The 72,089-nt window shown below is 40.4% G+C and overlaps 1 pseudogene and 1 gene segment (V, D, J or C); both read right to left on the reverse strand.

Annotated features, from left to right (window-relative positions):
- Positions 1–8,083: 8,083 nt before the first annotated feature.
- On the reverse strand, positions 8,084–40,697 carry LOC102910285 (Ig mu chain C region secreted form-like). The segment is given in 10 exon segments: positions 8,084–8,290; positions 8,932–9,041; positions 10,062–10,385; positions 13,911–14,219; positions 26,112–26,420; positions 27,831–28,151; positions 33,512–33,832; positions 35,704–36,015; positions 39,807–40,000; positions 40,546–40,697. Coding segments are annotated over 8 exon segments (2,073 nt in total).
- A 5,548-nt stretch (positions 40,698–46,245) lies between these two features.
- Positions 46,246–47,743, reverse strand: LOC102903104 (heterogeneous nuclear ribonucleoprotein A3 pseudogene; annotated as a pseudogene).
- Positions 47,744–72,089: the final 24,346 nt, after the last annotated feature.

Genomic DNA, 72,089 nt, shown 5'->3' on the forward strand with positions numbered 1-72,089 from the left:
ATAAAAAAAATGCCTAAAAGAAAGATGAAACAAATAAAGGAAAGAAGATATTCAGAAAGAAAGGGAGCAAGAGAAAAAAGAAAGGAACAAAGAAATGTGAAAAAAACAAAGAAAGATGGAAATGAAGAAAACAAAAAAGACAGAGTGAACGGAAGAAAGAAAAAGATAAAAGAAAGTAAAGGAAAAAGAAAGGAATAAATAAACAGGAAAGAATGACAGAAGGAAGAAAGAAAACCTGAAAGACAAGGAAAAAGGACAGAAACAGTGAAAGAAGAAGGGTCCATAGGAAGGAGGAACGAAAAAAGACTGAAAGAAAGATGAAGAAAGGACAAAAAGAATGACAGAAAAAAGAAGGAAAATCACAGATAAAGACTAAAAGAACAGCGGCACACACAGTGTCCCAGCACAGCAGTGCCCAGGCTGCCCCACTGCAGTGGCACACATGGTGTCCCAGCACAGCAGTGCCCAGGCTGCCCCACTGCAGCGACACACCCGATGTCCCAGCACAGCAGTGCCCAGGCTGCCCCACTGCAACGGCACACATGGTGTCCCAGCACAGCAGTGCCCAGGCTGCCCCACTGCAGTGGCACACATGGTGTCCCAGCACAGCAGCGCCCAGGCTGCCCCACTGCAGCGGCACACATGGTGTCCCAGCACAGCAGTGCCCAGGCTGCCCCACTGCAGCGGCACACATGGTGTCCCAGCACAGCAGTGCCCAGGCTGCCCCACTGCAATGGCACACATGGTGTCCCAGCACAGCAGTGCCCAGGCTGCCCCACTGCAATGGCACACATGGTGTCCCAGCACAGCAGTGCCCAGGCTGCCCCACTGCAGCGGCACACCCGATGTCCCAGCACAGCAGTGCCCAGGCTGCCCCACTGCAATGGCACACATGGTGTCCCAGCACAGCAGTGCCCAGGCTGCCCCACTGCAGCGGCACACCCGATGTCCCAGCACAGCAGTGCCCAGGCTGCCCCACTGCAGTGGCACACCCGATGTCCCAGCACAGCAGTGCTCAGGGCTGCTCCCTTGCAGCAGCACACTGGGATTTACTAGGATGGTAGCAAAAATAGATGATGTAGTACAATATCACAGGACACATGGTGCAGTAGGTAACAGTGAACACAGCTGTGCTAGAACAGCAATGCATGTGGGTGTATTAGTTCACCACTACCAATAAATGTAAAGGTACCATACTCCACACGGATGGACTAGCCCAGTAGGGCACACAGACACAGTAGTACAGCAGAGCACATGGATGAACTAGTACGGCACACACGGATGTACTAGAACAACAGCATAGATTACTAGAATAGCAGTGCACCTGTTTATCCTGACAACTGTGCACATAATGTACTGGTAGACCTGCACACAGGAATGCACTCGTACACGTGGATGTATAGAACAGCAGCACTAATGGATGTAGTAGTACAGATGCATTGGTGCACTGGTACAGCCCTGCACACCGATGATCTGTTACAGTGGTGAACATGGAAGTAATGTTACAGCAATACACGTCCGATGTAGTAATACAGTGCCAGATATCAGTACAGTAGTGCGCATGGATATCCCAGTACAGCAGTGTCGGTGTTCTGACTTAGGTAGGATGATCAAAAAAAGAGTCCCTCCAGAATGTAATCCAGGCTCTGGGGCAGCGGGAGGTTCAGCCTCAATGAACTGAACCTAGAACAGCCATGCAGAAGCATATTTATTGATTGTTACACAAAAGTTGTTTATGGGTAAAATAAGTTCCTCACACCAAAGCCCCTGATATAATCCATATGTTTCATGAAGGGACACATCACTCCCCTGCAACTTTAGTCCTTATTGTGCGCTGTTTGCAGTACTCAATAACGCAAGACATTCCAGGTGCGCCAGGACCATCTTGTGACCCAAGTCAGGCAAAGGCTGTGAAGTTCCTTCAGAAAAACAACTCTATAGACAACAGAAAACAATTGCTGTTTTCTACAATGATTTCTTCAAGGTCAAGCACTTGTAGAAAACAGCTATTCATTCTAGTGTTTACCCTAGATACAGTGAAAAGCAACTATTCATTCTGATATTCACCTTGGATACAGTGAAAAGCAACCACTTCATTCTAATGTTCACCCTGGATACAGTGAAAAGCAACCACTTCATTCTAATGTTCACCCTGGATACAGTGAAAAGCAACCACTTAATTCTAATGTTCACCCTGGATACAGTGAAAAGCAACTGTTTCATTCTGATGTTCACCCTGGATACAGTAAAAAGCAACTATTCATTCTGATGTTCACCCTGGATACAGTGAAAAGCAACTATTCATTCTGATGTTTACCCTGGATACAATGCTTCTACTAGAATTCCTCTGCACATCAGTACACACATGTCCTTGTCCAGCCACGAACATGGATGTACTAATAAAGCAGGGTACATGGGTGTATTACCACAGCACTGAGACTGGATTACCAGAAGACAAGCACACATGGACTGACTAGTATGGCAGCTTGCAATGATGTACTAATACAGAGGTCCACTTGGATCTGCTAATACAGTGGTGTGAACAGGTTTACTAGTATAGTTGCACACAAATGTGAAATAGACATCATTGTATACAGCTATACTAGCACATTACTGCACATGAACATATTATTAGAACAGTGCAAATGGGTGTACTGGCACAGCACTACACATGGCTGGACTAGTACAGTAGGACACACCTACTGGACATGGATATCCTAGTACAGCAGCACACAGTGTTTTGAGAGTATAACAGCACACATGGATGAACTAATACAGCAGTGTATATGAATGAGCTAGTACAACACTATATACAAATGCACCAGTGCAGCAGGACACACCTACTGGACATGGATATCCTAGTGCAGCAGCCCACATGGATGTACTAGTCAGGCAATTCGCATGGATGTGCTGGTACTGCAGTGTGCACTGATGTAGTATGCCACTGCACATGATTGTACTAGGACAGGAGAGCACATGCATGTGCACGAATGTTCCTAAAATAGCGCATATGGATCTGCTAGTGCAGTAGAGCACAGCAAACTTCTAGAGCTCCAGCACATATAGATGCGCTGGTACAGCGTGCACATGGGTTTTCCCCTACATCAAGGTGGGAGGTATCCTGGGTTAGTGATGGGTTAAAGCTATGGTGAGGGTTTAGGTTAGGCTTAGGTTTAGATAAGGTCTTGGTATAAGATAACTAAAGTTAGTGGCTAGTGTTAGTTTTATCTTTAGAGTTGTGGTTAGATTTATGTTTAAGGCTAGGGTTAGGGACACGTTTAGTGAAAGATTATTGGTTATATCTAAGGATAGGGTTATGTATATTATTAGATTATGGTAGGATTGGAGCTATGCATGTATTATGGTTAGAGTTGTGGCTACATTTACAGTTAAATTTAAGGCTAGGCTTTGGGTTAGTTTTAGAGAAAGGGTTACGGATATAGTCAAGATTATACCAAAGGTAAGGGTAAGGAGTTGATGCTAGGTTAGTGTTGGGGTTGAGGTTATGGTTAATACTAGGATCATGGTTAGACTTTGAGCTAGGTTTAGAATTGGGTTTGGAATATATTCTTACAGTTAGGGTAAGACATAGTTTAGTATTAGGGTTAGTGTTAGGACTGTGTTTAGGGGAAGGATTAGATTTGAAGTTTGAGCTAGGATTCAGATCAGGTATGGATATTTAGAATTAGGGTCAGGTCTTGAGCAAGCGCAGGTTGAGATTAAAGTTTGGGCTAGAGAAGTTTGCTTCAAATGTGTTCCACAAATTCTCCTTGTTCACAAGCCATTCTTGAGAGTAAATTGTTTCTTATTGCACCAATTTCCCACTGCCCACCACCATCAAAACACCCACAAGCCTAGCTCCAGACCTGGCCCAGGAACCCTCTTTGCCACTGAACCACGTTAGCATGGTGAAGGGTTTCTTCACTTTTCCTGCTCTATCCCTGCTGTCCCTTGCCTAACCCTGACCCTAACCTTAATCCTATTCCTACCCCAATCTCTAAATCAAGGCCCTACCTCTAACACTTAAACAAGCCCCACCCTGAGCCCAACCCTAACCCTTAGCCTATATACCAAATCTAGCATTTACCTTCTACCTGTCACTAAGCTTATCCATAATGAGAATGATAAAACTAGGTCAGAGCTGAGCATTTCCCACTCACTCTTGTCTTCATGCCTCTGAAGGGTCATGTGGAGGACCCTGTCAAGTTTAGCTGCCAGCTTGGAGTGGACTCTGGTTACCTTGAATCACATCACCATCAGCTTTTGTATTTGGTTGCTTTCTAGGAAAAGTAGCAGAATTCTCCTCAGGCTCTCTTTTACAAGTTGGAGGCTTAGTTGGATAGGGTCTTACCCTAAGGAAACCTTTTGGTTTACATAGTGTGTCTTAGGGTTTTTATTGCTGTGATGAAACACCATGACCAAAAGCAACTTGGGGAGAAAAGGGTTTATTTGGCTTATTCTTCCACATTGTAGTCCATCATTGAAGGAAGTCAGGACAGGACTCAAGCAGAGAAGGAACCTGGAGGCAAGAGGTGATGCAGAGACCATGGAGGAGTGCTGCTTAATGGCTTGTTCCTCATGGCTTTCTCAGCCTACTGGTAGCACCCACAATGGAATGGGTCTCATCAATCACCAATTAGGAAAATGCTTTACAGCTGGATCTTATGGAGGCATTTTCCCTATTGAGGTTCCCACCTTTCCGATAGTTTTGTCTGTGTCAAGTTGACATAAAACTAGCTAGCATATAGTATAAAACAGGTCTCTCCTTGATGGAGCTACTTAACAATACAATTGCAGCCTCTCTTCCAGCAGTTGCCTTTGCTTTGACATTGTTTTCTGGTGTTCTTTTTCTCTCCAAAACTGAACATTTTGTAGTTCTTTCCTACTTGCACATTTTCATCATAGACCTGCGTATAAGCATCACCAATAATAACCACACCACAGATTCAACATTATGCAGTCTTGAAATCTCCTCCACTGAAGAAATTAATCAATTATTTTTTAAAATGTGTATAAGTGTTTTGCCTGCATATAGGCCTGTATATCACATATATGACTGGTGCCCATGGAGACCATAGAGGGCATAGGGTCCTCCAGAACTGGAGTTACAGAGGATTGTAAGCAACCAGGTGTGTGGTGTCTTCTCCTCCTGTGGTGGTATTGTATTCCCCAAAATATTGTGTACCTTAATAAACTTACCTGGGGTCAGAGAACAGACAAGCCACTAGTTAGGCAGTGATAGCACACGCCTTTAATCCTAGCATTCCAGAGACAGAAATCCCTCTGGATGTCTGTGAGTTCAAGGCCACATTGGAAATAGCCAAGCATGGTGACACACGCCTTTAATCCCAGGAAGCCAGCCTTTAATCCCAGGGAGTGGTGGTAGAAAGCAAAAAGATATATAAGGCGTGATGACCAGAAACTAGAAGATTTTGGCTGGTTAAGCATTCAGGCTTTTGAGCAGTAATTCAGCTGAGACCCATTCCGGATGAGGACTCAGAGGCCTCCAGTCTGAGGAGACAAGACCAGCTGAGGATCCGGCGAGGTGAGATAGCTGTGGCTTGTTCTGTCTCTCTGACCTTCCAGTATTCACCCCAATACCTGGCTCCGGGTTTGATTTTATCAATAAGAACTTTTAAGATTCCTGCTACACAGGTGAGTGCTGGGAATCAAACCTGGATTCTCTGGAAGAGTATCCAGTGTCTCAAATGCTGAGTTATCTCTCCAGCCCCAGTCTAGTATGTTTAAGATTAGCTTCAGTCAATTTACTCAAGACATGGGCAGAAGGTAGCCATATTCTTGGTCAAATTATCTCAGGAATGGTCTGTAGCCTAGTTGCTAACATCATTCTCATCTGAAACCTCTTGAGCTAGGCCAATACTGACTACATCGCTTGCAGTCTTCTAGGCTCCTACTATAATGTCTCTTTAACCTTGTCTTATAGCCTTCATTTTTTTTTCTAGTCCAAAGCACCAGAGTCTTCCACATTCCTCCAAGGTCACAGTCAAGTTCTTTACAACAACACCCACTCTCTGGTACCAATTTCTGCCTGTTACTTGTCCCACTTTACTTTTTGTTGCTCTGATAAAACATCATGACTAAAAGGAAAGGGTTTATTTGGATTACAATTCCATGTGAAGATCCATCTTTGAGAAAGGCCAGGGCAGGGCCTCAAGGCAGGAACTGAAGCAGGGGACAGGGAGGCAGGCTGTTTACTGGCTTGCTTACCCAGGGCTTGCTCAGCTACATTTCTTATACAGCCCAAGGCAACCTGCCCAAGGGTGGTACCTCTCATAGTAAGATAGGCCCACCCACATCAATCATTAATCAAAAAATTGCCCCTGCAGACTTGACCACAGGCCAATCTGATGGAGGCATTTTCTCACTTGAGGTTACCTCTTCCCAAATGACCCAACCTGTGTCTGGTTGATAGAAAACTAACCAGAACACCAATTTTATGATTTTTATGATTAAATACCATGACCAAAGCAAGAAAGAGTTTATTTTGGCTTACGGTTCCAGATAGTTACAGTCTATCATGACAGTGACCACCACAAGGCATAGTCACAGCTTCATGCATAGCATCAGGAGTAGAAACCTGAGAGCTCACATCTTGAAATGTAAGGAAGAAGTAGAGAAAGCAACTGGAAGCATGATGGGGGCTTAAACTCTCCAAGACTGCCTCTAGTAGTATATTTTCTTCAAAAAGGCCACGCCTCCTAAACCTGCCCACACAATGATGAACGTTTCTCATTCAAAACACAGTAGGTTTTAGTGGGAGAGATAGTGATTCTCAAGGAATAAAAAACAGAAATCAGGAGAAAGATAAATGTGCCCACAATAAGTAACATTCATTTCTCTCTGATTTATGCACCTGGTTAGCTTTACTTAGGTTAGCTAGTTTCAACTGTGAAGGTTTTAATATAAAAGAAAATTTTATAATGACATTTAAGCTGCTGATATTTTAGGAGAATGTTTGATGCCATTTCCAGAATGCTCATGCAATGATTAATTTCCTTAAAAATATAAAAGCACAGTCCCAAAAAGCAGAATAAAAAAGAAATAACCACAACAATTTTGAATGAGAAAAAGTAGGACAATTTTCCTAGAAGGGAAAATAAAAATTATAAACTATTTTAACTAAGGCAGCATAGCCTTGACAGAGATAGATATGTAGATTAATGGAATAAAGTATTTATCAACACAGCTCCAGATTATAGAAATTTAATATGTAGTAAAGGAGGAAGCAAGTATCAGTGTATATTGGATCACTTAACCTTATAGGCAATAAAAGGTCTCTGCCACCTATTTATACATATCCCACCACCATAATCAGGAAGAAAGGAAGAAGTGTGTGTGTGTGTGTGTGTGTGTGTGTGTGTGTGTGTGTGTGTGTGTGTAAAAATGATAACATATGTTCAAAAATTGAAAATTTATTTTTGAGTTAACAAAACATATAAATGTTACCTACACTGCTGCTTTGTGTGCCCTGTTTAAGGAACAAGAAAGATTCTCCCATGTGCTTAGAGGTTAAGAAAAGAATGTCACAAAAGTGTAATAACAAGAGCATTGAATAAAGGTTTTATGTCCATTATGAGATGGATTAATGAAATATTGTTACAATAGAAAACCACAGAGCAATGTAAAATGAATAAAACAGCTACATGTTTCAGCATTAATAAATTCACAAGGTGTATTAAGTATAAAAATGAAATAAAGTTTCAAAATGCTATATGCAATATAATAGACCTGAAAAAAATAAAAGCAAAAATACTATATGATGCCTAAAGGTTATTCATATGTCATAACAGTATAAAACCATGATTGAGAAAGAAAATCAAAAATGCAGGGCAATTTTTAAAAGAAACTTGAAGAAGATATGGGCAAAAATGTTAATATTTTGCAAAATGTTATAGTGAGTCCAGAGATATCTTATATTGTTTTTATACATTTCAAGATAGGAAGATGCTTCTTCAACATTCTAGTAATTTTAAGTTTTGCGTCTGCTAAAATTAAATCATACTTGCAGAAATTCTATATAGTAGTGAAAACTGGAAAATCAAGGGTTGACTGCAATCAGAGACAGAGTGAACATGTGTTTTCCTTGTCATTGAATTGCCTTTGGATGTAAGCAGAGCTCATCTGAAGTTCAGCATTTCGAGGCTGGAACATCTAAGTAATGCAAGTCCGTCTCCAACAGTGTACAGAGGGAGCACATCCATTGAGAAGGGGGAAGAGCAGGAGTCTTGGATCACCAGCAGGTCCTTGCATCTTCTCTCCATTGGAGCTCCTTAGAGAGGGTAGGAGGCAATGTATGACAGGCCATAGAGAAGTAGGACAAATCATTTGCTCATTGGTTTCTTCATTCATGTATTAATTCCACTACTATCTGTTGAATACACACTAAGTTACCAGTTCTCTTTTTTTTGAATTCCTTATTAAAGGAATATCAGAAATGAAGCCTCTCTTTATACACCTCACACCTCTTTCTGAGCCCTGACCCCTCTTCCGTATGCACATTCATCTTTTCCACAAGCTAGCATGTTCATTTTTTTTGGATATGTCTTATTGGTTGACATCATAGCAAAATTTAACAATATGTGAGCAGATTCTCTGGAGTTTAGGTCTTGAATATTACTCCATTTTCACACCTTCAGCTTCTACACTCAGAATCCCAAGGAACATAACTAGAAAATTTTCCAACTCCAGGACTCCACACCATGCACAGGGTTGGGAGCCTCTAAGAGTTCCAAATGATATTTGGGGGAAAAGAGAGTATTCAGAGTCTCCTCCTGAGGCTAGATAACATTTGTGGGAATCTTTGAAGGTGTATCCTGTGAACACTGTATGTTTACTGTGACGTCCTCTTGCTACCTATGGCCATGGCTGTGAGTTCACCCTCTTAGGACTAAGGTCCATTTTCAGACTCACCCATCACCGGTTCCATCGCCTATACATGTAGATAGATAGTACAATCAGCACCAGAAGTCCCTTGAGGCACAGGAGGGAAGCCACAAAAATATGGATATATTTCTCTGAACCTAAAATACACAGGACAAAGGGGCCAACAAATGGGGTCATGTGAGTTGAAATGAGCTATCTAAGGTTGGTAGCCAGGGAGTTTTTAGTATTTCCCAATTCTGATCCCATCCTTGGGCTTATTGCTGTACAGTTAGTCTCAGAAGTAAGAGACCTGTGAAGTTTACCTTCAATTTTTTCCCCAACAAACACCGCCTAAAGATCTGACATTCATCAGTCAATGTGCCAACATGAATATAATCAATGCCTTGTTTCCAAGATCTAGTGGTCACTTAATGCAACCTTCGTTGTAATCTTAGAACATTGGTATTGTCAGTAATATCTTACAGATAAAGAAATGGGTCTCTGAGTCATGGTTGACTGTGTTGCCTAAACTTACACAACTGTAACTATTGAAAATTAATTTGAGAACAATTTTACATAAATTCAAATAATAACAGCAGGTGATATTTAGTATAGAAAACATATCAATTCTATATCCATTGTATATTAATATTTAATCCTCAAGAGGATTCTATAAATTAGGAACCTGACTTACACCCTATTACAGGTATGTAGACTGGTGAACAGAGGATATTATGTTTATTAAATAACTAAGTAGAAATAGTTATCATTAGAGTGTGCATAAGGCTGTCCCCAGATATGACTTTTTAAGCATGTCTTATAGAACAGTGTACAGGTAAGCTTACTCCCTACTCTGGACACTACTTTAAACAAGAGTCTTAGCGATAAGTATCTCATGGTCACGAGTGGATCAACACTAAGCTAAACTTTCTCTAGGGCATTTTTAAACATTAACTGGTAGAACATTCTCCCAATAGAAATGGAAGAACCATACTGGGTGGTCACTCTAAAGGAAGCCACTGGCTGAAGATCATTCTGTCTATTTAAGAAACTACAGACTCCCAATTTGGACAAGACATCAATTATCATGAAACTCTTTATCTTCCTAGTATCTTCTGTAATGCAATGAGGAAACCAAGGTGACCCCAATATGCCCAAGAGAAAAGAGGTGAACTTACTTAGGATCCCAATGGCTTTGGATGTGGTATAGGATGCTGTAGACAATATGATGCTGGCCTGGATGGGAGGCTGGGCCTCATGTTCTACCTTGCAAGTGAGTACTCGATCAGGCCTCTGCACTGATGTGTTTATTGGCTTCGAGATTTCCAGAGTGTAGGACCCATCCTTATTCCTCTTAGGTGTAGGCTGCTCCAATCTTCTGAGCACATGGCAATCCTCTAGCCAGGTGAGATACACATCCTGTGGATAGAATCTCTCCACATGGCAAGTAACAACCACACCGGAGACAGTTGAAGACTGGGACACTCTCACTGTAGGAGGAACTGAGACAAAAATCCATATAAAGCAAATAATTGCTGCAGGAAACCTACTGGAAGTCTTTTGAGGGCGTGGTCCTCTGCTAGGAACCAACCTAGTGCCTGCCACAAATAAGAATTTGAGTATTGGTTGATAGGGGTATGAATAGAGAAATACATAGTGGGATGAGAGTCAGAATTCAGGTTTGGATAGATGGATGGAAAGATGGGTTGATAAGAGATATCACAATATTTCTACTTTTCATTTTGAGCTATAGAAAATGTATCAAATCCATTTAGCAAACTACAAATCAGTCAGCTTACTCTATGACTAAGTAATTCCAAGATTTGAAGATTCACAGACACTAAGTGTTAGAGACCAAGATACTAAGATTTTTACATAGAAAAAAAACCCTTCAGTTTGGAGAAGTTAAATAATGTGTCCAATGTCTCCAGTAGCAAATCTTGGGGTTACAGCAGAGACAGTGTGTGTACACTATATTACAGTGACAACCAAACCATAAGTCTTCTGAAATTAGGACCTGATTGTAGCTTGAGTTTTCTAGCCTTGCCCACAGTCAGGACAAATCTTTGTCACCCGCCAGTCCCACAGCCGCCAGACTCAACCAAGTAAACACAGAGACTTATATTACTTCAAACTGTATGGCTGTGGCAGGCTTCTTGCTAACTGTTCTTGTAGCTTAAATTAATCCATTTCCATAAATCTATACCTTGCCACATGGCTGGTGACTTACCGGCATCTTCACATGCTGCTGGTCATGGCGGCAGCTGGCAGTGTCTCTCTGCCTCAGCCTTCCGCTTCCCAGAACTCTCCTCTCTCCTTGTCCCACCTACTTCCTGCCTGGCCACTGGCCAATCAGTGTTTTATTTATTGACCAATCAGAGCAACTTGACATACAGACCATCCCACAGCACCTGATGGCTTCTAGAAGGGATTCCATTGGAGCTGTCAGCATACAATACAATGTGTTCACAACGGCAGACAATGGTCATGGGAAATCCCACTGTGATCCTTTCCAATGTCTTCAAGTGAACTAGCAGCATGGTAGAAACATCACACTGAACGGAAGGCTGGGTGGTCTAGATTCTGGTCTCTACACCAACATCAAAGCCAACCAGACTTTCTGTAAGCTGTTTTTGCTCTGTTTATGAGACTTTGAAATTAAGACATTTCTAAGGCCAAATCAGCTCACTGATGTCTAAGTTAGACAGATTTCAGCTCTTGGTCTAGTGTAGATAATATAAATCCTTATGTGTTACAACTTGAAGGAACTCAGGGTTTAACCCTTAAATCCTGCTTTTAGACCAAACAAAGACATTTCTACTACAGAGAAACCTAGCTGGAGATACATGTGCTAAACAAGGAAAGGTCAGAACCTTTGATAAGTAATCAGTTCATTTGTGAACATTTCTATGTTCTATGACTTTTCTTCCTTACACAATTGTCCTAGCTCCAGGGAATTATGTAAGAAATACTTGGGTAAAGAGGCCTCCCTGAGAACTAGAAGAGATTTTGTGGGTGGACTGGGGGTGGGTGGAGATGGGAACATGAGGGATCAGGTGAGGGTGGGGTGAGGTGGGGGAGAATGTTGAAAGAACGGACTGGAGAGGGAGACATTTCAGGGTCTGACAGAAACCTGGCACAAGGGAAACCCTTAGGAATCTACAAGGGTGACCCCAGCTAAAACTCCTAACAGAAGAGGATGCGTAGCCTGAGCTGGCCACTTCCTGTGACCAGGCAAGACTACCAGCAGAGGCACTGGGACATACCAAGTCAGCCACATCACCTTTGACCTACAGTCTGTCCAGCCTAGGGGGTGTGCTGGGGTATGGGTGACACAGAGATTGTGGGAGTGGCCAACCAATGACTGGTCCAGCCTGAAACCCATGCCACAAGAGTGAGCGCACCCCTGACACTGCCTGGAGTGCCAGGACCCAGAGGTTGGATGACCCAGAGACCTAGGATAGAACCAAACAGGACTGGGGGAAAATGTCAATGTAATGATGCCTGGTGATATTCTGCTGTCCTCATAGAATGGTGCCTAGCCCAATAGTCACCAGAGAGGCTTCATTCAATGACTGATGGAAACAGATGCAGACCCACAGCCAAACACAAGGCTGAGCTCAGGGAATCCTACTAAAGAGAGGGAGGAAGGATTGTAGGAGCCAGAGGGGTCAAGGCTATCACAAGGAAACCCACAGAGTCAATTAACCTGGGCTCATAGAAGCTCACAGAGACTGAACTGACAACCAGGGAGCCTACATGGGACTGACCTAGGCCTTCTGCATATATGTGACAGTTGTGTAGCCTGGTCTTCTTGTGGGACCCCTAACAGTGGAAACAGGTCTGTCTCACTCTTCTGCTGGCTTTTGGAACCCTACTCCCCATACTGGGTCACCTTGCCCAGCCTTAATAGAAGGCGAGGTGCTTAGTCTTACTGTAACTTGATATGCTATGTTTTGTCAATATCTAAAGAAGGTCTGCTCTTTTCTGAATAGAAACGGAGGAGGAGTGGGTGGTGGAGAGAGGTGGGGGAGGTGGGGCAGGGACTTAGAGGAGAGGAGGGAAGGGAAACTGTGGTTGGGATGTAAAATAAATAAATAGTAATAAGTAAATAAATATTAAAGAAAAAAAGAAGCCTCCCTGAACTGCTCTTTCCTATCTGATATCCAAACATACTGAGACTGATAACACAAGCAACCTGAATACATAAATAGTAGAGATGGACAAAGATCACCCACTTGCTCATCAGCTTTGCAATACTGGGTGCTTTCATGTCTGAATCTGTTGCCTTTTAGATAAGACAAAGAGTACAAGATACCTGTACCAATTAAGTAAGGCAGACCACCCCCCATAATGTGCTGTATCGGTTGTGGACTATGCTTACTGGAGGTGGTGACATTAGTATTTTTGTCCATGTAAAATGATGAGCTTGTTTCCATGATGATAGTATATTCCTTCTCTTATGCAGAGACAAAAAAAATGAGGAGGAAAATATTTTGTAAATTTTAAAAGTCTTATATGCTTTAGGTAGTTTATTTATTGGTCAGTTTTGGACCTTTAAATTTATTCCTTGGTAGGAGTCATCATGATTTCCCTGATTTTACAGATCTACCAAGCATTGGTGCATCCCGTGAAAATCAACAACAACAAAAAGAAAAAAAACTGACTTAAATCCAGATAGGAGTAATGATCTCAGGACAACATAGTCCCTACAATTTAGAAGCTCACAAAGTCCTTCAAGTATTGTTTCTATAGAACAGCAATACTAAGACCAAACCCCAGAGAGTAGATATCCTGTTTTTCAGATGAAGGAAGTGAGTTCTGAGTGTTAATATGAATAGTTAAAATAGCAACTTAGGCCAAGTACATAATAATTCTGAGCTGAGCATGATGCTAAGTACTTTACAGATTCTGTTTCTAGTGTTACCACCAAGTAAGGCCATTCCTCGGTGAGTAAACTGGCACCAAGAGAAGCCCACAGTCTATCCTAGCATTACCTCAGCCAGAAAGAGAAAAAAAAGTCTTACCACGGAGGTACTGGTCCAAGTTGATGACCTTCAGGAAAATCACTGATAACTTGTGCTCAACCCGACAGAGAACTGAAGATAGTATGTCATCACTCTCCAGGGGGACAAGCACACTGCTAGTCACATTGTAGGTATTTCCACTGGAGAAGACATTGGTCTGTGTCTGGAGAGAGCTATGGTTGTTTTTGAGCCAGGTCACAGTAACCTGACGTGTGGGCAATTCAGAGCAGGCGTACTTCAATTGGATGCTTGTGCCAGCTGAAAACCGATGCAGGGGGCCTTCAAGGTGGTTAGAGTAGTCCTTCCTTCCTGAAAGAAGAGATGCTCCACATCACATCAAATTTTAGTGTGAACAGTTTCCTGGAACCCCTCTTGCAAAGTCCCATTACTTCCTCTTTCATGGAGACTTGGATACTTCCTTCTGGTAGGAGGATTCTAAAGTTGCTAGCAGATGGCGAACAATAAGACCAAAGAGCATGCAGCTCAGAAGACCAACACCACATAGAAAACACTCATAGTAAACAATACCATGCTATCAGGCTCTTCTAGAATTTATCAAATCCCCCCAACAACTCTAGATGTAACTGTTACCATCCTCATTTTACAACAAGAAAAAGAAGGCAACAATGCATGGGAGAACATGTCCAAGCCCATAATAAGTGGCACAGGCAGGTGGTCTAGTCCCAGGGTCTGGGCCTGTGATATTATACTCAGACTTTCCTTCAGTCACTGCTAAAGGGCAATCTCTTAATGCCCACAGCCAGGCCATATGGAAAGATTGGCAGCATAGACTTTGGGATAATTTAAAACTACATATGAATCTCTCTCTCTCTCTCTCTCTCTCTCTCTCTCTCTCTCTCTCTCTCTCTCTCTCTCTCTCTCTCTCTCTCTCACACACACACACACACACACACACACCCATGAGCCCCAGCAACTTAACTTTCCATGCCTCTGACTTCTCATTAGTAAAGTGGGGTGCGTCTTATTTCTTGGTGTTAACAAGGAAGCTGATGTTGAATGTATGATGTGTGATAGTCACTTTACAAGTGTCAACTACAACATTAAAATCTCAAAGGACCACCTGAGGAGTTGTTATTATCTTAAAAAAAAATAAACACAGGTAGCTCATGCATTGGTTTTTCACAATGAGTCCCACAACTCTGCAAGTGACATCCCTATCTCAGGTCTAGTTCTGGGAGTAAGAGTCACACATTGGATTTTCCTGACGAGTTCCCACAAGCCCATCTGTACACTTCTAGCTCCAGAAGTACAGCTTTCACAGTGAATCTTCCTAGTAAGTCTACCCAGAGCCAAAACTAACCATTCCATCTCTTACCCCAAGCCTAGTTCTGGTCACACAGTTCTTGCACCAACCCAGCATGAAGCAGGCAAGAATCACACTTCCAACACACAACCAGGGAAAGAAATCCACATGCCTAGATCATGTTGCAAAAAGATGCTATGTCCTGTTCCACAATCACTGGTTCTATAGAAACATTCCCCACCGAAGGTTACCAGATGAGCCATGGGATAAAAATGTAAATGAAAAATTATAAACATCATTGAAGAATTCAAAGAGTTTAAAGAAGACACAGACAGCCCAATGAACTTAAAGAATATATCAGTAAATGCCTGAAAGATGCTCAAGAAAAGGCAAATATAAGGATGGACAAAACAAGAAAGAAACTTCAGAACTGGACAACTAAATTCAGTAAAGAATTAGAAATGTTAAAAAAAACTCAAGCTGAAATAAAGATGGGACTGAAAAACTCAACAACCTAATTACAAAAGTCAGGAAAAGAATTACAAGGAGGATGACAAAATAGAAGTTAGATTATCAGGTTTTGAGGATAAAGCAGAGAAATTGGACCACTTAAGCAAATAATATGAACAAATATTAAAAAACATGAAAGTAGCATTCAGGAATTATGGGATGCCATGAAAAACTTGAATTATAGTCATAAATGAAGAAGGGTCCCAGATCAATGGCATAGACCAGATCTTCAACAGAATCATCCCCAAATTAAGGAAAGCCATCCCCGTACAGATACAAGAAGCACACAGAATACCAAGTGGGACCAGTAATGAAATCCCTCAAGGCATATTAGAACGAAAACATGAAATACAAGCTGCAAGAGAAAAACCACAAATCACAGATAAAGGAGAACCCATTAGAATAAAATCTGACTTCACAATGGAAATATGAAAAGCCAAAGGAGTCTTTCTTGGGGTCCTGTTTTCCAGGTAGCCTCCCTGGTGAGGTGAGTAGCAGTCCAGTCATCCTTGTTCCACCTCTAGTATCCTCCTATGAGTGAGTACATACAATATTTGTCTTTCTGAGTCTGGGTTACCTCACTCAGGATGATTTTTTCTAGATCCATCCATTTGCCTGCAAACCTCATGATGTCATTATTTTTCTCTGCTGAGTAGTATTCCATTGTGTATATGTGCCACAATTTATTTATCCATTCTTCAGTTGAAGGGCATCTAGGTTGTTTCCAGGTTTTGGCTATTACAAACAATGCTAATATGAACATAGCTGAGCAAGTGCTCTTGTGTTATGATTGAGCATTTCTTGGGTATATGCCCAAGAGTGGTATAGCTGGATCTTGGGGGAGATTGATTCCCAATTTTCTAAGAAAGCGCCATATTGATTGGCTGAGATCTACAAGAACAACCTGGACATGAGTGGGAGTAATGAAGGGCGAGGGTCGAGGGAAAGAGAGCCTGTGGGAGCGGGAGATCCCAGCTGGATCAGGAACAGAGACTGAGGAATCTGGTTGCAGAGATCCACGGCTAGGCCCCGGGTGGAGCGCTGGGAGTCTAATTAGCGAGAAAGAGGAGGGTTTATATGAGCGAGAATTGTTGAGACTAAGGTTGGATAAAGCACAGGGACAAATAGCCAAATGAATGGAAACACATGAACTATAAACCAAAGGCTGAGGGGCCCCCAACTGGATCAGGCCCTATGAATAGGTGAGACAGTTGATTGGCTTGGTCTGTTTGGGAGGTATCTAGGCAGTGGTACTGGGTCCTGTGCTCAGTGCATGAGTTGGCTGTTTGAAACTTGGGGCTTATGCAGGGACACTTGGCTCAGTCTGGAAGAAGGGGACTGGACCTGCCTGGACTGAGTCTACCAGGTTGATCTCAGTCCTCAGGGGAGGCTTTGCCCTGGAAGAGGTAGGAATAGAGGGTGGGCTGGGGGGAAGGGGAGGGGGACAGGAGGGGGGAGAACAAGGAAATCTGTGGCTGATATGTAGAACTGAATGATATTGTAAAATAAAATAAAAGGAAAAAAAAAGCCAAAGGAGTCTGGAACAGTGTACTTCAAGTTCTAGAAGAATGTAAGTGTCATTGTGGTAAAAGTTCTGGAACATATCTCAAAATAATAAAGGCTATGTGCAACAAATCTATAGCCAACATACTGTTAGATGGGGACCAACTGAGAGCATCTCTTCCAAAATCAAGGAAGAGATGAGGACACCCACTCTCCCCTCCCTTATTTGATGTCATGCTCCAAGTCCTAGCTGTAGCTTTCAGATAGGAGAAAGACACAAAATTAATTGGTAAAACAGAAAGGGATAAGGTCAAATTATCCCTATTTGCAGGTGACATGATTCTTTTTTCTTTTATTGAAAATAGATTTTCTTTTCATACAATATATCCTGATTATGCGTTTCCCTCCCCCTAGTCCTCCCAGTTCCTCCCCATCTCCCCTCCCTTTCTGTCTTTTGCAAGAAAACAATGATGGTATGATTCTTTAAAGACTCTTTAAGTCTACTAGAAAACTCTTGGACCTAATAAAAGTTTAATGTAATGTTTCAGAACACAAAAATTAATATAAAAAAGTAGTCTTCATTCATACCAAAAGTACTCTCAGAAAAAATTATACAATATTGGGATGCTCTTTCCTTGGGAAAACTATTTCTTACACTCTCAGCATTCTTCAGTTACTTGTAGTTCTTTGTGTAGTGTTGAGCCTCATGGTCCTTTCCTCATCCACTTTAGCATGTCTATTGTCATTATCTTTGTTAGATCATGTTTAGTCAGTCATTTTGGTGAAATATGAGTGTAGCATCTGTCATTCTTAGAAGACAGAATCTCAGAGCAAACTCCCTGATCCTCTGGCTCTCATGATCCTCCCACTCCCTCTTCCACAATGTTCCCCAAGCCTCATGTTCAGGAGCTGTTTTGCAGATGTAGCCATTGGGACTGGACTCCACAACTCTATTTTAAAAGCTAATTTTCTTTTTTCTCTCCATTTTCTTTTCTTTTCTTTTTTTCTTTTTCTTTTTTTTTTTTTTTTTTTTTTTGGTTTTTCGAGACAGGGTTTCTCTGTGTAGCTTTGCGCCTTTCCTGGAGCTCACTTGGTAGCCCAGGCTGGCCTCGAACTCACAGAGATCCGCCTGTCTCTGCCTCCCGAGTGCTGGGATTAAAGGCGTGCGCCACCACCGCCCGGCGTGAAAGAATGTAATTTTCTTAATGGTCTCCATTCATTGCAGAGAAGTTTCCTTGATGAGGGGTGAGGGTTACACTTACCTGTGTGTATAAGGACAAATATTTAAAATGTAGTTAGGGGTTACACTGCTTTAGAAAAGTGTGGTTTTAGGTTCACCAAGATCTACGACTTCAGTAGCCCTGGGCAGCTGGCTAGATTTCCAGCACCAGGCATCATGTCCCTCTTGTTGAATGTGTTGTAAGTCTACGTAGAGAGCGATGGTTACTGTCAAGGTGTGCATGCCACCACTGCACCCTTAGGATCATCCTGCCATGTTGGTCACTGTGCTTCATAGGCATCCTAGCTGGGTAGAACTATTGGCTGCTACTGTCCTTTGGAAGTTTGCATGGCACTTTCTGGTACCAGGAAAGCTAGTCCTCAGGGAAGAGATATCCTGGTCAGTTCCAGTTCAGGGGCCTCTGGGCATTGTGTCTGAAGCACATGATGCTCAGGAGTAAGAACTTACTTTTCACCTCTGGGGGTTAACCAAAGGCAATAGAACTAGCCTGTATGTTTTGGGAGTGTCTTGAATAAGCCTCAAAAGGAGGCTTCTCATGTCTGATACTTAGGTATTTGTTAGATGGCCTTTGAGTCTTGGAGGGAGTATTGTTGATTACCCAGTACCAAATGGTCAGTCTTGAAAATGTACCTACCAGTAACATTATACAGACTGAACAGGTTTTGTGTGTGTGTGTGTGTGTGTGTGTGTGTATGTATATATGTATACACACACACACACACACACATATATATATATATATATATATATATATATATATATATATATATATATGAATAAGTGATGGTTGTCACAACTATTCTTGGTTTTCAACCTAACTACATGTGAAATTAACTAAAACCCAAATGACTGGGCACATCTGTGAAGGATTTTTTCTTAATTAAATCATTCGAAATGGGAAGACCCACTTCTGATCTGTATCTTTGTAGTGGTAAGATCCACCTTTAAGGTGGGTCACACCTTCTGCTGGATGTCTACATAAAGGATATGGGGGGAAAAGCATGCTCTCTTTCTTTGCTTGGCCCCACTTGCTAACAAGTCCATTCCTCAACTAGAATTAGAGCCTACTTCTCTGGATTCTGGTGTATACTGAAGACCAGATGAGACATCTGGCCTTGTGGACTAAACAACTACTGGATTTTTGGACTGATGATTGCTGTGGGATGGTCTGTATGTCAAATTACTCTGACTGGTCAATAAATAAAACACTGATTGGCCAGTGGCTAGGCAGGAAGTACAGGGGGGACTAATAGGAGAAAAGAAAGAACAGGAAGGCAGAAGGAGTCACCGCCAGCCGCTGCCAGGACAAGCAGCATGTGAAGATGCCGGTAAGCCATAAGCCACGTGGCAAGGTATAGATTTATGGAAATGGATTAATTTAAGCTATAAGAACAGTTAGCAAGAAGCCTGCCACGGCCATACAGTTTGTATGCAATGTAAGTCTCTGTGTTTACTTGGTTGGGTCTGAGCAGCTGTGGGACTGGCGGGTGACAAAGATTTGTCCTGACTGTGGGCAAGGCAGGAAAACTCTAGCTACAGATGGTAAACAGCCATTGTCGGGATGGCTAGACTACATATACCTATACATACATACGTACATGTATGTATGTATATATATATATATATATGTATATTTATTATATAAGTTCTGTTCCTCTAGACAGCTTTGGCTAATACCACATATAACAATAACTAAGAAAAAGAGGCCATGAATTTGAGAGAAGAAAAGGATTATATGGGAGGGTTTGGGGGGAGGAAAGGGAAGGGGAAATGATACAATTACACTATGATCTCAAAAACTAAAATAAATAATTTTGAAAAAAAGAAAACAGAAAATGATTCCAATTGAAACTAACTCCAAAAATATTTAGTGCTTAGGAATACATCGAAACAAAGAAGAAAAAATGAAAACTTCAAGATATTGAAAAAGAAAATTACAGAAAATACTAGATAATAGAAAGATGAATTCCATGCTCCTGATTGGTAGAATTAATATTGTGAAAATGGCTAAACTGCTGAAATTAATTACAGACTTAACACAATACATATCAAAATTCTGATGTCATATTTCACAGATTTAGAAAAAGCAATGCAAGGAATTAATATAGAATCACAAAAAACCATGAATAGCCAAAGCAACATTGAGGAGTAACAATACCATTGAATGCACTATAATATCAGACCTCAAACTATAGTACATAGCTATAGTGATAAAGATAGCTTAGTATTGGCATGAAAATAGACAGGGAGATCAATGGAAAGAATAGAAGGCCTCGGAATAAAAAGTAAAAGCTATGCCTAATTAATTTTTGACAAAGGAAGCAAAATTATTCAATAAATGATGCTGGCAAAACTTGATTTCTACCTGTAGAAGAATTAGAGTCTTATCTTTACCTTGTAGAAAAATCAAATCAAAATACACCAAACGCCTTAATTTAAAACTTCAGACTGAAATTTCCAGAAGAAAACATATTCGAGATCCTGGAGAGACAAGAACTTGTTGAGTAGACCGCTCACAACACAAGAACCAACCCCAAGTCTCAACAGTTGGGACCGGATGAACATAAAGGTTTTCTTCAGCAAAGGCAACAGTCGGCAGGCAAACAGGACAAAGAGTGGAGAAAATCTTTACCAGCTACACTTCAGACTCTGGACAAAGATCCAGAATTTATAAAGAACTGCATAATTTAAATACCAAGGAAACAAAACTGCCAATCAACAAATGGGCAAAAGAACTAAGTAGAAAGTTTTCAACAAAAGAGACACAAATGACCAATAACTATTTATTGAAGTGTTACTATTTCTAGCCATTAGTAAAATGTAAATTAAAATTACTTGGAGATACCAACTCACTCCAGTGAGAGTGGCTGTCATCAACAAGTCTGACAAAAATATTGGAGGGGATGTGGAGAGAAAGGACCCTAGTCACTGTTGGCAGAGATACAAATTAATGCAGCCATTGAGGAAATTAGTTTTGAGATTTCTCAAAAAAATTACAAATAGAACTACCATATGACCTAGGTATTTCACTCCCAGGTATATACCAGACAACATCACACCCTCCAACAGAGATATTTGCATCCATGGGTTATTGCTGGTTTATTCACTATAGCAAAGAATTGGAATCAACCTAGCTGTGCTTTACCAGTGAAGGGATAATGAAAATTTGGCATACAACACATACACATGTACCATTTTCAGCTTTGAAGAAAAATGTATTCACAAAATTTTACGGAAAATGAATGGACTTCTCATGTATAATCTTTAGTGAGACCACAAAAATCTCAGATAGGAAAAACTGCATATTCCCTCTCATATGTGGAGTCTAACAATAATATATGCATATGTGTAAACAAAGTAGAAAGGAGAATAGGAAAGGCTAAATATAAGGAAGAGAAAGGACTGAATGTAGGTGATGGATATGAGTTATGAAACAGGATATAAAGTTAATTGTTTTAGTTCTACCTCTGTCATGGATTTTTTTTATTTTGATGGTAGATAACTGTATAAAATACATTCAGTAGTGAAAGTGTAAAGTCCACTGAAGGTATACAACTTCCATTCCAATTGGATAGTCTAACTATAGAAAAGTTCATTGAGCTGTCTAGAGGTTGGGTCTGGTAAACTTTGGGGTGTGTTTTTTTTGTAAGTTTTTTATAATAAAGTTTACTTAAAATTTTTAGATATCAAAGAAGAAATAAATAAAACAGTAAAAAGAATCAAGAAATCTGAGAGGTAGTTCTTTGAGAAGATAAAGAATGACAGACTCCTAGCCCAACGAACTGAAAGAAAGGAGGTAACTCCACAAAACCAGATACAAACAGGAAAACATTACAATAGACACCAAAGAGATTTAGAAGATCATAAAGGAATACCTTCAAAATCTATACACCATTAGGTAAGAAAATAAATAAACAAACTTCTATATTCTCCCAAACCACCAACGATAAACCAAGAAAAGATAAACAACTTAACTCGAAACATAACAAATAAGGAGATGGAAGCAGAAATAACAATAAAATTAAAAAAAAAGATCAAAACCAAACAACCCAGGCCAAGACAGAATCACAGCAGAATTGTACCAGACTGTCAAGATCTACCACAATACATCCAAATTATTGTGTTTTTTTGTTTGCGTGTTTGTTTGCTTGATTTTTGTTTTAGTTTTTTGTTTTTTGAGACAAGGTTTCTCTGGGTAGCATTGGAGCCTATCCTGGAATTACTTTGTAGACCAGGCAGGCCTTGAACTCACAGAGATTCAACTGCCTCTGCCTCTCAAGTTCTGGGATTAAAGGAATGCACCATCACCACCAGGCTCCTAAATTATTGTTAAAAATAGAAACAGAAGTAACTCTTCCAGTCTCTTTCTACAAAGCCAGTGTTACTCTATGTACAAACCAGGCAAAGATAGATATAACAATAAAGAAAATGACATCCCAATGTGCACAGTGAACATAGATGCAAAACCCTCAATAAACTAATTGCTAACTGAATATGGATATGCATTTAAAAAACCATCCACCACTACCAAGTTGGCTTTCTCCTGGAGATGCAAGGATTAATTAGTAACTTAATGTGTTTAATAAATCATATGGATATCAAGACAAAAATCATATGTTCATCTCTACAGATGCCAAAAAGTTCTTTGACAAAAATTCACTAAGTGTTCATAATATAAGTTGTAGAATAACATCAGCAGACTCACATCAACAAAAATAAAGCCACAACCCACAGCCAACATCATCTTAAATGGAGAAGAACGTGAAGTCATCCTGTTACAGTCAGGAGTGACAAGGCTGGTCGCTCTCCCCACTCTTGCAATAGTGTGCTTGGGGCACTAGCGAGAGTAATGAATAGAGAGCACAGATAGAGTGGGGCTTGCTGTGGGATGGTCTGTATGTCAAATGTGTTGCTCTGATTGGTTGATAAATAAAACACTGATTGGCCAGTAGCCATGTAGGAAGTATAGGCGGGACTAACAGAGAGGAGAATTGAGGGAACAGGAAGGCAGGGAGAGAGACCTGCCAGCTGCTTCCATGACAAGCCAGATGTAAGGTACCAGTAATCCATGAGCCACGTGGCAACTTATAGATTAATAGACAGGGGTTAATTTAAGATAAAAGAAGTAGATAGCAAGAAGCCTGCCATGGCCATACAGTTTATAAGTAATATAAGCGTCTGAGTGATTATTTTTTACGTGGATTGTGGGACTGTGGGGCTTGGTGGGACCTCAAGAGAAGCTTTCCAGCTATAGGGGCTCGAGTCAGAAAAGCAGTTGAACTATCCCTATTTGCAGAAGATATGTAATGATGAAGTCTTTCTATGAATAATAAAAGGGCAAACTTAATTTTATCAAAAGCCTTCTTTGCACCTATTGAGATGAGCATACAAGTTTTGTCTCGAAGTCCATTTATATGATTTATACATTTATATATAACAGATCACAAAGTTCCATCGGGACCTTCTAGAAATTGTTAGAAATTTCGGCAAAGTGACAGAATACAAGATCAACTTACAAAATCTATATATGTCTTTCTATATACCCATAACAACAAAGAAAGCTGCCTCTCCAACTCTGATTTTCATATTGTCTTGTTATCTGCCCAGCTCTGGGACAGGCACCATGTAAACTTGAAGTAATCACTGAAGAAGCTCAACTGTGTCCCAGTGTTCAGATGCCATGCAGGAGCCAAAGAAGAGAAGCCTTGGCATAGATGAAACAAATTAAAAAGGGAATTGTTTACCTGGGTCACACAGAGAGCCTTTGGCCACACTGACCCTGCAGTATGACACTGGTCCATTCAACTGCAAATTTCACACATAAGCTCCAAGAGCTGGGGAGTGGACATGCAGAGAGGGACATACTTGATAAAGTCACAGGCCTGGGCTCTCAGACATCACTGAAGTTTAAGTACTTGATTGTGGGAGCTGAATGGCATAGACAGATGAGACATTTCCAGAAAAGTAAACACCTTCCAACAGGACTTGAGAAGTGTTCTGTGACAAATCTAAGGTCTGTATTCTCAGGTGACAAAGAAGAGAAACACAGAAACGCCACAGTTAGTTTGTCATGTGACAGCTGCCTTGTAAGCCCAGTGCTCTGACTGTCACTCATGTCTTCCTCTGTCTGCTGCCTTCCAGCTCCCAAGTGTGAGACAGGAGGCAGTGGGAACACTGCTGTGCAGGAAGTGCTCTGTGGGTGATGTTCAGTTAGTGCTCTGTAGGTGACACTCTGTAGTGAGTGCTCTGAGGGCACCAACCACACAGAACAGGTGTGTAGTAGATGTGTACAGGAGTCAGGGCTCTGAGGAAAGGGATCTGGGAAAGCTGTGAAGGTGCAGCTCCAAAGATGTGCTAGAACCAAATAGAAGGAGCCTCAGTGTAAGAGAGGAAACCACCCCAGTGGACCTGTGCTGTCTGGAACTGTCAATGTGATGGGTTCATTCTTCAGTAGGGGTCAGATTATACTAAATGCAGGTGCAGGAGGAAAATAAGACAGAAAAGCAAAACCTAGTATGAATTATTAGCAGGTCATAGTTATGTAAGTGTACACAAATACATATATGACAATAATGAAGATTGTGAAGTTGAGAAGGAATGGATGACATGGGAGGAATTGGGAAGAAAGTGTGGAGTGGAATTGATGTAAACACTAGCCATGTGTACATTTCTCACAATAGTATTATACTAGAAAACTTTAATAAAAATGATGCAACTTGTTTCCCATGAAAAAAACTTATTTTGGAGTTTGTCACCCAGATCTGTACATCCCACTGGATGAATATTATTCTTATTTCTACTGGGCAACAAAAACAGAACCCAAAGAAATTTGAAGGCTTGTGGGATCATTACCTTTGAGAATTCTTAGAGCAACCAGAAAAGGGCTGGTTCTGCACAGGACTGGACAGAAATCAAGGTGCCAGCCTGCTGTGAGAACGGCTGTTGGGATGCCTGGCACCTCCACTCTTTCTCTGGTAGCCACCTGCCCTGCTGTACACTGCAGGGATCCCACCCGCTGCCTTACCCCTGGCTTGCCCATGCCCGACTATTATTCTGTCTCTCTGTGACTGTGCACCTGCACCAACACCTCTGCTCAGAACAGTGGTTTCTACTCCCAAGAGTGTGAAGCACATCTGGATCAAAGAAACAAGGAAGCTCTGGCTTGTAACGTCACAGTGCCCCCTTGTGGTATGTGTCTGGAGAGAGTGAAGTGGGAAAGAAAGAAGAAATGACCACCAGGAGTGTGTGTGCATAGAAAAAAAAGGAGCAGAGAAAGGGGAGTCACAGAGGAGAGATTTACACCCATTTTGTGTGGCCCTTTTTTCTAGCTAAGGGAGTCAATAATTCTGGAGCTCTTCAAAGTTGCTTTCCAGAAACATCCAGCTGAATTCACTGTCTTGATTAATTACCTTCCCAGAAATTATTTGGATCCTGGCTATCCTTAACCTTGGCAATTTCTTGCAACCAAGGGTTAAGAAGAAAAACTTGCAATATGATGAGTGTAGCAAAGGAGACTCATTTCTTTGTGGAAGTATCTGGAAGAAGGGGGTGCAGTTGGGCTTGGGTATGCAACAGCGTTCTCACTAGGGAGGGCTTCCTTTCTCCACTTTCACCAAGGGTTTCCCTGGGTCTCTAGCCATTCAGCCACAGTGCTCTGAGGATATGAAGGAGACAATGCACATACCTTTGTTCTTATGGGAGGCCTGTGCTCCCAAGGTGATGTTGACCCACAGTGGAACCTGGTCATACTGGAACACCCAGCAGCTAAAGGTGCTCTCATCCGATTTGTCATCTTCTTGCAAGGTGTGCTTTAGAGAGTAAGTCCCATCAGCGTTTCTAGTGGCTTGAGGGAGCTCAGGAGTCAGGATCTTGTTGTTATTCTTAGTCCAGGTGAGTTGCAAGTTTTGGGGGTAGAAGTGGTTTACATGGCAAGTCAGGTTCACTCTTTGATGAGCATGATCACGGACCATGGTGATCTTCAGTGTGGGGATAACTAGATAGGAATATTAAGTGAACAGAGGTGAAATCTTGGGACTGTCTTATTTCCCTCCCCAAGGTCTCTCAGTCATTTTCTTAAATATTGATTAAGTGGTTAATTGATAAGGTCCCCAAGATTCCAAGAAGACGTTGAACTAACTATATAGGATTTCCTGATCCGTCTGCCTCCACTAAGCCATCCCTTCAGCCTCTCTTTTCTTTTTATATTCCAGCCAGTCAAATTTGTGCTGCCTATATACTCATAGGTTTGGGACACTGGAGCATGCTTGACCTACTAGGATTACACCCTTAAAGAAACCTCACTATCATTCCTTCAGAAACTACAAGCTGTCAGGAGGTCTACAGCTAGAGGGCAAGGGTCCATGAGGACCTCCATTTCTTGCTGGAATGTCAAGTGGCTTGATCTTGTGCAATTCTTGTTAAGGTGTTGGGAGTTAACAAGGAAGAGAGCTCATATGTTCACTTTCTTTTTAAATAAACAACTTTGTATATGTTTCATGTAAGACAAATAGGGACATGTATAAATATCCACAAAATGTAGCTGGAAACACATGGGTAGCTAATCTGGTCAGAGTGAAATATTCCATATCATGACTTGGTTACATATCATTATAAGAATTATTAAAATGAATTACCCCACAGGAACAGGGACTCTATAATCACAACACCTACAACAGTGCCTGGCACATAGTAGCTGTTCATTGTTTATAGAATGAATAATATTTTACACAATGCTAGAGATTTCCCAGAACTCAGGATTTTATGTATAGAAGACAAGCACTCCAACACTGACGTACATCCTCAGCCCCGATTTTCACTTATTTTATTTGATTTCACTAAATCGTCCAGGCTGGCCTTGAACTCAATCTTAACCCTTACATGGCTGGAACTTTTTATATTCCTACCTGGTGCCCAAGGAGCTGAGATTACATGCCTTATGCCACAAGCTCCAGCTAATAATAAATACTTAGAAACTTTTAAACATTAGCAATGATATAAATAGGACAAATATGTTTACAGTGGAATGCTAGGTCCATACAATAGCAAGACAAACATTCGTAATCCACTTCCCATACGTTAGGCATGCTTCTTGGTGTTCTAGAAGAACCACTAGTTTAATCGTGAGAGGAAAATTACAAAGTAGGGGTTGGTTTTATTCCATTTTTAGGGAAACTGGGGCACAGAATATTTAAGACACATGGCCAATATTCTGTAGCCTACGATATGTATGATACAGCTAAGATCAAGCCCAGCTCGCCAGCCTGTGGAACCTTTATTTTTAATCCATATTCATGGTTTAAGGCTGTCAGTGATCAATTTCTATGCCCCATTTGTAAAATGGGGCGTTTGGTCAAACCTCCATGCTACCAGTGTTTCCCCACCACATATATCAGTGATCACTCACCTAGGAGCACTTGAGAAATATTGATGGTCATTTTTAGGGGCTCATCGAGGTCCGCATGGGTGACTTCACAGGTGATCTGAGAAAAGATATCTTGTTTGGCCAATGCCACCCATGCCTTGCTTGTGACAGAGTAAACGTCTTTGCTGATAGGCAGCCGCTGTGGGGCTGAGGCTGGAAGTTCATTGTTGTCCTTTAACCAGTTAACACTGAGGTTCCGAGAGCTGAAAGGGCCCGCGGTGCAGTTAAAAGGCACTGAATTTGAAGTGGCTGTCCTCTGTTCTGGACCCTTCAGAGAGATGAAAGAATTCCCAACTACAAAAACTAAAAACAATCAAACAATAAACAAAAACCAGTTATGACTTCTCAGTGTTGGAGGAACCATTATAAAACAGTATGTGAACACTACCAAGGCCTGTCCCATGAATAATGAAAATTGTCCTTTCTCTTTTAGAGATTTAGATCAATGACTCACCAAAGTCAAAACGCAGTCCCCTGACCACATGCTCAATAGAGAATATACTACCCATGATATCTGACATTGAGGAGAATACAAATGGGCCATAATGAGCAAACAGCAAATAAAATATGACTACTATGGGGGAATGAACATCCTCAGGAAACTCAACTTGTGCAGAGATAGAAAAATGAGGAGCCACTCTAAAAGGGTGGTCAAAAAGGACATTTTGAGCTAAAACAAAAAATCTGTGTGTAATCATGGTGCATGAAGTTAACCCCTGTACCCAGTAGGCAGAGGCAGGCAGATCTCTGTGAGTTAAAGGCCAGTCTCTTCTACAGAAAGTGTTCCGGGATAGCCAGGACTGTTACACAGAGAAACCCTGTCTCAAAAAACAAACAAAAGAAAACAAAAATAAGACAACTGAGGAATGAATAAAATCCATCTGTGGAAGAGGACACAGTAATGTCATATGGGCCTGAGGAGAGAGAGTGCACATGCTTGGACACATGCCAAAGAAATCGACCATATGACCCAGCTGTACAGCTCTTTGGCTTCCTCAGTCAGCAAGACTTTAGGAGGCTTAAGAAAACAGGTCTACTACAAGACTACAAAATTGTTTTCTACATGTGCAGACCTAATTCTGTAGATTGCACAGTCTTTTCATGCTGGGTTTCAACAGTGAATAGATAATGCAAATTTGAGCTACACACACACACACACACACACACACACACACACACACACACACACACACACCATACAAGGGTGAGCTATTCAGCTTTGAAAAAAATGTAATTCACAAAATTTAAAGGATAATGAATGGACTTCTCATGTATAATCTTAAGTGAGATCACAAGTCTCAGATAGAAAAAAACTGCATATCCTTTCTAATATGTGGAGTCTAACAACAATATATGCATATGTGTAAACAAAGTAGAAAAGAGAACAAGAAAGGCTAAATATAAGGAAGAGGAAGGAATGAATGCAGGTGGTAGAGATGAGTTATGAAACAGGACATAAAGTTAATTGTTTTACATCCACTGCTGTCATGGATATTTTTATTTTGATGGTAGATAAGTGTATGAAATATATTTAGTAGTGAAAGTGTAAAGTCCACTGAAGCTACACAACGTCCATTCCAAATGGATAGTCTAACTATAGAAAACTTCATTGAGCTGTCTAGATGTTGGGTCTGGTTAACTTTGGTGTGTGGGATTTTTTTTGTAAGTTTTTTATAATATAGTTCACTTAAAATTTTTAGATATGAAAGAAGAAATAAAACAGAACAAAGAATCAACAAATATGTGAGGTAGTTCTTTGAGAAGATAGAGATTGACAGACCCCTAGCCCAACACTGAAAGAAAGGAGATAACTCAACAGAACTAGATATGAATGGAAAACATTATAATAGATACCAAAGACATTGAAGATCATAAAAGAATACCTTCAAAATCTATACTCCATTATGTCAGAAAATAAACAAATTTCTAGATTCTCCCAAACCATCAACGATAAACCAAGGAAAGATCAACAACATAACTAGACCCATAAAAAACAAGATGATGGAAGCAGAAATAACAATAAAAACAAAAAGCTGACCAAAACAAAACTATCCAGGCCAAGACAGATTCACAACAGAATTGTATCAGACTGTCAAAGATCTACCACAACACTTCCTCAATAATTTTTTAAAAATAGAAAGGGAAGTAACACTTCCAATCTCTTTCCACAAAGCCAATGTTACTCTGTATACAAATCAGTCAAAGATGCAATAATAAAGAAAACTGTAAACTGGGCGGTGGTAGTGCACGCCTTTAATCCCAGCACTCGGGAGGCAGAGGCAGACGGATCTCTGTGAGTTCGAGACCAGCCTGGTCTCCAAAGCAAGATCCAGGAAAGGCGCAAAGCTATAAAAAGAAATCCTGTCTCAAAACCAAACCAAACCAAAACAAAACAACAACAAAAAAACCAAAAAAAAAGACAAAAAGAAAACTATAGACTAATATGCATGGTGAACTAATATGTATGGTGAACATAGATGCAAATATCCTAAACAAACTAATGGCAAACTTTATATGGTTATGCATTTAAAAAACCATCCACCACTACCAAGTTGGCTTTCTCCTGTAGATGCAAGGATTCATTAGTAACTCAATGTATTTAATAAATCATATGGTCATCAAGACAAAAATAATATGCTCATCTCTGTAGATGCCAAAAAGTTCTTTGACAAAAATTCACTAAGTGTTCATAATATAAGTTGTAGAAGGACATCAGCAGACTCACATCAACAAAAATAAAGGCCCCATGTCACAAACCCACAGCCAACATCATCTTAAATGGAGAAGAACGTGAAGCCATCCTGTTACAATCAGGAGTGACAAGGCTGGTCACTCTCCCCACTCTTGCAATAGTGTGCTTGGGGCACTAGCGAGAGTAATAAAGAGGGGGCACAAATAGAGTGGGGCTCGAACAGGAAAGCAGTTGGACTACCCCTATTTGCAGAAGATATGTAATGATGAAATCTTTCTATGACTGATAGGAAGGTACGTTGAATTTTGTCAAAGGCCTTCTCTGCACCTATTGAGATGAGCATACAAGTTTTGTCTTGAAGTCCATTTATGTGATTTATACATTCATACAGAACAGATAGCAAACTTCCATCAGGAAGCTTCTAGAAATTGTCAGCAATTTCAGCAAATTGACAGAATACAAAATCACCTTACAAAAAAAAATCTATATACCCATACAAAAAAGAAAGCTGCCTCTCTGTCTCCGATTTTCATATTGTCTTGCTTTCAGCCCAGCTCTGGGACAGGCACCATATAAACTTGGAGTAATTACTGCAGAACTCAACTGTGTCCCAGTGTTCAGATGCCATGCAGGAGCAAAGAAGAGAAGCCTTGGCATAGATGAAACAAATTAAAAAGGGAACTGTTTACCTGGGGTCACACAGAGAGGCACTGGCCGCACTGACCCTGCAGTAGGACACTGGTCCATTCAACTGCAAAGTTCACACATAAGCTCCAAGAGCTGGGGAGGGGACATGCAGAGAGGGACATACATGATAAAGTCACAGGCCTGGGCTCTCAGACATCACTGAAGTTTAAGTATTTGATTGAGGGAGCTGAATGGCATAGACAGATGAGACATTTCCAGAAAAGTAAACACCTTCCAACAGGATTTGAGAAGTGTTCTGTAACAAACCTGTATAGTCTGTATTCTCAGGTGACAAAGAAGAGAAACACAGAAACGCCACAGGTAGTTTGTGATGTGACAGCTGCCTTGTAAGCCTAGTGCTCTGTCACTCATGTCTTCCTCTGTCTGCTGCCTTCCAGCTCCCAAGTGTGAGACAGGAGGCAGTGGGAACACTGCTGTGCAGGAAGTGCTCTGTGGGTGATGTTCAGTTAGTGCTCTGTAGGTGACACTCTGTAGTGAGTGCTCTGAGGGCACCAACCACACAGAACAGGTGTGTAGTAGATGTGCACAGGAGTCAGGGCTCTGAGGAAAGGGATCTGGGAAAGCTGTGAAGGTGCAGCTCCAAAGATGTGCTAGAACCAAATAGAAGGAGCCTCAGTGTCAGAGAGGAAACCACCCCAGTGGACCTGTGCTGTCTGGAACTGTCAATGTGATGCTGCCATGGGTTCATCCTTCAGTGGGGGTCAGATATACTAAATGCAGGTGTAGGAGGAAAATAAGACAGAAAAGAAAATCCTTAGCATGAATTATACATACATATTGACAATAATGAAGATTGTGAGGGAATGAGGGACATGGAGGAACTGGGGGGAAAGAAAGTGTGGAGTGGAATTGATGTAAACACTAGTCATGTGTAAAATTCTCACAACAGTATTATAATAGAAAGCTTTAATAAAAAATCGATGCAACTTGCTTCTCATGAAAAACATTATTTTGGAGTTTGTCACCCAGATCTGTACAGCTCACTGGGTGAATATTATTCTCATTCCTACTGGGCAATGAAAATAGAACCCAAAGAAATTTGAAGTCTTGTGGGATCATTACCTTTGAGAATCATACAGCAACCAGAAAAGGGCTGGTTCTGCACAGGGCTGGACAGAAATCAAGGTGAAGCCTGCTGTGAGAACGGCTGTTGACTTGCCTGGCACCTCCACTCTTTCTCTGGTAGCCACCTGCCCTGCTGTACACTGCAGGGAGCCCACCCGCCGCCTTTTCCCTGGCTTGCCCATGCCCGACTATTATTCTGTCTCTCTGTGACTGTGCACCTGCACCAACACCTCTGCTTCAGAACAGTGGTTCCTTCTCCCAAGAGTGTGAAGCACATCTGGATCAAAGAAACAAGGAAGCTCTGGCTTGTAACGTCACAGTGCCCCCTTGTGGTATGTGTCTGGAAAGAGTGAAGTGGGGAAGAAATAGAAGAAATTACCATCAGGAGTGTGTGTGCTTAGAAAAAAGTAAAAGGAGCAGAGAGAAGAGAGTGACAGAGGGGTTTACACCCACTTTGTCTGACCCTTTTTTTCTAGCCAAGGGGGTCAATAATTGGAGCTCTTCAAACTTGCTTTCCAGAAACATCCAGCTGAATTCACTGTCTTGAATAATTGCCTTCCCAGAAATTATTTGGATCCTGGCTATCCTTAATTTTGGCAATTTCTTGCAACCAAGGGTTAAGAAGAGAAACTTGCAATATGATGAGTGCAGCAAAGGAGACCCATTTCTTTGTGGAAGTATCTGGAGAAGGGGGTGCAGTTGGGCTTGGCTATGCAACAGCGTTCTCAGTAGGGAGGGCTTCCTTTCTCCACTTTCACCCAGGGTTTCCCTGAGTCTTTAGGTATTCAGCCACAATGTGTAAACAGACTTGGAGCTTTTCTCTACCAACTGCCTGGTTCCAAATGAACACACAGAAGCTTAATTACTATATTAATTACTAAATGCTCAGTCAGATGTCCATACTTATATCAAGTCATTCTTTCTTTTAAATTCACCCATTTCTATTCACATGCCACATGGTCCATGGATTTACCATTATCTGACATATTGCTTCTTGGGCAGCTGGCTCATGTCTCTCTGGACTCTGCCCTTCTTCATCCCAATACCCAATTGATTATCCTGCCTAATTTTATCCTTCCTTGCTATTGGCCTAATAGCTTTATTATTAACCAATGAGAGTAATATATATTCATAGCATACAGAAGGATCAATCCACAGCAACAATGCCCTTAGGATACAAAGGAGACAGGGCACATACCTCTGCCCTTACTGGAGGCCTGTGCTCCCAGGGTGATGCTGATGCTCTGTGGATGCTCATCATACTGGTACATCAAGCAGCTAAAGATGCTCCCATCCGATATGGCTTCTACCTGCAATGTGTGCTTTAGAGAGTATGTCCCATCAGAGTTTCTTGTGGCCTGAGAGAGCCCAGGAGTCAGGATGTTGTACCCATTCTTAGCCCAGGTGAGTTGCACGTTTTGGGGGTAGAAGTGGTTGACATGGCAAGTCAGGTTCACTCTTTGAGGAGCATGATCACGAATCTCTGGGGGCTCAGTGGTGATCTTCAGTTTGGGGGTAACTAGTCAGGAACAATAAATGAACAGAGATGAAATCTTGGTACTGTCTTATTTCCCTGTCCCAAGGTCTCTCAGTCATTTAGATAAGATTCGACTAACTTGTGGCAGGGTCCCAAGAATTCCAAGATGACCTTGAACTCACTAGATAGCCAGGGATGACCTTGAGGTCCTGATCCTTCTGCCTCCACTAAGCCATCCCTTCAGCCCTTATTTTCTTTTCTTGTAATCCGGCCAGTTGAATTTGTGCTGCCTATATATTCATGGGTTTGGGACACTGGAGCATGCTTGACTTACCACGGCCACACCCTTGGGGAAACCTCACTCTCATTTCTTCAGAAACTATAACCTGTCAGGAGGTCCACAGCTAGAGGGCAAGGGTCCACGAGGACCTCCATTTCATGCTGGAATGTCAAGTGGTTTAATCTTGTGAGTTCACAAGTGAAGAGAGTCACAAGTTCACTCTCTTTTTAAATAAACAACTTTGTATATGTTTTATGTAAGACAAATAGGGACATGTAGATGTAACCAACTGTCTTATTAAATAAGAAACACAGAACCAATGCAAAGAAGAAAGCCAAGAGGTCAGAGCTAAGAGCTAAAACCTTACCCTTCCTCCTGCGGTGGTCCTACCTCTCCGAACCAGAGCTACTTCCTGTGTGTCTGTCTTTTTATAGTGTGTCTGTTCTGCCTTCTCATTGGTTGTAATCCCAACCACATGACCGCCTCGTCACGGCCTGTCTGTATAGACCTCCAGGTTTTCTATTGATTGGTATTGAGATTAAAGGCATGTGTATCCAATACTGGCTGTATCCCTGAACACACAGAGACTTACCTAACTCTGCCTACCAAGTGCTGGGACTACAAGCGTACGCCACCACTGCCCTGCTTTCCTATGGCTTGCTAATAGCTCTAACCCCCGGGCAACTTTATTTATTAACTTACAAATAACATTTGAATACAAATAAAATATCAACATAGGGACATGTATAAATGTTCATGAAATGTAGCTGGAAATACATAGGTATCTAATCTGGTAAGAGTTAAATATTCCATATCGTGACATCATGACATATAATTATAGGAGTTATTGAAGTTAATTGTACCACAAGATCATGGACTCTATAATCACAACGTCTACAAAAGTACCTGGCACACAGTAGCTGTTCATTGTTTATTGAGTGAATAATATTTTAAACAATGCTAGAGATTTCCCAGAACTCCAGATCCTATGCATAGAAGACAAGTACTCCAAGACTGAAGTATGTCCTCAGCCCCATTTTTTACTTATTTTATTTGATTTCACTGAGTTGTCCAGGCTGGCTTTGATCTCAATTTTAACCCTGACAAGACTGGAACTAATTATATCCCTATCTGTTCCCCAAGGAGCTGAGGTTAGTTACATGCTGTATATCACAGGCTCCAGATAATAATAATATTTATAAAGTTTTAAACATTAGCAATGATATAAATAGGATAAATATGTTTAGAGAGCTATGCTAGGTCCATACAATAGCAAGTCAAACATTCTTAAACAACTTACAGTGTGTTAGGCATGCTTCTTGGTATTCTAGAAGAACCCTGGTTTAATCGTGAGAGGAAACTTAAAGAATAGGTGTTGCTTTTATTCCAAATTTTTAGAGAAACTGAGACACAGAATATTTAAGACACATGGCCAATATTAGGCAGCCTACCAAATGATGCAGGTAAGAACAAAGCCCAGCTGGCCCGACTGTGTAACCTGTACTTTTAATCCATATTCATGTGTTCAAGGCTGGCAGTAATCAATTTCTAATCCCCATTTGTAAAATGGGGCGTTTGGCCAAACCTCATGCTACCAGTGTGGCCCCACCACAATATATCAGTGATCACTCACCTAGGAGCACTTGAGAAAGATTGATGGTCATTTTTAGGGGCTCATCAAGGTCTGCATGGATGACTTCACAGGTGATCTGAGAAAAGATATCTTGTTTGGCCAATGTCACTGATGACTTGCTTGTGGCATAGTAAACGTCTTTGCTGATAGGCACCACTTGTGGGGCTGAAGCTGGATGTTTATTATTGTTCTTAAACCAGTTAACACTGAGGTTCTTGGAGCTGAAAAGGCCAGCAGTGCAGGTAAAAGTCACTGAATTTGAAGTGGCTGTCCTCTGTTCTGGGCCCTTTAGAGAGATGAAAGGCTTCCCAGCTTAAAAAAACAAAAAACAAACAAACAAATAAAATCCAGTTGTTACTACCTTCTCAGTATTGGAAAAACCAATATACAACAGTACGTGAACCTTACAAAGACCTGTCCCATTAATAATGAAAACTGTCCTTTCTCCTGAGGTCATTCTTTCAGAGATATAGAGAAATGGCTCACTCAAGTCAAAATGCAGTCCCCTGCCCCCATGCTCAACAGAGAAGATACTACCCATGATACCTGACTTTGAGGAGAAAGCAAATTGGCCATAATGAGCAAACAGCAAATAAAATATGACTACTATGGGGGAATGAACATCCTCAGGAAACTCAACATGTGCAGAGATAGAAAAATGAGGAGCCATTCTAAAAGTGTGGTCAAAAGGGACATTTTGAGCTAAAACAAAAAATCTGTGTATAGTCATGGTGCATGAAGTTAATCCTTGCACCCAGGAGGCAGAGGCAGGCAGATCTTTGTGAGTCTAAGGCCGGCCTGGTCTACAGAGAGTGTAGGATAGCCAGGACTGTTACACAGAGAAATCCTGTCTCAAAAAACCAACAAAAGAAAACAAAAATAGGACAACTGAGGAATGAATAAAATCCCTCTGTGGAAGAGGACACAGTAATGTCATATGGGCCTGAGGAGAGAGAGTGCACATGCTTGGGCACATGCCAAAAAAATCGACCATATAACTCAGCTGTAATGCTCTTTGGCTGCCTGAGGCAGCAAGACTTTAGGAGGCTTAAGAAAACAGGTCTACTACAAGACTGCAACATTGCTATCCACATGTGCAGACCTAATTCTGTAGCTTGTGCAGTCTTTTACTCCTGGGTTTCTCTGATTCACATCTACCCCTGCACTGTGCCCATTCTCACAGGCTTAGTTCTGGATATGCAGCCTGTGCCTCACCTTTGCAGACTCAGTTCCCCACACCCGCCACACCGAACACTAGCTCCAGGAACACACCCCACATGCCCTTTCTGTCTAGGGCATCCTCTGACCCCCACCTGTCCTGTAGAATGTCTACACTCACAGGCATGTGTCTGGATACTTACCTCACATTCAGCCACTGCATACTGAGTTCCCCCGACCCACACCAACCCTGCATCCTCTCCACATTCCCAACCCTAATTCTACATGAGCTGATCATACACCAGATATTCCCAGCCTGCCTCCATTTATTCAGTCCCTGCACTGACCCAATCTAATGCAACCTAGAATCTCACAACAGACACACACAACCTAAGAAACAAGTCAGCATGCCAAGGATACATCACAAAAACACGTAAAAATATGAAAGGACAAGAAAGTATGCCCCTCTCTCCAAACCCACCAGCCCCACATAAATGCTCTCCAGGGTGAATCACATAGTTGAATCCCAGAACACAGAACTTAAAAGAACAATCACAAACTTTATCAAATAAATCATGAAACTTAAGGAAGACACAAAACCACATCTCAATGAATTTGAAGAGGAAAACAATAAATGCACAAGAAAATATCTGTAGCTGAATGAAATGAGGAAAAAACCCAGAAATCAGTATAGAAATATTGAAGAGAACTCAGACTGTAGCAAAGATAGAATTGAATAATAAATAACACAACTAGAAAACTCGGGGAAAGCCTTACAAATAGGATGGATCAAGTAGAAGATAAAAAAATATCATGTCTTGGAGGTAAAGTAGAACAATTAAAACACTCAATCAAATAATAATTATAAAAATTTAAAGCATATAAAAGGAACATTCAGAAACTATGGAACAACATAAAAAAACCAAATTTTTTAATCATGGAAACAGATGAAGGAGAAGAATCCAAGTCAATGGCTAAGACCACATCTTTAACAAGATCATAAGAGAAAACATCCCCAAACTCAGGGAAGGCACAACCACATAGATACAAGAACACACAGTCCAACAAATAGACAAGACCAGAAACCAAACTCCCCATGTGTGTTATAGTTAAAACATTAAATATACTGAACAAAGAGAGGGCACAAAAAGCATGAAGAGAAACATTCCTGACTCGCGTATGAAGGAAACCCCATCATATTAACTGCTCATTTCTCAGTGGAATTTAAAATTCAAAAGCCTGGAGCAATGCTCTTCAGCTTCTAAAGGACCACAAATGCCAATCTAGATTGGCATCTGTACCCAGAAAAATCTACCTGCAGTGGAAAGAAAGCCTCTCCATCATGAAGCAAGCTAAAATAATTCATGTCCATGAAAACAGCCCCGGAGAACACTGGGAGCAAGACTTCAACAGAAGAAAGAAATAAGCACCACCATGCGACTCTAGAGAGAGGACAAATGACCCCACAATTACCCCCTACCACGACCAGAACAGCTAAGATCAGGAAAAGAACTGACAACAAAGGCAGGTGAGGCGTGGGGAAAGGGAAACCCTCAGTCACTGGTGATGGAAATGCAAACTGTTCCTGTTCCTCAAAATCAGTGGAGAAAAGAACCCTGTGGGGGAATTCTCAAGAAGCTAAAAATAAATCTGCTCTATGACCAGCTCTACCGCTCTTTGGCATGTGCCCAAAGGATTCAACACCCTACCCCACAGATGCGTGCTCAACCAAGCTCAGTTTTGCTCTAGTCCCATAGTGAGGAGCTGAGAACAACCGAAAGTTGGGAGCACATTCCATCCGAGGATGTTTCATTCAGCCTCAGGCAGCCAGGCCTGTGACAAAGCACTCACCCCTAACATAGGGTCTCTGCCCTGGAGTAAGAAAGGTTGCCCTTCTCCTGGGGACAGTGGTTTACTTGTCATGCTGTGTGCCCCCCTACTGTGCTCAGACTGTGAGTTATATTCTAGGGTCCCAGCGACAAGAACCCTCCTTTCAGAGTCAAGTGGCAAGAGGAAGACAAGCAGTCCTGCAGTGACACAGGAAGACATGGTAGAGAGCTGTCCTGGGCCTGATGCCTTCTCCGTGGCACCTGAGGGGTTAGAAATCACGGCCAGGTACAGGGGCTCATTTCACCCACAACCCAACTCTGGAGGAGAGGATTGTTGCCTCTGCTTCCTGGGGGAGCAGAGACTCAGAGAGCTTTAGGAACTTGCTCCAAGTCACATAGTCTGTCAGTGACTGAGGAAGGTTTAGCAGGTTCGCCTGACATTGGATCCAGGACTCATTACTTGGTGTTATTCCTCTCTGTCTCTGTCTCTGTCTCTGTCTCTGTCTCTGTCTCTGTCTCTGTCTCTCTGTCTCTCTATCTCTGTCTCTCTCTCCCTCTCCCCTCTTCCCCCCTCTCTCTCTGACTCTTTCTCTCCCTTATCTATCACTATCCCTCTGTCCTTGTCCTTCTCTCCTCCCTCCTTCCCCCCCCCTTTCTCTTTTTTTGAGACAGGGTTTCTCGGTGTAGTTTTGGTGCCTGTCCTGGATCTCGCTCTGTAGACCAGGCTGGCCTCAAACTCACAGAGATCCACCTGGCTCTGCCTCCTGAGGGCTGGGATTAAAGGCATGCACCACCACCACCGCCCAGCTCTCTCTCTCTCTTCATATATATATATTTCATACTTCTAGACCTGATAGCCATGAGGTCCAGAGCTGACATCACAGAATTCAGACTCCTTCCTTACCACCAGGCACCCAGCCCCCCACCTCCATGTCACATGTTCTTTCTCTGATCCCTAAATCCCACTACCTCCCTCTCCCTAAATGCGTCTACTGTATGGAAAAGGTGCCACAGCCAAGGAAAGTTGCCTGGGACTCAGCTCCTGTCGAGAACAGGATTTTGCCACCTCTGAGTGCTGCCCTGTGTGGTCTGAGGGTCTCCATGGCCAAGACTCACCTGTAAATGCCAGCAGAAGTGTTGGCAGAAGAGGCCCCAGGACCAGAGCCTTCCAAAGTGTAGAAGCCATGGTAAGAATGTGCTGGGTGACAAGCCTGGATGAAGCTCTTTCTTCATGAGCCCGGGAGCCTCTGGCTGGTCTCTTCCCAACCTCGGCTGTCTTATATGTCTTTGTTGCTCACGCTTAGCAGAACCTGGACAGAAATTTGAACCACAGTGAGGGAAGTGGTCATTGTGGCTCAGGTCTCTCTCCATCCCCACAAGACCACAGCCACAGAAAGTTTACCATGTTGCCTGGGTGCTGATTTTCTGGAACCCCAAAAGCCAGACTAGGGAGGAACTTAACTCACCCCCAGCTTCTAGCCACAGGGCTGGTCTCTAATGCACTGAGCCTTAGACTCCCCCTTCCTGGAGGGACCAACACGTTCAACAGACATTACTGCCACTCAGAGTCTACTCTACTACAGCCCTAGGACAACTTCTGGAAATGCAGAATGGATGCTGAGTCCCAGAAAGGCAGGTCCAGTGAACCTTGTGAGTACAACCAGACACAAGGAAGATAGAACACGTACTTTAAAACCCAACCCTTGGTCTCCACTCAACTGGGCTCCAAATGTCGCCTGGGCATTTCCTGTTGCTCAGAATCATATAATATTCATCAAGCTACAGAAAAATGAACCCAAGCACAGCAGCCTGTTTCTCTGACTGACAGGGAAAAGCCCTCCCCTGGGTTTCTCACCATCCCTTCCTCTGCTGCGTTTGACTTCTCAGTTGGTCACTTGGACAGATGGTCTGTTTGTTGTGTGATGACTTTGGTTTGCTTTGTTTGTCGTAGTAGGAACTGATATAATGATTTTATGCATATTAAGCAATTATGCTCATAAGTGGATTCTAGATATAAAATAAAGAACAATCAGACCACAACCCATTGAACCATAGAGCTATATATATAGCATGGAGGTCCCTAGGACGACTGTGGCTTATAATAAATTTCGGTTTTACTCAATTATTGAAAAAAAATAGCCAAATGAATGGAAACACATGAACTATGAACCAAAGGCTGAGGGGCCCCCAGCTGGATCAGGCCCTCTGAATAGGTGTGACAGTTGATTGGCTTGATCAGTTTGGGAGGCAACTAGGCAGTGGGACCAAGTCCTGTGCTCATTGCATGAGTTGGCTGTTTGAAACCTGGAGCTTATGCAGGGACACTTGATTCAGTCTGGGAGAAAGGAACTGGACCTGCCTGGACTGAGTCTACCAGGTTGAGCGCAGTCCTCGGGGGAGGATTTGCCCTGGGGGAGGTGGGAATGGGGGTTGGGGGCAAGGGGAGGGAGTGGGAGGGGGGAGAATAGGGGAACCCGTGGCTGATATGTAGAACTGAATGGTATTGTAAAATAAAATAAATAAAATAAAAAAAAAACCCAAACAAACAAGTAATTATGCTATTACCGAGATACAATGCCAACCTTAACTGATTTTATCTTCTTCCCCTATGACAAGTAATTTGAGATGAAAGACGCTGCATGCATATCCTGGGTGCATAGAAAAAATACCATAACAATAAGGAGACCCTTGGTGTCAACTGTGTCCTCAGAAGTGATGATGAAGCAGGCCCAGCTTCTGTCCCCTCTCATACCGCATCCCCCTCCCCATAGTGTCCACTCAGCTAATGTGAGAGGGGACTGAGTGGAATTATCAGCCTTAGAAGGAAACCTTTATGGAAGTTTCTCCCTTTCTTCCAACTACCATCACTCAACTAAGCAGGGCACTCCAAGAAAGAGAACTCCCAGAGACCCAGGTGCTCCCAGGAGGAAGAAGTGGGTCCTCTCTCTTCTGGTACAGGTTTACTGGACTAGATCTTCCTGCCCTGTTGATCAAGGGGAGAAAGGAGGAAGTGAGAAGAGGCAACCTAGTGGGGAAATAAAATGGAAAGAGAACAGCTTGCTTCCTGGGGGCAGAGTGATGGGGAGTGAGGGGGAGGGAGGTGGAGAAGCCTGTGTACAGGAAGAACACATTCTGGGGTACTGGCTCCCCACAAGAGGTCCCAGAAGCAAAGATTCAGCATGGACTCCAAGGTTGGAGCAGTTGAGCTGAGTCAGATAACCTAATCCAGGCAGGATGACAAAGGACACAGACCCTTTAGGGATGAAGGTGTGGGTCACTTCTCCAGGAAAAGAGCCAAGACTGGCTGAGGTGCTTGCTGAGGATGGAGGAAATGCAGAATGGGTAGTAGAGGAAGGTAATTATAAATACATGCTAAGACCACTTGATCAGATGCAGACTTGAAGATTATAATTGACATGAGTGTTTCTGCCATATTTTGCTAGGAATCTATTTGTACAGTTATTTGTGTTTTCCTTCAATTTCTTTATCATGTAATGTAACATCAATTAAGAGAATATAGTGATTCTCTTGTTTAAGTTTGAGATACTAAAAGAATGTCTCTCAAGAGACATTTCCCCTATTCTAAAATTTATAGTGTTTGTGATTGTACCAGGGATAGTTATATTAGACATAATTATGACCCTGTAAAATGTATAATGTTTATTTTATTGTACATGGGATAGTTAAACCAAATTAGTCATAATTATTATCTGATGATTGTTATCATTTAGAAATTTTTTTTTTTTTTTTTTTTGGTTTTTCGAGACAGGGTTTCTCTGCGTAGCTTTGCGCCTTTCCTGGAGCTCACTTGGTAGCCCAGGCTGGCCTCGAACTCACAGAGATCCGCCTGGCTCTGCCTCCCGAGTGCTGGGATTAAAGGCGTGCGCCACCACCGCCCGGCTAGAAATTAAGCATGACATAAGGAGATAGATTGTATGTCAACTTGACAAGAGGTGGACTTGTGTTGGTTATTCTTGGTTGTCAACATGAATACACCTGGAATTTATTAAAACCCAAGTGACTGAATTCACCTGTGAGGGGTTTTCCTTAATTTAGGAATTGGAAGTGGGAAGACCATCTTTTAATCCAGATCTTTTGATGTGGGACGATCCACCTTTGCTCTTGGCCACACCTGCTGCTGGCAACCTCTGTGAAGATGTGAAAGGAGGAAGCTTGCTCTCTTTGCCTCCTTGCCCTCACTAGTGTCTGGGTGGGAGCTCCACCACAACCCCTAGCACCTTGGTATCCCTAGACCCCAGAGTCTGGAATGTTTGGAACAATTCCTGTGGAAGATCCTGTAGCAGGAATCTTAAAAGGTCTTATTAATTAAATCAAACCTGAGGCCAGTTATTGGGGTGAACACTGGAAGATCAGAGAGACAGAACAAGCCACAGCTATCCTCACCTGGCCAACTTCTCATCTTATCTTGTTTCCTCAGACTGGAAGCCTCTGAGTCCTCATCCAGAATGAATCACAGCTGAACTGCTGCTAGAAGCCTGAAAGCTTGCCCAGCCAAAATGCTTAACCAGGCAAATGCTTCTAGTTTCTGGTTCTCAAGCCTTATATACCTTTCTGCTTTCTACCATCACTCCCTGGGATTAAAGGCTCACATTCTGGGATTAAAGGTGAGAGTCACCATGCTTGGCTGTATCCTTGAACAGATGGATTTCTGCCTCTGGAATGCTAGGATTAAAGGCGTGTGCTGCCACTGCCTAACCTTTATGTTTAATATTGTGGCTGTTCTGTCTCTGACCCCAGGTAAGTTTATTAGGGCAAACAATATTTTGGGGAACATAATACCACCACAAGATCCACCTCAACTCCTCTCTCCATCTCTTTCCCTAAACCTGCCCCTTCAAGGGCCTGCCAAACACAGCTCCTCCCCAAACCCTCCATTTCAAAGCTGCCAAACAGAACTCCTCCCCCAGAGAGGCTCAAGACCACTTCCACGGGGCATATAAGTGTCATTGCATAAAACAGACACATGGTTCTTCCCGTCTCGTGTCCCTGTCTCCTCTCTGTAGGCCGGGGAATCGCCCAGGAGTGCTTCTTTACCCATTAAACCTGGGCTTTCCAACTTGGTCTGATTCAGTTTGCTGTGTCATCAGAGAGGCCTACAGGAAGCCTAAAACTTATCAACTGGCAAGTCCATTCCTTCACTTGTTTGTAGCCTACGTCTTCAGAATTCCAGCACATAATGAAGACCAGCTGAGGCATCTAGCCTCATGGACTGAACAATTACTGGATTCTTGAACCTTCTGTTGGTAGATAGAATGTGTGTGTGTGTGTGTGTGTGTGTGTGTGTGTGTGTGTATCATATATCTATCCATCCATTCATCCATTCATCCATCCTCCATCCATCCATCCATCCATCTGTCGATCTTTCTTTTTCTTTCTTTCTTTCTTTCTTTCTTTCTTTCTTTCTTTCTTTCTTTCTTTCTTTCTTTCTTTCTTTCTTTCTTTCTTTCTTTCTTTCTTTCTAAATGCCCTTGTTGTGAACATATTTACAAACTTAAGGAGACTAATGCATTTGATTAACTTAATTCACCAATTAAGAGGGACAGGTTTGGTGATTCTGTATATAAAACCTTCTACAATTTGTGGAAAAATAAGGAAAACAACAAATAAAGAGTAAAAACATCACTGAGTACATTATAATTTCTGACCTCAGACTATAGTACATATCTATAGTGATAAAGGCAGTCCAGTACTGGCATAAAAATAAAAGAGAGATCAATAGAGAGGAATAGAAGGCCCGGGAATAAAAAGTAAAAGCTATGCCTACTTAATTTTTGACAAAGGAAGCAAAATTGTACATCGGAAAAAGGTAGTCTATTCAATAAATGATGCTGGCAAAACTTGATTTCTACCTGTAGAAGAATTAGACTCTTATCTTTTATCTTGTAGAAAGATCAAATCAAAATACATGAAACACCTTAAATTAAAACCTGGGACTGAAATTTCCAGAAGAAAACATATTGGAGATCCTGGAGAGACAAGAACTTGTTGAGTAGACCGCTCACCACACAAGAACCAACCCCAAGTCTCAACAGTTGGGACTGCATGAACATAAAGGTTTTCTTCAGCAAAGGCAACAGTCAGCAGGCAAACAGCCCAAAGAGTGGAATAAAATCTTTACCAGCTACACTTCAGACTCTGGACAAAGATCCAGAATTTATAAAGAACTGCATAATTTAAATACCAAGGAAACAAAACTGCCAATCAACAAATGGGCAAAAGAACTAAGTAGAAAGTTTTCAACAAAAGAGACACAAATGGCCAATAACTATTTATTGAAGTGTTACTATTTTTAGCCATTAGTAAAATGTAAATTAAAATTACTTGGAGATACCACCTCACTCCAGTGATAGTGGCTGTCATCAACAAATCTGACAAAAATGTTGGAGGGGATGTGGAGAGAAAGGACCCTAGTCACTGTTGGCTGAGATACAAATTTATGCAGCCATTGAGGAAATTAGTTTTGAGATTTCTCAAAAAAAAATTACAAATAGAACTACTGAATGACCTAGGTATTTCACTTTTGGGTATATACCAGACAACATCACACCCTCCGAAAGAGTTTTTTGCACCCATGGGTTATTGCTGGTTTATTCACTATAGCAAAGAATGGGAATCAACCTAGTTGTACATCAATAGTGAATGGATAATGAAAATTGGGATACACACACACAGACACACACTCACTCCCACACACACAACCTATATGAATGCACTATTCAGCTTTGAAGAAAAATGTATTCATAAATTTGAAGGAAAATGAGTGGACTTCTCATGTATAATCGTAAGTGAGATCAAAAATCTCAGATAGAAAAAACTGTATATCTCTCTCATATGTGGAATCTAACAACAATATATGAATATATGTAAACAAAGTAGAAAAGAGAACAGAAAGGCTAAATATAAGGAAGAGGAAGGAATGAATGCAGGTGGTGGAGATGAGTTATGAAACAGGACATAAAGTTAATTGTTTTACATCCACTGCTGTCATGGATATTTTTATTTTGATGGTAAATAAGTGTATGAAATATATTCAGTAGTGAAAGTGTTAAGTCCACTGAAGGTATACAACTTTCATTCCAATTGAATAGTCTAACTATAGAAAAGTTCATTGAGCTGTCTAGAGGTTGGGTCTGGTTAACTTTGGTGTGTGTGTGTGTGTTTTTGTAAGGTTTTTTTTTAACTTTTGAGATCTTTTTCATTTGAAAGTTATCTTAATGCTATTAAATTCACAAATATGCTAATTTTTATTACCCAATCCTAATTTTCTAAAACACACATTGCAAACATACAGATATCTATTCTCTCCACATATCAGCGCCCATTCATCATGGTTTTGGAAATGGGGAGAATAGATTCCCCTTAAATTGCAAGTCAGTAGGTGTTTCTTTACAATTAACTTTAGCAAAATTCATACAAAATAGTAATTAACAATGATCTTCTTTACTTGTTAACTCACAAGGAAACACCTTCAAAACTTCATTTTTATTAAAGTTTCTGTACTAAAATGTAGAAAAACTGAACTACACAAATACTGAAAAGTTAAAAATTCCTTAATTTTTTATTCCTGGTACCACTACCACAACTTACAGGGCAATATACCTGATGTAATGAAAAGAAAAAGAAAAAGAAAAAGCTACAACAGATAAAGACCTCAGGAATGTACATCTGATTGACACTACATTGCATGAATCAATAGCTGCACTTTTTGCAAACTGTGGCTATGACAGTCCTGAACAAGAAGGGTTTCCTGTTTAAGCTGCAGTAACTTTTCTGACTATGGATCATTGTTCCTTCTGTGGCATATTTTTACAGTTCCTCTAATGCATTTAGGACGACTGTCTCAAAGTAACCTGCAGCTTTCCTGACAACTCCTCGCTCTCTCTCCTGCTAAGAACTGGAGCCCTTTTCTGCTGGTTTTTTTTTTAAACCTTCTGCTACCATATCCACCACTTCTACCACCAGATCCATAGCCACCACCATAGGGACTGCCTGAGCTTCTTCCACCAAAACTTCCCCCTTTCATGGGCCCATAATTTGATTGCTGTTGTCCACTATAATTTCCAAAGTCATTATAGTTCCTACCACCACCATAGTTACCTCCACCAAAACTTCCTCCTTCATTGTAACCATCGTATCCTCCTCCACCACCACCATATCCACCACCTTGGTTTCCATATCCTGGTCCACAACCACCATAGCCTCCTCTTCTACTGTAACCAGGACCACCACCATAGTTGCCACCATCACCTCCAAATCCATTATATCCACCATCACCACCTCCATAACTATCTCTGCTGCCACCACCTCCACCACCATAGCCTCCTCTTCCACCAAAGTTTCCACCACGACCAAAATTACCTCCATCACCTCCAAAGTTTCCTCCACGACCCATAAAGTTTCCAGATCCACCTCCACAACCTCTCTGTGATCCAGCAGACTGCATCTCTTGTTTAGAAAGGGCCTTTTTCACTTCACAATTATGCCCATTAATAGTGTGGTATTTCTGAACAACAGTTTTATCAACTGTGTCATGATCATCAAAAGTTACAAAAGCAAATCCTCTCTTTTTTCCACTCTGCCTGTCTTTCATAACTTCTATGGTTTCAATTTTGCCATACTTTTCAAAGTAGTCTCTCAGATTATATTCTTCTGTATCTTCTTTAATACCACCAACAAAAATTTTCTTCACGGTTAAATGGGCACCAGGCTTTACAGAATCCTCTCTAGAAACAGCTCTCTTTGGTTCCACCACACGCCCATCAACCTTGTGTGGCCAAGCACACATTGCAGCATCCACCTCTTCAACACAAGAGTAGGTCACAAAACCAAAGCCCCTGGAACGTTTTGTTTGGGGATCTCTCATTACCACACAGTCTGTAAGTGTGCCCCATTTCTCAAAATGTTCTCTTAAGCTATCATCTGTGGTTTCAAAGCTCAGACGACCAATAGACAGCTTCCTCAACTGTTCTGGTTCCTTTGGATCATGGCCCTCCATTTTGAGACCGGACTTGCCTCTTCCAACTTGAGTTCAATATGGGCGTAAGTTTTTTATAATAAAGTTTACTTTAAAATTTTAGATATAAAGGAAGAAATAAATTAAACAGTACAAAGAATCAACATTTCTGAGAGGTAGTTCTTTGAGAAGATAAAGATTGACAGACCCATAAACCAATTAACTGAAAGAGTGGAGATAACTCAAAAGAACCATATATGAACAGGAAAACATTTTAATAGACACCAAAAAGATTAAAAAGATTGTAAAGGAATAACTTTAAAATTTATACTCCATTATGTCAGAAAATAAGTAGACAGAATTTTGTATTCTCTCAGACCACCAAAGTTAAACCAAGAAGAGACCAACAGCTTAAATAGAACCATAAAAAATAAGGAGATGGAAGCAGAACTAACAATAAAAAAACTGACCAAAACAGAACAATCCAGGCCAAGACAGATTCACAACAGAATTGTACCAAACTGTCAAAGATCTACCACAAAACTTCCTCAATTATTTTTTAAAAATAGAAAGGGAAGTAACATTTCCAATCTCTTTCCACAAAGCCAATGTTACACTGTATACAAATCAGGCAAAGATACAATAATAAAGAAAACTATAGGTTAATATGCATGGTGAACATAGATGCAAAAATCCTCAAAAAACTAATTGCTAACTGAATATGGGTATGCAATTAAAAAACCACCCACCATTATCAAGTTGACTTTCTCCTGGAGATGCAAGGATTGATAAGTAATTCAGTTCATTTAATAGATCATATGGATGTCAAGACAAAAATCATATGCTCATTTCTATAGATGCCAAAAAGGTCTTTGACAAAAATTCACTAAGTGTTCATAATATAAGTTGTAGAAGGACATCAGCAGACTCACATCAACAAAAATAAAGGCCCCATGTGACAAACCCACAGCCAACATCATCTTAAATGGAGAAGAACGTGAAGCCATCCTGTTACAATCAGGAGTGACAAGGCTGGTCACTCTCCCCACTCTTGCAATAGTGTGCTTGGGGCACTAGCGAGAGTAATAAAGAGGGGGCACAAATAGAGTGGGGCTCGAGTCAGGAAAGCAGTTGGACTACCCCTATTTGCATAAGATATGTAATGATGAAGTCTTTATATGACTAATAAAAGGGCATACTTAATTTTGGCTGTTTCTGTACATATTGGAATGAGCATACAAGTTTTGTCTTGAAGTCCATTTATATGATTTATACATCTATACATAACCGATTCCAAAGTTCCATCAGGAAGCTTCTAGAAATTGTCAGCAATTTCAGCAAAATGATAGAATACGCCAGGCGGTGGTGGCGCACGCCCTTAATCCCAGCACTAGGGAGGCAGAGCCAGGCGAATCGCTGTGAGTTCGAGGCCAGCCTGGGCTACCAAGTGAGCTAAAGGAAAGGAGCAAAACTACACAGAGAAACCCTGTCTTGAAAAACCAAAAAAAAAAAAAAAAAAAAAGATAGAATACAAGATCAACTTACAAAAAAAAAAAAAAAAACTATATACCCATAACAACAAAGAAAGCTGCCTCTCCATCTCTGATTTTGATATTGTCTTGCTTTCAGCCCAGCTCTGGGACAGGCACCATGTAATCTTAGAGTAATCACTGTAGAAACTCAACTGTGTCCCAGTGTTCAGATGCCACCCAGGAGCCAAGGAAGGAAAGCTTGTATCTCTCATTGATCGATGAAACAAATTAAAAATGGAAGTTTGCCTGGGGTCACACAGAGAGGCTCTGGCCACACTGACCCTGTGGTAGGACACTGGTCCATTCAACTGCAAAGTTCACACATAAGCTCCAAGAGCTGGGGAGGGGACATGCAGAGAGGGACATACTTGATAAAGTCACAGGCCTGGGCTCTCAGACATCACTGAAGTTTAAGTACTTGATTGAGGGAGCTGAATGGCATAGACAGATGAGACATTTCCAGAAAAGTAAACACCTTCCAACAGGATTTGAGAAGTGTTCTGTGACAAACCTAAGGTCTGTATTCTCAGGTGACAAAGAAGAGAAACACAGAAACGTCACAGTTCGTTTGTGATGTGACAGCTGCCTTGTAAGCCTAGTGCTCTGACTGTCACTCATGTCTTCCTCTGTCTGCTGCCTTCCAGCTCCCAAGTGTGAGACAGGAGGCAGTGGGAACACTGCTGTGCAGGAAGTGCTCTGTGGGTGATGTTCAGTTAGTGCTCTGTAGGTGACACTCTGTAGTGAGTGCTCTGAGGGCACCAACCACACAGAACAGGTGTGTAGTAGATGTGCACAGGAGTCAGGGCTCTGAGGAAAGGGATCTGGGAAAGCTGTGAAGGTGCAGCTCCAAAGATGTGCTAGAACCAAATAGAAGGAGCCTGAGTGTAAGAGAGGAAACCACCCCGGTAGATCTGTGCTGTCTGGAACTGTCAATGTGATGCTGCCATGGGTTCATCCTTCAGTGGGGGGTCAGATATACTAAATGCAGGTGCAGGAGGAAAATAAGACAGAAAAGAAAAAACCTAGTATGAATTATTAACAGGTCATATGTATGTGAGTATACACACATACATATATGACAATAGTAAAGAGATTGTGAAGTTGAGAGGGAAAGGGGGTCATGGGCACTGTTTGGGGGAAGTGTGGAGTGGAAATAACATAATTGCAGTAGTCCTGTATACAAATATCAAAATAGTAATAAAATTTAAAAAATGTTTCAAGAAATGATACAACTTGCTTCCTGTGAAAAAGCATTATTTTGGAGTTTGTTGCCCAGATCTGGACATCCCACTAGGGGGATATTTTTCTTATTTCTACTTGTCGACCAAATTAGGACCCAAGAATATTTGAAGGTTTGTGGGATGATTACCTTTAAGAATTCTTTCTTTTTTTTTTAATTAAGAGATTTTTCTTTCTTTCTCTCTCTCTCTCTCTCTCTCTCTCTCTCTCTCTCTCTCTCTCTCTCTCTCTTTTTGGTTTCTTTGAGACAGGGTTTCTCTGTGTAGCTTTGCACTCAGGCTGGCCTTGAACTCACAGAGATCCGCCTGCCTCTGCCTCCCGAGTGCTGGGATTAAAGGTGTGCGCCACCACCGCCCGGCGAGATTTTTCTATTTGTTCTACATATCAACCAGGGATTCCCCTGTCCTCCTTCCTCACACCCCCAGCCTTCCCCACAACCCACCCCCCATTGCCAACTCCTCCAAGGCAAGGTCTCCCATGGAGAGTCAACAGAGCCTGGTACATTCAGTTGAGGCAGGTACAATACCCTCCTCCCTGCACTAAGGCTGAGCAAAGTGTCTCAGCATAGGCATTAGTTTCCAAAAAGCCAGCTCATGCACCAAAGACAAGTCTTGGTCCCACTGCCTGGGGGCCTCCTAAACAGTTCAAGCTAAACAACTGTCTCATTTATCCAGAGGGCTTAGTCCAGTTCCAATGGGGCTTCTCAGCTATTGGTCCACAGTTCATGTATTTCCACTAGTTTGGCTAGTTGTCTCTGTACTTTTTCCAATCATGTTCTCGACATCTCTTGCTTATATAATCCCTCCTCTCTCTTGTCAATTGGACGCCTGGAGCTTGGCCATGGATCTCTGCATCTGCTTCCATCAGTCACTGGATGAGAGTTCTCTCATGACAGTTAGGGTGTTCGGCTATCTGATCACCAGAGTAGGGCAGCTCAAGCACTCTCTTGACCATTGCCAGTAGTCTATAGCGGAGTCATCTTTGTGGATTCCTGGGGGCCTCCCTAGCATTCTGCTTCTTCCTATTCCCATGGTGTCTTCATTTATCAAGGTATCTCTTTCCTTCTTCTTCTACTCAGTTCCTGATTCAGCTAGGACCTGTTGCTGGAGGGCTTCTCTCCAGGTTCCCCAAACCCCGCAGTCCCACAATCCACTTATAAAATAATCACTCAGACTCTTATATCACTTATAAACTGTATGGCCGTGGCAGGCTTCCTGCTAACTGTTCTTTTATCTTAAATTAACCCATTTCTATAAATCTATACCTTGCCACGTGGCTGGTAACTTCCCGGCATCTTCACATGCTGCTGGTCATGGCGGTGGCTGCAGTGTCCCTCCCCTCAGCCTTCCGCTTCCCAGAATTCTCCTCTCTCCTTGTCCCACCTACTTCCTGCCTGGCAACTGGCCATCAGTGTTTTATTTAGATATAGAGCAATATCCACAGCACTTCCCCTTTCTTCTTTTTTTTAAAAAGGAAGGTTTTAACTTTAACATGGTAAAATTACATATAACAAAACAATTACCGAGCAAGAATTATAGTTACAATATTAAAGAAGATGTCTTATCTATCTTATATTTGTGAGTTTAAGGTTTTATAGCTAACTTATCTTTTATCATAACTGAGGAAATTACAACTATCTAGTTTTCAACCACATCAAAGACCTGAGAAGGAACATAATGGTCCCTAAGAAATGGTAGATGGATGCAAGCAACTTTCGGGAATCTTGCAAGAGTAGACCAAGACAGCTGGCAGCCTGGACAGTCACCTAATGTTTCTCAGCATTGTTGGTGCATTCAAATTGGCTATAGGCCTAGAGTATCTGACAGACCATTTTCAGAAGCAGGAATTCTGAGAGACCATCTTACCCTGTCTTGGCAGAGTACAGTGGTCGCTTTCCTTGTGTCCCGCTTGTCCAGGAAGGACAGCATTGCATTTGTACTGTCAGCCGTCAAGGCAAGGACAGTTCTTTGTCCAGTAGGCCATTTTGTGCCAAGAAGACAAACTTCCAAATGGAAATGTCTTAGAAGCCCAACATTCTCTCGGGGTCAAATTGGTGCAGCCAGGAGCAATTGTGTCTCGCGTCAACAGAATTCTGTTATTTAAATGCCATATTCTCCAGGTCTATGAAGTGTTTGAAGATTACCTATCTATCTGAAATATATCTATGTATACCTAGAAGACTTAAATAACATGGCTACAAATATGGTTATCATAGATGACTAATTATTAATCTATTTCTTAATTATCCATTACAATTTTAAATGAGTTACATAAACATAATACCTCAAACAAGAATAGAAACATATATATAGTATAACAAAATTAACTTAAAGTTTGTATCAATAAACTAAAATTTATACCAATGTAAAACATTTTAAACAAGTTGTTCTTTAAAAGTAGGTTCATTAATCTACCCTTTTATCTTATCATCTCCATATCCTCCTATATATCTAATCATATCCCCTTTTTCTTTTTTAGAAAGAGATCACTTTTATAATCAACCTATTTTAAATAAAAATATTGGTTTTTCTCTGTCCCACACCAGAGGGCTCTTCTGATTTGGGACACAAGAATCTCTTAACCATTTTTTTTAAAGCAATATGTCTGAGTTTAGAGGGGGAGTGAGCCAATTCCACCTCTAAAGCCAGCTTGGTATATTTGGGAATTTGGGTGTAGCATCTCTTACTACTTCCTGCTGGAGGGGGGCGCTGTATCTTATGGGGACGCAAAGGAAATTTTAAGCCTATGGGGTAGTCCTTGAGGCTGTATTGTGTGAACCAGTTGCCTTGAAACCGCTCTGGATGTTGGATCATCTGGGCCATGGTGTCACCGGAGGCCTTTCAGGGGGTCTTGGCTGGTGAAACCTGATGTATCTTAATCTGGAACAAATACACAGCCTCTGGCTTTCTGTGGAAACAAAAGCAGAACCTCTTTTCCAAAGTAACATATCCTTAAATCCAAATTTTGAAGTCAAGGTACCTTTAAAATATACATTTTGGCATAACTCAACAGCTTTTGCAATCAAATGTTTTTCTTCAGTTACGAATAACAAAGAGAACATAATCCAGATTCTCTGTGTGGTAGCCATCTTTACGTGGCTTATTTTTTATATTACCTTGAGCTTATTGGTTTAAACTGCACCATTTTAAGACTGAAACTGCGGTGTGGCTGCTGGCTCCGCCCACTTTAGCTTTCCAACATAGCAGTGGTACGTTTTCCGCCAGCTCTGGGAGTCATCAAGTCTCAGAAATAGTGGGTCTAAGCTTTTATCAAAGCAGCGTGTAGCCCAGAAACCTTTTTTTTTTTTTTTAAATACTAGTAAAGACTAAATCTACTACACAGCGTAATGTGCCGCTGGCAGACTCCTCATTCCCGCCATACTGCCGGTCAAACACACACGCCAGGAACCCGCCAGTGTTCAAACCTGCGGTTTGCAGCTTCTAGCTGCCCATATGAGACAAGAAGCAGGAACCTGGTTTTGGCTCTGTTTAGAATTGGTTATTAAATATTTTAAGGTTTAAGGTAGAAATTCGAGCCGTTGGGCGCCATTTGTTGCTGGAGGGCTTCTCTCCAGGTTCCCCAAACCCCGCAGTCCCACAATCCACTTATAAAATAATCACTCAGACTCTTATATCACTTATAAACTGTATGGCCGTGGCAGGCTTTCTGCTAACTGTTCTTTTATCTTAAATTAACCCATTTCTATAAATCTATACCTTGCCACGTGGCTGGTAACTTCCCGGCATCTTCACATGCTGCTGGTCATGGCGGTGGCTGCAGTGTCCCTCCCCTCAGCCTTCCGCTTCCCAGAATTCTCCTCTCTCCTTGTCCCACCTACTTCCTGCCTGGCAACTGGCCATCAGTGTTTTATTTAGATATAGAGCAATATCCACAGCAAGGACCTGCTGCTCCCCTAAGCTCTCTTTCCCTCAACCCTTGTCCTCCATTACCCCCCTCACCCCCAGTTTGCTCATGTAGATCTCATCCATTTCTCTGTCGTTGGGTGATCCCTGTGTCTTTCATAGGGTCCTCTTTAATAGGTAGCCTCACTGGAGCTATGAGTTACTGTCTGTTTATCCTTTGCTTTACATCTAATATCCACTTATGAGTTAGTACAACCATGTTTGTCTTTCTGAGTCTGGTTACATCACTCAGGTTGATATTTGCTAGTTCCATCCATTTGCCTGCAAATCTCATGATGTCATTGTTTTTCTCTGCTGAGTAGTACTTCATTGTGTACATGTACCACATTTTCTTTATCCGTTCTTCAGTTGAAGGGCGTCAAGGTTGTTTTCAGGTTCTCACTATTAAAAAATAATGCTGCTATGAACATAGCTGAGCATGTTTTTCCTTGTGGTATGATTGAGCATTCCTTGGGTATATGCTCAAGAGTGGTATAGCTGTGTCTTGAGAAAGATTGAGTCCCAATTTCCTGAGAAAGCGCCATACTGATTTCCAAAGAGGCTGTACAAGTTTGCATTCCCACCAACAGTGGAGGAGTGTTCCCCTTGCTCCACATCCTCTCCAACATAAGCTGTCTTCAGTGTTCTTGATCTTAGCCATTCTGACAGGTGTAAGATGGTATCTCAGAGTTGTTTTGATTTGCAATTCCCTGATGACTAAGGATGTTGAGCAATTCCTTAAATGTCTTTCAACCATTTCAGCTTCTTCTGTTGAGAATTCTCTGTTTAGCTCTATAACCCATTTTTTAATTGGACCATTAGGTATTTTGAAGTCTAGATTCTTGAGTTCTTTATATATTCTGGATATCAGCCCTCTGTCAGATGTGGGGTTGGTAAAGATCTGTTCTGATTCTGTAGGCTGTTGTTTTGTTTATTGACTATGTTCTTTGCCCTACAAAAGCTTCTCAGTTTCAAGAGGTCCCATTTATTAATTGTTACTCTCAGTGTCTGTGCTACTGGTGTTATATTTAGAAAGTGATCATCAGTGCCAATGCATTCAAGACTACTTCCTACTTCCTCTTCTATCAGGTTCAGAGTAACTGGATTTATGTTGAAGTCTTTGATCCACTTGGACTTAAGTTTTGTGCACAGTGACAGATATGGATGTATTTGCAATCTTCTACATGTTGACATCCAGTTATGCCAGCACCATTTGTTGAAGATGCTTTCTTTTTTCTATTGTACAGTTTGAGCTTCTTTGTCAAAAATTAGATGTTCATAAGTGTGCAGATTAATGTCATTGCTTTCTGTTTGATTGCATTGGTCCACATGTCGGTTTTTATGCCAGTACCAAGCTGTTTTTATTACTGTAGCTCTATAGTAGAGCTTGAAGTCAGGGATTGTGATGCCTCCAGAGGTTGTTTTATTGTACAAGGTACTTTTGGCTATCCTGGGTTTTTTGTTTTTCCATATGAAGTTGAGTATTGTTCTTTCCAGGTCTGTGAAGAATTGTGTTGGGATTTTGATGGGGATTGCATTGAATCTGTAGATTGCTTTTGGTTGGATTGCCATTTGTACTATGTTAATCCTACCATCCATGAGCATGGGAGACCTTTTCATTTTCTGATATCTTCAATTTTTTTCTTCAGGGACTTAAAGTTCTTGTCATACAGGTCCTTCTCTTGCTTAGTTAGTGGTACCCTAAGGTATTATATATTATTTGTGGCTATTGTAAAGGGTGTTATTTCTCTGATTTTTTCAGCTCATTTTTCATTTGTATATAGGAGATCTACTGATTTTGTTGAGTTAATCTTGTATCCTGCCACATTACTGAAGGCGTTTATCAGCTATAAGTGTTCCTTGGTCGAATTTTTGGGGTCACTTATGTATACTATCATGTCATCTGCAAATAGTGAGAGTTTGATTTCTTCCCCTCCAACTTGTATTCCCATGATCTCCTTTTGTTGTCTTATTGCTCTAGTTGGAACTTCAAGTACTATATTGAATAAATATGGGGAGAGCAGACAGCTTTGTCTTGTTCCTGATTTTATGGAATCACTTTGAGTTTCTCTCCATTTACTTTGATGTTGGCTGTTGGCTTGTTGTGAATTGCCTTTATTATGTTTAGGTATGTTCTCTGTATTCCTGATCTCTCCAAGACCTTTATCATGAAGGGGTGTTGGATTTTGTCAAAGGTCTTTTCAGCATCTAATGAAATGTTTATGTGTTTTTTCTTCTTTCAGTTTTTTTTTATATAGTGTATTACATTGGCAGACAATGTAATGTTGAACCAACCTTGCATTTCTAGGATGAAGCCTACTTGATCATGGTGGATAATTGTTTTGATGTGTTCTTGGAGTCTATGTGCCAATATTTTATTGAGTATTTTTGTATCAATGTTCATGAGGGAGATTGGTCTGTAATTCTCTTTCTTTGTTGCATTATTTTTTGGCTTGGGAATCAGAGTATTGTAGCCTCATAGAAGAAGTTTGGTAACATTCCTCTGTTACTATTATGTGGAACAATTAAAAGAGTATTGGTATTAACTCTTCTTTAAAGATCTGGTAGAATACTGCGTTGAAACCATCTGGTCCTGGGCTCTTTTTGGTTGGGAGACTGTTAATGACTGCTTCTAATTCCTTAGGGGTTATAGGTTTATTTAAATAGTTCATCTGGTCTTAATTTAACTTAGGTATGTGGTACCTATCCAGAAAATTGTCCATTTCTTTTAGATTTTCCATTTTTGTGGAGTACAGGTTTTTGAAGTATGACCTGATGATTCTCTGGATTTCCTCATTTTTAGTTGTTATATCTCCCTTTCCATGTCTGATTTTGGTAATTCGGATGCTTTCTCTCTCTCTCTGCCTTTTGGTTAGTTTGGATAAGGGCTTGTCTATCTTGTTAATTTTCTCAAAGAACCAACTCCTTGTTTCATTGGTTCCTTATATTGTTCTCTTCGTTTCTATTTTATTGATTTCAGCTCTCAATTTGATTATTTCCTGTTGTCAGTTCCTCCTGAGTGACTTTGCTTCTTCTTGTTCTAGAGCTTTCAGGTGTGCTGTTAAGTCACTAGTGTGAGATTTCTCTAACTTCTTTATGTGGGCATTTAATGTTATGAATTTTCCTCTTAGCCCTGCTTTCATAGTGTCCCATAAGTTTGGGTATGTAGTATACTCATTTTCATTGAACTCTAGGAATTCCTTAATTTCTTTCTTTATTTCTTCCTTGACCCATTGGTGATTCAGTTGAGCATTATTCAGTCTACATGAGATTGTAGGCTTCCTGTAATTTTTGTGGTTGTTGAAATCTAACTTTAAACCATGGTGGTGTGGTAAAATACAGGAGGTTAATCCAATGTTTTTTGTATCTCTGAGATTTGCTTTGTGACCGAGTATGTAGTCGATTTTAGAGAAGGTTCCATGGGGTGCTGAGAAGAAGGTATATTCTTTTTGGTTAGTGTGGAATGTTCTGTAGATATCGATTAAGTCCATTTGAGTCAAAACATCCTTATTTCTCTGTTGAGTTTTGATTTGACAAATCTGTCCAGTGGTGATAGTGTAATGTTGAAGTCTCCCACTATTAATGTGTGGGATTTCATGTGTGATTTAAGCTTTAGTAATGTTTCTTTTACATATGTGGGTGCCCTTGTGTTTGGGGCATAAATGTTCAGAATTGAAGCTTCATCTTGCTGGATCTTTCCTGTGATTAGTATGTAATGTCCTTCTTGATCTCTTTTGATTGATTTTGGTTTGAAGTATCTTTTGCTGGATATTAGGATGGCTACACCAGCTTGCTTCTTAAGACCATTTAATTGGAAAAACTTTTCCCAGTCTTTTATTCTGAGGTAGTGTTTACTTTTAAAATTGAGGTATGTTTCTTGTATGCAGCAGAAAAATGTGTCCTGCTTTTATATCCATTCAGTATCCTGTGTCTTTTTGTAGGTGAATTAAGTCCATTGATATTAATGGATATTAATGACCAGTGATTGTTAATTCCTGTTATTGTTTAGTGGTAGTGTGTATGTATTTCTCTTCTTTGAGATTTACTGCTGTGGGGTTATCTATTGCCTGTGTTTTCGTAGGTGTATCTGACTTCCTTAGGTTGGAATTTTCCTTGTAGTGCTTTTTGTAGGGCTGGATTTGTGGATAGAAATTGTTTAAATCTGGTTTTGTCTTAGAATGTCTTGTTCACTCCACCTATGATGATTGAAAGTTTTGCTTGGTATATTAGTCTAGGCTGGCATCCATAGTCTCTTAGTGTCTGCATTACATCTGTTTAGGTCCTTCTGGCTTTCAAATTCTCTATTGAGAAATCAGGTGTTATTCTGATGGGTTTCCCTTTATAAGTCACTTGGCCTTTTTCCTTTGCTGCTCTTAATATTCTTTCTTTATGCTGTAGGTTTAGTTGTTTAATTATTATGTGGTGAGGGAACTTTTTTGGGGGGTCTAGTCTGTTTGGTGTTATATAAGCTTCTTGTATCTTCATAGTTATTTCATTCTTTATGTTGGGAATGTTTTCTTCTATGATCTTGTTGAATAAATTTTCTATGCCTTTGAGTTGGTATTCTCCTTCTTCTATCGCTATTATTCTTAGGTTTGGCCTTTTCATGGTGTCCTATATTTCCTGGACATTTTGGATTTGGTATTTTCTTTGACTAATGAATCTATTTCTTCTATTGTATCCTCTGCACCAGAGATTCTCTTTCATCTCTTGTATTCTGTTGATTATGCTTGCACCTGTGTTTCTTGTTCATTTACTCAGATTTTCCAATTCCAGCATTTCCTCTATTTGTGTCTTCTTCATTGTTTTTATTTCACTTTTCAGGTCCTGAACTATTTCCCCCACATGTTTAATTGCTTTTTCATGGTTTTATTTAAGGGATTTGTTGATTTATTCCAATTTTTATTTGTCTTTTCCTCTACTCCTTTATTGATTTCTTTCAATTTTTTTTGTCTTTTTCTCAATTTCTTTATTGATTTCTTCCAGTTTTTTGTTTGTCTTTTCCTCAATTTCATTTTTTCTTGAAAGGCCTCTAGCATCTTCATGATGCTATTTTTTTTTCAATTTTCTTTATTAAGAAATTTTCTACTCACTTTTCATACCACCCACAGATCCCACTTCCTCCCTCCTGCCACCCTCACAATCTCATGTGCATTTTGCAGACAGGGGGCTTCCTTCCCTTTGGGTTGTGGGTTTTCCCTGCACCCCCTCCTTGGCCTGCTGCCAAACTAGGTAGCTGCCTTGAAAACCTACTTGGGCTTCTACTATTCTATGTAGCAACTGTCAGCCTTACATCTTCACTGTCATCATCATCAGATTTATTGACACAATAATTGGTATTTCTTAAAGGGGGGAAATTAGCTAAAAAAAAAGGATGGAGAGTGTTTTCTCATATAAAAAATGGGAATCACTGTTATGATGGAGGGCGTTAAGTCTCTGTATGATTACACAATGGATGGTTTAAAAATGGAACAATTAAATGAGAGAATAATTAACTTAGATGGGATTTACATAATTTCAATGATAAACTGTAGATGTAACCAACCGTCTTATTAAATAAGAAACACAGAAACAATGTAAAAGAGAGAGCCGAGAAGTCAGAGCTCAGAGCTAAAATCTCACCCTTCCTCCTGCTGTCCCAGCTTCGCGAAAAGAGACCTACTTCCTGTCGGTTCGTATTTTTAAAGTATGTTGTTCTGCCTTCTCATTGGTTGTAAACCCAAACACATGACTGCCTCGTCACTGTCTGAATGTACAGCCCCCTAGGTCTTAAAGGCATATGTCTCCAATGCTGGCTGTATCCCTGAACACACAGAGATCTTATGGGATTAAAGGCGTGTGCCACCACCGCCACACTCTTGCTATGGCTCTAATAGCTCTGACCCTGAACACACAGATATCTATGGGATTAAAGGCATGTGCCACCACCGCCACACTCTTGCTATGGCTCTAATAGCTCTGACCCCCAGACAACTTTATTTATTAACATACAATCAAATTAATATTTCAGTACAAATCAAAATAATATTTCAATACAATTAGATTACCACCACATTTCCCCTTTTCTATTTTAATAAAAAGAAAAAAAGCAAAAGGTTATGACTAACAAAAGAAAAACTATATACAAAAGTACAATAACTATATACAATATATACAAGTAATAAATACCTAAACAGGTATTTGACGAATCAGAGAAAATAATTCCATTATCTATCCTATTTTGATAATTCCAAGATGTATCTAATGTACTTTCTATCCTAATTAATTTTCAACTATAACTAACTAATCTTCAACCATAACTAACTAATCTTCAACTCCCTCAGAGACCCAAGAAGGGAATAATATTAGCTAACAAAAATAAAAACAGGAAGTGCATGCAAGCAACTTCCAAAAAAATTTTGTGAGTTGACAGAAACAGCCAGCTGCCTGGGCAGTCACCTGAGGTTTCTCCGCAGTGTTGGGGCATCATCTTCAGCCTATAGGCTTAGTGTATCTGACAGACTCATTTGTGAAGTAGGATGTACACAAGGTCAACAGTTCAACCTCACATTGGGTGAGAGCAGTCCACGTACCAGAAACACCTGAATTCCACTAGTGTCCTGTCATGACTCAGGATTTTAAATTCTGGAAATTGTTGACAGTTTTTTAATTCAGCTGTCCATTCTTCTTGGCTGTGTATATATGGCTTCATCTCAGCATCCCCTTCTTCTCCACATCCCTCTATTAAATGTTAGTCTACTTTTGAGAGGCATGAGCTTTCAGCTGCTGTTCCATTGTACAACAGAATCCATCGGCCCTCTGCCTGTTAAGCTGCCTTCGAAGAAAAGGGCACCATACCTTTTCCGGATGCGAAGGCCACTTCAGGGATGGGGCCATATTGTCCTGGCCTCAGAAGATGCCTTTTGATAAAGCCATAACCACACTTGTTTTGGCAAGAATCAGTAGTCCCTTGTTTCGTGATCTGTCTGTCCATTTTGTCCTGTTGATTCGAGGATACTTTGTTGTCCAGTGGCTAACTTTTGCCAGAATGAAAGTTGACTCCATATGCAGTTTCTTCAATGCCCATATTTTCTCTAAAGTAGATTGGTACTGCCAGGAGCTGACATGTCTCAAAAAAGAAAAATTTTCTAAGTTATTAAAACATTTTAAATGCCATATTCTGTAGATCTCTGAAGGGTTTGAAGATGACCTGTCTAAAACATCTCTGCTCAATTTTTAAAACATATCTAATATGACTACAAGTTCTATGATAATGTCTAACTACTAGCTTTCATTTCTTTATATCCTAATAGTTGATAATAATAACATTCAAGGATCAGAAATTTGCATTACATTGTTAAATGGATGGAATAAATACAATTAGAAATATACATATAGCATTTTCTAACAATATCAGTTTCAAATTTGTGTACAATATAAAACAATTCAATCCAATGTAAAGTATTTAAAACTAGTAATTGTCTTTTTCTTTTCTTTCTTTCTCTTTTTTTTTTTTTTAAACAAGAACTTTAAATCTAATCTCCTTTGCTTAGCCTTTTTCCTAACCCTTGACAATAACTTGTAACCAACCCCCCTAAATACTGAAAATTATCCCAGACCCAAAACCCATTAAAAAGACCAAAAAACCACCCGCCCCACACCACCTCTTTGGGAATGTGGGCGTCGTATTCTTAAAATTGCTTCCTGCTGGGTATGGGCGAAGTTTTCTTTATCCTGAAAGAAAAATTTTAGGTTAATTGTCAAATTCTAGGAGAGGTAACTATATCCTTCATTATCCAGTCTGTGTATAATGCCAAAGTTGAGGGTTTATCTCAAGTCCTTATTCAAGTAGTCTTTGAGACTGGATCATCTCAGCTAGTCATCTCAAATTTGCTCTGAGCACCTTGTAGTTCAAAGCTGATCTGTGGATGATGTTTGTCAGCTTAATGATATTATTATTGTCCACGTGGAATTGTTGTTGTTGTGGGGCCCCATCTTCTTTCTGGAGACTTCAGTTGATGTTAGGCCTGGCCATGAGTTCCTGCAGAAAACTGATAAGAGACTCGAACACAAAAACATATATATGCAGCTAGCCTTTTTTCTAGAATTAGTTAGTACTCTATGTGACCATTCATATCTTAACAAAGTTTAAAATGTATATATATATATATATTAATCTTGTAAATTTTGATATAAAATTTATACTTTGAGAAAAGTTTAAAGAATCAGAATAGAATCAAAGAGTTGAGATTAGTAATAGAATAGTCCCTTAATTAATTTTGCTTTTGTCCTGTACCATAGCAGAAGATGGCTCTTATTCTGGCATGATACAGGGAGTTTGCATTTTCCTTTTAACAACATGCTTGATTTTAAAGAAGGAGAGAGCCATTCTCCAACTCCAAAGTCAGCTTTAAATTTTAATTGAACTGGGACTATTAGAAAACCAAGAGTGTTAAATCTTTAGAGAAAAGCAGAAACAAACATTTAGGAAGACATAAAATTTTTTTAGATAATATATACCCATACACCGTTTCACTCTGTTTCTTGGGATAGATGATTTGTCCCTTTTCTTCAGTTGTCTCATTTGTCCAGTGTTCTTCAGATTCCTTAACCTTCATTCTCCTAAAGGACAAAAACAAAAACCTTTCCCCAAGACTAATTTTGGGGATGTTCCTTTTTGGCAAAAAAAGAAGTGCTGTGGGACAGTCTGTATGTCAAATTGCTCTGATTGGTCAATAAATAAAACACTGGTTGGCCAGTGGCCAGGCAGGAAGTAGGTGGGACAAAGAGAGAGGAGAATTCTGGGAAGTGAAAGGATGACGCGGAGAGACACCACCAGCCACCGCCATGACCAGCAGCATGTGAAGATGCCGGTAAGCCACCAGCCACGTGGCAAGGCATAGATTTATGGAAATGGATTAATTTAAGCTATAAGAACAGTTAGCAAGAAGCCTGCCACGGCCATACAGTTTGTAAGCAATATAAGTCTCTGTGTTTACTTGGTTGGGTCTGAGCGGCTGTGGGACTGGCGGGTGACAAAGATTTGTCCTGACTGTGGGCAAGGCAGAAAACTCTAGCTACAATAAACAGCATCAGTTGGATCATTCTTGCTTTATCCCTAAAAAAGTTGGTTAATATGAGTGCCAAGACACAAATTTTAGAAAAATTTATTAAAACAGATCATAGAGATATTGAGACCCAGACAGAGGAATTTAAAGGAGAACCAATCTCAGCATTGCATTATAAGTTTAGAGAGGAACAGCCCAAGGTTTTCAAACAACAAACCTTAATTTATCCAGTTATCTTCCAAGAACTGCCAAATGACAGGTATTCCCAAGGCTATGCAAGAGCTGAATCAACTCCTGTGGAAATGTTAGACTTGAGAATTAAGGAAGTGATACTCTCATACGGTATGTATTCACCTTTGTGAGGCAGATGTTAAATTCATTGTCAACTAGTAACAGAATTATCCCACAAGACTGGAGAGACTTTAAAAGCAGTATTGGAGCCTGGCCCTTAATTACAGTGGAAGACCTGATGAAAAGAAGAGGCTAAGACCATTGAACAATGAAGTAGGGCTAGAGGTATTGAAATCTCCCAAGACCAATTTCTTGTAGAGGGCAACTATGGTGATGTACAAAGACAGTCTCTATATGATGATCACACCCTGGCTCTATGAATGCTTGAGACAGAATTGAAGAAGTCGGAAAGAGAACTGAGTCATTTACTAAAGTTATACAAGGCCCAAAAGAAACCTTCACTGTTTTATTTTTATTTTTTTAACAGAGATTGACTTCAGCAGTAAATAGAATGATATCAAATTCAGATGCTAGACAGATAATAATTGAATCTCTGGCTTTTGAAAATACTAATTTACAATGCAAAGGGCCGTTTAAAGGTAAGATCAATACCCATAGAGGTATGGATCTGAGATACAGTCAATATTGATCTCATAACAATGATGATGCTTGGATAGGAGAGGTGATTTCCAGAGACTTGAAAAATCAAAATGTCAGGTATTTTAATTGTAGTAAACAAGGTCACCTAAAAAGGGATTGTAGGCAGGGCATTCCTAGAAACAGTGTTTTTTTTCTAAGAATAATCAAAACAGAATGCTTCTCATTTCTGGAGTATGCAGAAGGTATGGTAAAGGATGACATTGCACCAGTGAATGTAGATCAACAAAGGACAGACAAGGTAACCCTTTACCATCAGGAAACACTTTGAGGTCCTCTTGAAGGCCCCCGTATCAAATTTGGTTCAGTCATTTACTGTGACCATGGGGGAAATGTCTTCCCAGAGCAATTAAAGAACCTAATGCCTATTGTTTAAAAAAATACTGCTCTGGATGCTAGAACAGCTATTGAAGATAAAACAAAAATTTCAGGAGAAACTGTAAAGCAAATATTTTGGCAAACTTCCATAAATGATCAAAGACCAAAGTTAAAAGTATGAATAAATGACATTGTCATTGAAGGTCTTATAGACAAAGGTGAGGATGTAATGATAATTGCACCAGAACCATGCCATCAAAATTGGCAACTTCAGGAGGTATATGTTCAGCTTTTAGGGATTGGAACATTATCTCAGGTAAAACAAAGCATGAGATGGTTCTAATGTATAGGGATAGAAGGACAGAGAGGAAAATTAAAGCTATGTGTGGCTAACATAGCAATGAGTTTATAGGCATGTGATTTGATAAGGAATGGAATACACAAATTAATATTTTTCCAATCTCAGAAACAAACTGTAAACTAACATATGTTTCCTGGAAAATACTAAAAGGTATTATGAACAATAGTCACCGACCATTCAGGTTGTACAAGAACAGGGCACAACAGCTCCTGATCTCTCAAAAGTACCAACAGTCCTACTTTCAAAATGTTGATGGACAAACCTGCATGGGTTGAGCAATGGCCCTTGACATCATAGCATTTACAGGCCTTGGAAGAGCTGGTACAGGAGCAGCTAAATGCTCAGCATATTGAAGAATCAACCAGACCTTTGAATTCTCCTGTACTTGTTATTAAAAAGAAATCTGGAAAAAGGAGACTGGTAACAGATCTAAGAGCTGTTAATATGGTGATTCAGCCAATGAGTTCTCTACCGCCTGGAATTCCTTTGCCTTCTCTATTACTTAAAGGAAGGCCTCTTATAGTTGTTGATTTAAAAGACTGTTTATTCACTATACATTTACAAGAAAAGGATAGAAAATATTTGCCTTCACGGTGTGTACTTATAATTCCCAGCCTGTCAAGAGATATCAATAGAAGGTTCTTCCACAGGGAATGTTAAATAGCCTGACTCCATGCCAATACTGTGTACCACAGCCATTGGAAATGATATGTAAGCAGTTTCTTGAATTTATAATTTACCATTATATGGATGATATTTTTCTAGCTGGTTCAAATGTAGATACCTTAGAGAAAATGTTTGAAGGAGTAAAGAAAATTTTGCCTTGTTGGGGATTACAAATTGCTCCTGAAAAAAATACAAAAGGAGATTCTATTAATTACCTAGGATATAAAATAAGCTTACAAAAATTCAACCGCCAAAATGTACAAATAAGGATAGATCAATTGTGGACTCTTAATGACTTTTGAAACTTGCTGGGAGACATTATCTATCTACAGCCCACTATTGGAGTAACAACTCAAGAACTGAGTAATTTGTTTCAAAGCTTGAAAGGTGACAAGGACTTAAATAGTCCAATAGAATTATCAGCTGAAGCTGAGAGAGCATTTGTTTTGGTGGAAAAGAAATTACAGTATGCACATGTGGATCTGAAATGTGGATGCACGTTTGGTTGCATTCTGGTCATTTTATGCTCTACACATTCCCCTACAGGGATTTTAATGCAGATGGAAGATATTATCTTAGAATGGATATTTTTACTACATAAACAAAGTAAAAAATTTAAAACTTAAGTAGAAAAATTTTCTGAGTTGATTCTAAAAGGAAAATTGAGACTTCATCAGTTAGCAGGAATAGACCCAGCACAAATTGTAGTACCTTTTACTAATGCTGAAATTGACTCATTATGGGTAGAAAATGAACATTGGCAAAGAGCCTGTAGTAATTTTTTGGAGAGATTAATAAAAAATATCTCCCAAAGCAATAAAATTCAGTTGATAAAGAGAACTAACTAGATCCTTCTTCACATTGTATGGGGAACACCAATTTCTGGAGCCCTTACATTCTATACTGAAAACAAATTAGGAAAGGCAGGTTAAAAATCAGGAAATTTGAATAAAGTGGCTTAAAGCCCTTATGACTCTGTTTGAAACTCAGAATTATGTGCTATTCTCATGGTATTATTAGGTTTTCCAGAACCTCTTAATATAGTTACTGGTTCTCAATATGGAGAAAGTGTTGTTTTATATATTGAAACTACTGAATTTATACCAGATGACACACAGAATTGACATTATTATTTATTCAGTTACAAGAAATAATCAGAAATAGAAGTCATCCCTTATATATAGCACATATTGTATCCCATATGGGTCTACCAGGCCCTCTAGCACAAGGTAATAATGAAATTGATCAACTATTGGTAGGAAATGTGATGGAGGCCTCAGAGTTTCATTAAAAAAATACCATGTCAAATGCAAAAGTTTGAAAAAAGATTTTTCCATCACTTGGCAACCAGCCAAGGAAATTATGAGAAAATGTCCTACTTGTTCTTTATATAACCAAACTCCTTTGCCTTCAGGAAGTAACCCAAAGGGTACTCAAAGAAATGAATTCTGGCAGATGGATGTGTTTCATTTTGTAGAATTTGGAAAATTAACATATGTACACCATACCATAGATACATATTCAGGATTTTATTGGGCAACTGCTTTGACTGTCTGTTGTTAGCTGAGTTGGAAGAAGTTTATCCAAATATTCCAATAGTAGTGGGGAAAGTGTGCCCAATGAACGATCAAGCATACTGTTTTTAGAAAAAGAATTTAATAGAAAAGCTATGATAACATGCAAGAAATTTGTTGCAGGAAAACTACTAATATTCAAGAGCCAATATCACCAAGACTCATTGAGCCTTGGCTTTATCCCCTTGAAGGTTATTCCAGGTATTAGCTTGTCATAATCAGCTGAAATCCTACTTCATATTTCTATGGCTCCCAGCATATTCCCAAGAGGTGGGCTGGGTGGTTTCTGGCTGTTCAGTGAATTATAGATATTTGTCATTGTTTAGAGTGATTGGTTACAAGTTGTAATTGGTAATTGTCAGGAAAAAAGCTGAAGAAAAGAGATTATATTCACTGTTCGTGTTTTGAAAAGAAAAAAAGTGGATTATAGAAATGATAAAATAAAAGGGTAGATTATTGAATCTATTCTGAAAAGAAAAAGGGGGAAATAGATATGATAGAATAAAAAATTGAGCTGGGCGGTGGTGGTGTACACCTTTAATCCCCACACTCGAGAGACAGAGGCAGGCCAATCTCTGTGAGTTCGAGGCCAGCCTGGGCTACAGAATGAGTTCCAGGAAAGGCACAAAGCTACACAGTGAAACCCTGTCTTGAAAAAAAAAACAACAAAAATAGATTAAAAGAATTGATTATTGAATCTAATTTTAAACCAAAAAAGTAACTACTTCTTTTAAATATTTTACATTGGCTTTGATTTTTTTATATTGATACAAAATTAAGATTATTTTTGTTATACTATGTGTATGTTAGAGAAATGATAGGATAAAAAGACAGTTTACTAAATATACTTTTAAACCAAAAAGCAACAACTAGTTTTAAATATTTTCATTTATATTGATTTTTTGTATATTAATACAAATTTGGGGTTATTTATATTAGAACATACTGTACATGCGTTTTTACTCTTGTTCAAGGTAGTATACCTATACAGATCATTTAACAATGTAATACAAATTTCTAGTCCTTGAAAGTTATTATTACAAACTATTTAGGGTAATAAGGAAAAGCAGGTTAGTAGTTAGTAACCTATTGCAATTAAACTTATAGTCACATTAGGTATGATTTCAAGGTCAAACAGATACATTTTATGTAGACAGGTGGTTTTCAAACACTTCAGAGATCTACAGAATATGACATTTAATATGTTTTAATAACATAGGTTCTTTTTTATGGCAATGAGACATGTCTGCTCCTGGCAGCACCAATCTACATAAAAAAGATGATGGACATTGAGGAAACTCCATATGGAATTTACTCTTTTTGTGGCAAAAGTCAGCCACTGAGGAAGAATGTGCCCCTGCCTCAACTGCTGACATATGCTGTCCAAACTGGACAAGCAGGACACAAAAGAAAGGACTGCACCTTGCCAAGACAAGGTAGGAAAGCCCTTCTGAATATCCTGCTTCACAAAAACGTCTGGCAGATATTCTAGGCCTGTAGGCCAAATATGGATGCCCCAAAGTTACAGAGGAGCCTTGGGTGACTGTCCAGGCAGCCAGCTATTTCTATCATTTCTTAAATCTTTGGAAGTCTCTTGCTTGCATTTCCTGCTTATTCAGGTCATATTATTTACTTCTTATGTCTCTGATGGGATTGAAGACTAGATAGTTATAGTTTTCCTTGTTAACAAATTCAGAAAAAAAAACTCACTAAAGAGATGTAAAGTGTATAGAGATGAGAGACATCAGGAGATAGTTTTGGGTTGGTAAAAAAAATCAGGATAGAAGATGAATTAGGTACAAACCTTTGGACTCACCAAGATAGGATAGATAATAGATTGTTTTCTCTGAATTTGTCAAATGTTATTGAACTAGACATTGTTGATATAATTATTGTCTGTAAATATCTGTATATAGTTATTGTATTTATTATATATAGTTTTTCTATGTTAGTTATTTTATTTTAGACAAAAAGGGGGAAACATTGTTATAATTTGTTTGTGTTCTGACAAATAAAGCTTGCCTGAAGATCAGAGGGTAAAGTTAGCCACTAGTTAACCATAGAGATCTGGAGGTCTGTATAAGCAGGAGACAGGAAGTATTATGGCTGGGCAGAGAGAGGAAATGATAAGATGGTTTGGAGATAGGAGCTTGCCCCTTTTCTGTTGAGTAATTGGAGAGGTAAGAATGACTGTGGCTGCTCCTTTGCTTCTCTAATCTTTCAGCTTTTACCCTGATCTCTGACTCTGGGTTATTATTATTAAGACTAATTAGGATCACACTACAATGATGAGTACATCAAAGGAGACTCATTTCTTGGTGGAAGTATCTGGAAAAAAGAGGGCTGAGTTACAGGTCCAATAGTATTCTCTAAAGGGAGGGCTTCCTTTCTCCATTTCCCCCAAGGATTTCCATGAATCTCTAGCCATTCAGCCACAATGTGTAAAATATGGGAAAGCTTTTCTATCCTGACCACCTGGTCCCAAATAAACACACAGAAGCTTATATTAATTACAAAATACTTGGCCGGTAGCTCAGGTTTATTATTAACTAGCTCCTACTTTTAATTAACCCATTTCTATTTATCTATGTATTATCACATAGTCTATGGCTTTACTGGTCCTCTAGCATCTTGTTTCATGGGCTACTGGCTCTGAACTCTGCCCTCCTTCATCCTAGTCCCCAGTTGGATTGTCCTGCCTTGCTATTGAACAAACAGCTTTATTATTAACCAATGGGTGTAATACAGAGTCACAGTATACAGAATCATCATCCCACAGCAACAATGCCCTGAGGATACAAAGGAGATGAGAAATACACCATTCCCCTTATGGGAGGCCTGTGCGCCCAGGGTGATGTTGACACTCAGTGGAGGCTGGTCATACTGGAACACCCAGCAGCTAAAGATGCTTTCGTCTGATTTGGCATCTTCTTGCAATGTGGATTTTAGAGAGTATGTCCCATCAGAGTTTCTGGTGGCTTGAGGAAGCTCAGGAGGCAGGATCTTGTTCTTATTCTTAGTCCAGGTGAGTTGCAAGTTTTGGGGATAGAAGCGGTTTACATGGCAAGTCAGGATCACTCTTTGATGAACATGATCACGAATCATGGTGATCTTCAGTGTGGGGATAACTAGACAGGAACAATAATTGAACAGAGGTGAAATCTTGGTACTGTATTATTTCCCTGTCCCAATGTCTCTCAGTCATTTTGTTAAGATTCAACTGAGTGGTTGATTGGCATGATCCCAAAAATTCCAAGATGACCTTGAACTCACTATGTAGCTAGGAATGACCTTGAATTCCTGATCCGTCTGCCTCCGCTAAGCCATCCCTTCAGCCCCTCTTTTCTTTTTATAATCCAGCCAGTCAAATTTGTGCTGCCTATATACTCATGGGTTTGGGACAGTGGAGCATGCTTGACCTACCAGGGCCATGCCCTTAAAGAAACCTCACTATCATTCCCTCAGAAACTACAAGCTGTCAGGAGGTCACAGCTAGAGGGCAGGTGTCCATGAGGACCTCCATTTCCTGCTGGAATCTCAAGTGGCTTGATCTTGTGCAATTTTTGTATAGGTGCTGTGAGTTCCCAAGTAAAGAGAGTTCACAAGTTCACTCTCTTTTTAAATAAACAACTTTGTATATGTTTCATGTAAGACAAATAGGGACAAGTATAAATATTCATGAAATGTAGCTGGAAACACATGGGTGTCTAATCTGGTCAGAGTTACATATTCCATATCATGACATATAATTATAGGAATTATTAAAATGAATTGCCCCACAAGAACAGGAAACTTATAATTAAAACACCTACAACAGTGTCTGGCACACAGTAACTATTCATTGTTTATTGAGTGAATAATATTTTACACAATGTTGGAGATTTCCCAGAACACAGGATTTTATACAGAGAAGGCAAGCACTCCACCACGGAAGTACATCCTCAGCGCCATTTTTCACTTATTATATTTGATTTCACTAAGTTTTCCAGGCCAGTCTTGAACTCAGTCTTAACGCTTACAGTACTGGAACTTGTTATATCCCTGTCTGTTCCCCCAAGGAGCTGACATTACATGTTATATATCACAAGCTCCAGCTAATAATAAATATTTAGAAATTTTAAACATTAGCAATGATATAAATAGGACAAATATGTTTAGAGTGGTATGCTAGGTCTATATAATAGCAAGACAAACATTTGTAAACAACTAACAGTTTGTTAGGCATGGTTCTTGTTGTTCTAGTAGAACAGCTAGTTTAATCTTCAGAGGAAGCTTACAAAGTAGGAGTTGGTTTTATTCCTAATTTTTTGGGTAACTTGAGCACAGAATATTTAAGACACGCGGCCAATATTCTGTAGCCTATGAAATGATACAGTTAAGATCAAAGCCCAGCTGTCTAGCACCTGGAACGTGTACTTTTAATCCATATTCATGTGTTCAAGGCTGGCAGTGATCAGTTTCTATTCCCCATTTGTAAAATGGGGCATTCTGCAAAACCTCCATGCTACCAGTGTTTCCACACCACTTATATCAGTGATCACTCACCTAGGAGCACTTGAGAAAGATTGATGGTCATTTTTAGGGGCTCATCAAGGTCCGCATGGGTGACTTCACATGTGATCTGAGAAAAGATATCTTGTTTGGCCAATGCCACCCATGCCTTGCTTGTGACAGAGTAAATGTCTTTGCTGATAGGCAGCCGCTGTGGAGCTGAAGCTGGAAGTTCATTGTTGTCCTTTAACCAGTTAACACTGAGTTTCCGAGAGCTGAAAGGGCCAGCGGTGCAGTTAAAAGGCACTGAAATTGAAGTGGCTGTCCTCTGTTCTGGACCCTTCAAAGAGATGAAAGGCTTCCCAGCTTAAAATAAAAACATGCAAACAAATAAAAACAAGTTGTGA

Source organism: Peromyscus maniculatus, chromosome 4, assembly GCF_049852395.1.
Source record: "Peromyscus maniculatus bairdii isolate BWxNUB_F1_BW_parent chromosome 4, HU_Pman_BW_mat_3.1, whole genome shotgun sequence".
In the NCBI taxonomy this organism is placed as follows: Eukaryota; Metazoa; Chordata; class Mammalia; order Rodentia; family Cricetidae; genus Peromyscus; species Peromyscus maniculatus.